Genomic DNA, 72,089 nt, shown 5'->3' with positions numbered 1-72,089 from the left:
TTAAAAATTTTTGTCAGGGTTTATTTATTTTTGAGAGAGAGAGACAGAGCTCGAGCAAGGGAGAGGGCAGAGAGAGACAGAGACAGAGAATCTGAAGCAGGCTCCAACCTCTGAGCTGTCAGCACAGAGCCCCATGCAGGGTTCTAAACCGTGAATCGTGCTATCAGGACCTGAGCCGAAGTCGACGCTCAACCGACTGAGCCACCCAGGCGCCCCTCAAAATTCACTTTCAATTCATTACTTTCTAAAATAAATTTATTTATTTAAATTCAAGTTAGTTAACATACAGTGTAATATTGTTGTCAGGAGTAGAACCCAGTGATTCATCTCTTACATATAACACCCAGTGTTCATCCCAAGAAGTGCCCTCCTTAATGTCCATCACCCATTTAGCCCATCCCTCCAACCACCTCCCTCCAGCAACCCTCAGTTTGTTCTCTGTATTTAAGAGGCTCTTATGGTTTGCCTCCTTCTCTGTTTTTATCTTATTTTTCCTTCCCTTTCCCTATGTTCATCTGTTGTGTTTCTTAAATTCCACATATGAGTGAAATCATATATTTGTCTTTCTCTGACTGACTTATTTTGCTTAGCATAATACACTATAGTTCCATCCATGTTGTTGAAAATGGCAAGCTTTCATTCTTGATTGCCAAGTGATATTCCATTGTATATGTATGTGGGCTGACACATTTCCACTGATAGTATGTATTTTGATATTGATTTGATATTATATTTGTTTAACTGTATATTGATTACTGAATACTGTGCAGAATTTGAGTGTATGGATGGTCTTGCTCTTTTTATTACTAATGGGTTTATTTGCCTGACAATCTTTCAAGAAGCATGCCCCTGTGGTTTATGTTTTGTTTTGTTCTATGTTTTGTTTTTTTTTTAATCATGAGAAGTTGTTGTTAAGGATCTTGAAAATTACTTACGAAGCTGTTATCATCATGTGAATTTGACTGACCAGCTTCTTGATTCTAGGAGGTTTGTTTGACCCTTTACTGACTGCAGTGGGTAACAGGAAGTAAGAGAACAGTGACTTACACAATGAAAACTCCATCGCTTCCTTCTCTTCCTTTTCTTTAACTAAACAATCACTTCAAATCCAATCAATTTAGCTGTCACATTTTCTGTGGCATATCTGCATAGTTATCTAAATCTCTCCCTCCCTCTTTGTCTCTGTATCATACATAGATGGATATCCACAGATATAGATAGAAAGAGAGAGAGGGAAAGATAGAGAGAGGGAGATATAAAACTGCTTGCATCCTAAGGTAGGATATTTTGCTTAAGAAAAATTTAATTCACAGTTGCCTCAAAACATATATGCTATTCATGTAATTTTTGTTTATTTATTTGAAAACTCTGATATTTCCATGCGATATTTCATTTTTCTTCTCTTTGTTAACTCTAATTCTCCCTGTTTTACAATTGGGAGAAATTGACTTACAAGGAAATTGAAAAGCACCCAGCAGCCAGCTACTGACCAGGGGAGAATGTGAAATGATTCCCTGAGCTAAATTCCACCTATTAGCTAGTTCCAAAAGTAAAAGAATTAATGTATTTTTAGAGAAAAATCAAAGAATTAAAATTTATCTTTGTGTTTGCCATGAAGAGGAATTCTATGTCTGCCTATACTAAAGCCATCAAAGTGAAACCTTTTGATTGTTCAAACACGTTGCACAGACCTGTATTTGCACATATAATAAAGGTCAAAATGGTAACTTATTATCAGATGTTACTTTATTTGAATAGCCAGAGGAGAAACTGTTTATATTATTGAGCCTTTCTACTAATTTGCTTTCTTGAATGTGAAGCATGTGATGTGCTATGTTATTTCATTTGAGCAGTTGCAAGAGAAAACAAACAAACTTGGGCCATATATTGGCAGATGAGTATGAAACGTGGTTAGAAGGGTATTAAATTTTCAAACCAAAGGAGTAATCGAGTTAATTTTCAGTAATTGGTGAGATACAGTTGATTTCTTGGAAAGGTATGGATTCAAATCTTGATTGTCATTTATAGAACAAATGACCTTGACAAAGTTAGTTAACCCAATGATTCTAAGAGTTTTAGGTTTTGAGAAACAGTAAAATTAAAAAAAAAGTGTTATAGACTAAAATGGGCATTAAGGAGCGCAGTTGTGATGAGCATGGGTGTTGTATGGAAGTGCTGAATCACTATATTGTACACCTGAAACTAATATTACACTGTATTTTAACTAACTGCAATTTAAATAAAAAAATAAAATTATGTTTATAATCCTCAAAGAGCCTAGTGCATGCCTTATATACATGATAAAAACTGAGTTTTATACACTCAATACATGATTGCTGAAATAATTCTTAAAAAATTAAATATGTAAAAATAATTCAACCAAAAATAAATAAATAAAATGCTCCTAACTTCTTATTTCTCCAGGTTAAGATACAATAAAATACCACTGATAAACACATGAAAAACTATCAGTTATCATCACCATTTGTGGAAGATACTGCTAGTTGCCTACTCAATATCCATTTTCCCTTTTTTATCATGTATGGTATCTCAAATTTTGTTCATGGATGCAACACACCCATGGAAAATTAATTTGCCAGTCTCCATTGTGCCTAAGGGTAGCCATAAAATACAGTTCTGGGCAATGAGATATCAGGGGGAGTCTGCTGGGATTTCTGGAAGACTTTTGCATTCTTAATATAGGGGGCCACCTTCCTTGTCATGTCCTTCTTTATTTTTTTCTTACTTGGACATGAAGCTGGGGTTGAAACAGCCATTTTGGGACATGTGATGGACATAAAGAGAAAAAATTGCGTGCTAGGAAGTCAGAGGAGAAGATGAAAAAGAGCATCATCAACAGCATTATCGACCCACCTTATCAGCTTTAATTTACCCACTGCAGGACTTCTCATGAGAGAAAGATACTCTACTTTTTAAACAATTATTTTCTAGGTTTTTGTTACTAATGATGAAATGTAATTCTGATGGGCATTTCAACATTTTGTAAAGTAAAGGATATTTTAATACAAGTGTCTTGCCTTGCTTTCTCTGTAAAGGATCTCTTCTTTTCTCTATATTTTTCCATCTCTAGCATACTGTCAGGGCATTTTTAATTCTGTGCTACCTTGGCAGCTGCTTCTACCTTCTGCTATGGAATTGCTTAGGTTTATGTATTATATCTCCTAGATGAGTCTTGCCCTACTTCTAGATATTTCTTTTAGTTGAGCAACCCCCCTCAGGATTTTTCTAAATAGATGTTCTTGTTGATGCTTCCAAACCTGTATTCTCATGGGCTAAGAAAGAATGAAAATGTCCTCTGCCATTTGTTCCTTAAAACTTTTCTTTTCCTCTGCTTGAGAATTTTCTAAGTTTTGTGTAACTTGTGAAACAGAATGGAAAAAAGCATCCTTTTACTACTTTTTTTTTCCTGAAGCATTAGTATATGCCTTGAGAGTTGAATGCTGATCTCTTATTTCACTACTCCTTTGAAGTAGTCCCAACTGAATTGTATTTCAAAGAGCATTTTATTTTTATATTTTGATTGCAGTTATTTGGAGAATGAAAATTTATGACTGTTATGACCATTATAGTTTCATTGTGGATTGCATCCTTTGTCCAAGAGTTTAAAAAATATCCATTGTTTGGATTCATCATTTTACCTTGAATTATATTTTTTATAATAATAATCTGAATCTCTTTTCTTATGATTATATCTGGCTGATGCATCTTTGTCTAATATTTAATTTTAACTTTCTCATATCATTTGCTTTATAAATGTATCTTGTAAGTATCATATAGATGATACTTGTAAGTATCATATAGATGAATTTATCTCTAAATCCAGTCTAAGAGTCTTTTTCTTTTAATAAGGTGATTTATTTTAAATTTACTCTTGGAACTAAATTCTTGTTCTTATTTTATTATCTTATTTTGTGTTTTTTCTCATATCTATTTTCTTTTGTAATAGAAAATATTTGCTATAGTGTATTTATCACTTAAAAAGTATGCATTTTGGGGCGCCTGGGTGGCGCAGTGGGTTAAGCGTCCGACTTCAACCAGGTCACGATCTCGCGGTCCGTTAGTTCGAGCACCGTGTCAGGCTCTGGGCTGATGGCTCGAGCCTGGAGCCTGTTTCCGATTCTGTGTCTCCCTCTCTCTCTGCTCCTCCCCCATTCATGCTCTGTCTCTCTCTGTCCCAAAAATTAAAAAAAAAAAAAGTTGAAAAAAAAAAGTATTCATTTTGTTTTTATTTATATTCATGGTAAACACTGAGTATTTTAAAACATATTTGAATACTTGAATCTATCAATATTTAATTATCAATGCCATAAATGATATTTATTGAGGTCAATAAATCACATGATAATTATTGCCATATCTTTTTTTTCTTCTACTTTCTGAAATAACATCTTTCTTCCCCATTTTCCTGATTATTTACTTATCTAGCATGTAAAAAAATTGTTTCTACCTTTTAGGCAGCTCCATTTTCACCTCAAACTAACCCAGTTTCATCTCTTCTTATATGTGGTCCATACTTCACAGAATTTTATAAATCAAAAACAGCAAACCAGACGTACAAACCAGAAGCAGATTAACCAAGGAGGAATCTTCTGAATCCATTGCCTATAATACCTAATATTAGGTGTGGAATAATTTATTTCACAGTCCCTTGAATCCAAGGGGAGAATCAAGATGTTTCTGCTAAGCTCTTTCCAAAGGTTCTTGAGTGGAATTCTGACAAATGTTGAATAAGACCAGAAACATCCCTGGGTGGCTATCAGTCATGCTCTTAAACTAAATGTGCTAAGATCATATTAATTAGGCCTCTTATATGTGCTCTGCCATCTACAATGCTCATTCTCCAGATACTTGAATGTTCAGTCTGTCATTTCTATTCATAGCATCACTTAAATGTCACCTCCTCAGAGAGATCTCTCCTAATTTCTAATCTCTTACCTCACCTTATTATTTTTCCATAGCAGTTATCATTGCCTGTATTTCTATTAATTATTTATTCATTTATTAATTGTCCATCTTCCCTCATTTTGCCTCTTTTTTTATGACTGTATTTCCAGAATCTAGAACAGTGCCTGATACAAAAAGTACTAAAAAATATTTATAGAACAAACTGATTTTCACTTGTCCCCTGAAGCAGCAAATCCATAAATATAGGCTTGAATAGGTAGGAGTGGTAGTGGAAGGATGAAATACAAGGGAAAAAAATAATTTCAAAAATAATGCCTTGGCACACCTGAATACTCTGACTCAGTCTATAAGCATCAAATTTTTGGAAACAATTTAAAAATTATAATGCTCGGTGTGCATTACTCCTATAGCCCTTCCATGCTTAACCTTCTCCTGTGTTTATTTAACATTAGAAGATACAAAACACCTAAGATACTACCTCCTTTACTAAAGTCACATTATATATTTGAGGATTAGAATTCAAGACAGATATGGCTGGGGGAATTGAGTATGGTAGCTGTTGGATACAGTATCTTGACATCCCTAGAAAGAAGCTACTGTGAAGTAAAGGATGCTTTCCCTTCTTTAATATTTTTTTGAGGTTTATTTATTTTTGGAGGGAGAGAGAGAGAGAGAGGGAGAGAGAGAGAGAGGGAGAGAGAGAGAGAGAGAGAGAGAGAAACAGAAACAGAGTGTGAGTGGGGGAGGGGCAGAGAAAGAGGGAAACAGAATCCGAAGCAGGCTTCTGAGCTGTTAGCACAGAGCCCGATGGGGGACTCAAACCCACAAACTGTGAGATCATGACCTGAGCTGAAGTCAGAGGCTTAACTGAATGAGCCACCCAGGAGCCCCTTCTCTTCTTAAGACCAGTTATTTCCACAATTCTCTGCTTAAGGACCTCATTTAATAGAAACTACTCCTATTGTGCGACAGAACTTTGACTATCATTCAACATCTGTTGATATATTGCATCACTTACTGAGATGGGAAGTTTGGGGAATGTGAACACATAAATCTACCAAAATTTTTAAAAGTAGAAATTATGGGGGAGCCTGGGTGGCTCAGTTGGTTGAGCATCCAACTCTTGATTCTTGGCTCAGGTCATGATCCCAGGGTCATGGAATCAACCTCTGCACTGAATGTGGAGCCTGCTTAAGATTTTCTCTCTCTCTCTCTGCTTCTTTCCCCCACCTGTGCTCTCTCGCTGTCTAAAATTTAAAAAAATAAGTAGCAATTTTTTTGTCAGATTTTTAATTTATAAAGAACACTCTGGCAGTAGTGTAGAAGGCAAATTCCAAAGAGTTAAAATTAGAGGGAAAGAGATCAGTTAGGAGGCTTTTGCAGTATAACAGAGATGATTAACCTGTGAATTAATGATACCGTAAGAAGAATGGGGAAGAGAGGGAAGATTTGAAACAATTTAGAGGGAAAATCAACAAAAAGTTGTAATTGCTTGGATACATGGAAGAGTAAAGGAGAGATAGATTAGTACTAAAAATGACTCCAAATTCATTCTCTTGGAAGACAGGGCAACCAAAAAGGCCAGTGACCTTGTGGAATACATGAGGAAGGGTAGATTTAAGATGAAAATAATCAACGCTATTTCAGATATATTGAGTTTAAGTGTATTTGAAACTGAATTGGATACAGTCAATACATATCTGACTATAGAAGTCTGGAAATGATGGCAAATCTCGAAAAGCAACTATAGAGCTGGAAAAAAATGGATGGAAGCAACCATTTTAATGGTTTGCAAACATACCAATAGTTTATAATTTCAGAAGCATGCACATATCATTGAAAAACTGATGAAATTTGAATAAGAACAGGGGTAAACTTTGGTGTTCTGGCCGATACTGATGTTCAATTGAGGCAGGGGTTCTGCCAAGACAGGATAAGCCATGAAGAGCAACACATTCTTTTCTGTGATAGAAGTGGGGATGATATTTTCAGAGGAAGGTGAGCAGAGTAGGGCCAATAACTACTATCTTGAGGTTACTGTAGTATGTGGAGCAAGCATATTCCTTGCTAATGATGTATGCATGAGAAGTAGAGATCAGACTTCTTTGACAATCCCACGTATTCCTGGGCATATTTGAGACTGCACATAGGAGACCTAAAAGAGCTAGTGGAATCTAAAAGACCAGGCAGGCTTGGAAATGGTCTAAACTTTGAATGTGCTCCTCTACCCACACACAGATTCATTGGCAGAAGACAAAAGCTTTACTATTTCAAGGTTGTCAAACATAACCTCTGTAGAATTATTGCCTAACCATTAAGCTATTTAGACACAGGAAGTCCTGTAGATGTGAGAATTAAAAATAAAAATAAGAATATACGTAAGTTATAGACAAATTAATTAATTAAAAAAATTGAACTGAGACAACAGCATCTGTAAATGGCAGGGAATACAAATGTCATAGATTTAACCTAGACAAGTTATTAAACAAATCAACAACAACAACAAAAACCTTTAAGAGGAAAATCAAGATCCAGATTTGCTATAATATATTACCTAAAATATCTATAACAAAAAATTAAGAGATATGCAAAGAAACAAAAAAATATGCCCCATACTTAGGATAAATCAGTCAATATAAAACGGTCTCTGAGTGTACCAGGATGCTGTATTTAGCAAACAAGGGTATTAAGACAGCATTTACCAATATGTTTAAACATCTTTTAAAAGGCATATTTGAATAATTAAAAGAAAATATGACAATAATGATTCAACAAATAGAATTTATCAAAGATATAGAAATTATACAAAAATAACAAAATAGAAATTATGAAGTTGAAAAGTACAATAATTGAAATGCAGAATCCATTAAAAGAAGCAAACATTAGAATAGAGGTAACACGGGGCGCCTGGGTGGCTCAGTTCATTGAGCGTCTGACTTTGGCTCAGGTCATGAGCTCACAGTTCATGAGTTCAAGCCCCACATGGGGGGTTGTGCTGACAGCTCAGAGCCTGAGGCCTGCTTTGGGTTCTGTGTCTCCCTCTTTCTCTGCTCCTCTCCCGCTCACACTCTGCCTCTCTCTCAAAAGTAAATAAACATAAAAAAAATTTAAGAAAAAGAATAGAAGTAACAGAAGATTTAGTGAACTTGAAGATAGATTAATAGAAATTACCTAATCTAAAAAGCAAAACAAAAGATTAAAAAAATAGAGTCTCATGGGGCTCCTGGGTGGCTCAGTCGGTTGAGCGTTTGACTTCAGCTCAGGTCATGATCTCGAGGTTCTCGGGTTGGAGCCTCATGTCAGGCTCCGTGCTGACAGCTCAGAGCCTGGAGCCTGCTTCGGATCCTGTGTCTCCCTCTCTCTGCACCCCTCCCCCACTCATGCTCTGTCTGTCTCTGTCTCTCAAAAATAAAAAATAAAAATGTTAAAAAAAAATAGGGCCTCCAAAACTTGTGAAGCAACATCAATTTTACCAAAATGTGAATCCCAGAAGATAGGAGAGAGAATTATATTAAAAACTTATGCACACATATTATTATAAATTAGATGAAATGGACAAATTCCCAGATAGACACCAATTACCAATACTGACTCAAAAAATACAAAATATGAACAGACTAATAATGAGTAAGGAAATTTAATTAGTAATTAAAAATCTTCTTTAGAAGAAATATTCAAGCCAAGATGATTTCACTGGTGAATTCCATAAAATAATGAAGAAATAGTACCAATTTTCCATAAATTCTTTTGGAAAACAGAGAAGGAAACAATCCATAACTCATTCTATAAACAAAAAAAATCCTTAAGAAAATTTTAGCCAACCAAAGTCAGCAACATATAAAAAAAGTTTACACACTATGACCAAGTAGAATTTATCCTAAGAAGGCAAATTTGACTTAACATCTCACAAAAAATAAATGTAAGACACTAGAATAAAGGAGAAAAAATATATTACTATCTTAATAGACACAGAAATATTATTTAACAAAGTCCAACATCATTTCATGATAAAAACATTTAAACAACTAACAATAGGAGAATACTTCCTCAACTTAATAAAGGGCATCTATGAAAAAAAAAACCCCACAGCTAGCATTCTATCTCATAGTGAAGGACTGAATGCTTCACCCTTATGATTGAGAATGAGACAAGGATATATGCTTTTGCCAGTTCTGTTCCACATTATACTGGAGATTCTGTCAGTAAAATAAGGCAAGAAAATTAAAGACATCCAGATTAGAAAATAAGTAGTAAAACTATCTATTCATAGATGCCATGGTCCTGCATATAGAAAATCCAAATGAATCTACCCCACAAAAAAACTAATAGGGCTAATAGACAAGTTCAGCAAAATCACAGGCTACAACATCACTTTACAAAATCAATTGTATTTCTGTATACTAGCAACAGCCATAAAATCAACTTAATAAAGCAATTCCATTGATAATAACCTCAAAATAATAAAATACTCAGAAATAAATTTAACATGAACATTTTAGTTTCATGAATTGGGAGATTAAATATTATCTGAAGGGCAATTCTGTCCCAGTTACTCCATAAATTTAACAACAACAAAAACCCACAGAATTTCATCAGGCTTCTTTGTAGAAATTGACAAGTTAAACCTAAAATTCAAATGGAAATGCAGGACACAAGAATAGCCAATACAACCTTGAAAGAAAAGAACAGTTTGAAGACTCACACTTCCCTATTTCATAATCTCCTTTATAACTATAATAATCAATATAATACAGTGCTCTCAAAATTATAGACATGCAACAGAATAGAAAGTCCAGGAAAAATACTCATATTTATGATCAAAGGATATTGGACAAAAGTGTCGAGGCAATAAAATGGGGGAAAAGATAAGCTTTTTATCAAATAATGCTGGGACAATTGGTAGCCACATACAAAAAAATGAACTCACATATTTACCTCACACTCTACACAAAAATGAACTCAACATGGATAATAGACCTAAATGAAAATGTTAAAACTATATAACATAAGACTAAATATTCATAATCTTGGTTTTCCCCAAGATTTTTTAGATACAACACAAAAATCATGGTCCATAAAATTTAAAAAAATCACAAACTAGACATCACTTAATTCAAAATGTGCTTCAAAAGAAACCATTAAAAAAATGAAAAGTCTAGCCAAAACTGGTAAAAATTATTTGCAAATAATATATCTGATAATGGGATTATATCCAGAGGATGTAAATAAGTTTTATCTTAAAAGTTCTCATCTGGCACAAAAAAGGACACTCAGATCAATGGAACAGAATAGAAAACCCAGAAATGGACCCACAAACGTATGGCCAACTAATCTTTGACAAAGCAGGAAAGAATATCCAATGGAATAAAGACAGTCTCTTCAGCAAGTGGTGCTGGGAAAACTGGACAGCGACATGCATAAAAATGAATCTGAACCACTTTCTTACACCATACACAAAAATAAACTCAAAATGGGTGAAAGACCTAAACATAGAACAGGAAGCCATCAAAATCTTTGAGGAGAAAGCAGGCAAAAACTGCTTTGACCTTGGCCACAGCAACTTCTTACTCAACACGTCTCCAGACGCAAGGGAAAAAAAAACAAAATTGAACTACCGGGATCTCATCAAAACAAAAAGCTTCTGCACAGCAAAGGAAACAATCAGCAAAACTAAAAGGCAACCAACAGAATGGGAGAAGATATTTGCAAATGACAACAGATAAAGTGTTAGTATCCAAAATCCATAAAGAACTTATCAAACTCAACACCCAAAAAACAAATAATCCAGTGAAGAAATGGGCAGAAGACATGAATAGACACTTCTCCAAAGAAGACATCCAGATGGCCAACCGACACATGAAAAACTGCTTGACATCACTCTTCATCAGGGAAATACAAATCAAAACCACAATGAAATACCACCTCTTACCTGTCAAAATGGCAAAAATGAACAACTCAGGAAACAACAGATGTTGGTGAGGATGCAGAGAAAGGGGAACCGTTGTGCACTGCTTGTGGGAATGCAAACTGATGCACCCATTCTGGAAAACAGTATGGAGGTTCCTCAAAAACTTAAAAATAGATCTACCGTATGACCCAGCAACTGCACTTCTAGGTATTTATCCAAAGAATACAAAAATGCTGATTTGAAGGGGCACACACCCAATGTTTATAGCAGCACTATCAACAATAGCCAAAGTATGGAGAGAGCCCAAATGTCTATTGACTGAGGAATGGATAAAGAAGATGTGGTATATATATATTTTATATATAAATATACATATTAATATTTTATAATAATATTATTATGTAGGTATATATTATATAATATATACACATATAGTATATATAAATATATAATATATGTAATATATACAAATGGAATATTCAAAAAGAATGGAAGCTTGCCATTTGCAACAACGTGGATGGAACTACAGTGTATTATACTAAGCAAAGTAAGTCAGAGAAAGACAAATACATGATTTCACTCATATGTGAATTTAAGAAACAAAACAGATAAACATAGTGGAAGGGAAGGAAAAATAAGATAAAAAGAGAGAGGGAGGCAAACCATGTGAGAACCTTAAATACAGAGAACAAACTGAGGGTTGTTGGGTTGGGGAAGGGTTAAATGGGTGATGGGCATTAAGGAGTGCACTTGTTGGGATGAACACTGTGCGTTCTATGTAAGTGATGAATCACTAAATTTTACTCCTAGAACCATATTACCCTATATGTTTACTAACTTGGATTTAAATAAAATAAAATAATAAATAATAATAAAATAAACAAAACAAAATAAATAAAACAAAATAAAATAAGGTAAAATAAAATAAAATAAAATAAAATAAAATAAAATAAAAGTATTTGGTGAATAATCCTTCGATGATACCCTTTATTTAAAAATTGGCTAATCTTATATATCATTCCTTTAGTTGAACTTGAGGGTCACTTACTTGGGCTTAAAAAATCTTTAACCCACAATGCCTGGATATTCTAATTATAATTGAATTAATCTTTAATTGTGGAAAAATAGTCATCTTTACATATGGATGTATGGGTCTTCCCAGACACAATTTATTCATTGATAATGTTTATTTTTTAGAGAGAAAGACAGCATGAGCGGAGGAGTGGCAGAGAGAGAGGGAGACACAGAATCCAAGCAGGCTCCAGGCTCTGAGCTGTCAGCACAGAGCCCCACAGGGGCTCAAACCCACACACTGCACGATCATGACCTGAGCTGAAGTCGGATGCTTAACCAACTGAGCCACCCAGGCACCCCTTCCATACAGAATTTAGTAGATGTCTTTATTTACATTACATTATCAGAACACACAAATTATTTATTTTATTTTTTAAAGTGTATTTATTTAGAGAGAAAGAGAGAAAGTGCATGTGTGGGCAGTCGAAGGGCAGAGAGAGCAGGGGAGAGAGATTCTCAGCAGGCTCTGCACTGTCAGTGCTGAGCCCAACGTGGGGCTCAAACTCAGGAACCCTGAGATCATGACATGAGCAGAAATCACTTCTGTAATGCTTAACCGACTGAGCCACCCAGGCGCCCCACATACAAATTATTTTTATATACCGGGTTATTTGTCTTCATGTAATTTTCTTCATGTAGGTCCTCTTCATTTCCTGTTAAAACATATTCCTAGATTTTTTATAATTTTTCTTCTAATGTAAAATATCACCTTTCATTCCATCTTCTAATTGCTAACTGTTGAAACATAAAGTATTGATATATATTTTTATTTTTGAGGCCTCATTACTATTATGTTAATATACTATTATTTTATATTATATATTTATTATACATTAACAATTAATACATTATATATTAAATATATATTATTAACATGCTATTTTGTTAGTATACAGTGTAGGGTTTCTGAATACAGATTTTAAATCCATCAGCAACTAGCTCTGCGACATTAAGCTAATCATCTAACCTGATTAGTACTTCTCTTTCCTTATTTGTAAAATGGGAATGCTAATAATCGTATTTGCTTCATAGTTTTGCTATGAGCTTAAATTATTTTATTAATCTAAAGTAGTTAGAATGCTGTGTAGACATTAGCAACTGTTTTTATTTTCCATTTTCAGAGAGGTTCCAGGCACATCTAATTATCTGTAAATACTTTTAAATGCCCTCATCTTTCCATAGTTACACTTTTTATTTATTTAATTAACATCTTAGTCACATTCACATTGGACAGAATTTCCCAGCCAATATTAACTAGTGTCTCTTGTTCCTAATTTAGTGGGATTACCTTTATTGTTTCACAGAAAGTGTGGTGTTTTCCATTGACATAAGAACTAATCTTTGTCACATTAGTAAGTATTCTTTCTTTAGTATTGGGTATGGAATGGAATTATCAAATACTTGTTCAGTGTCTACTAATATCATATCGAAATTTGACCTATTAGCATGACATATTTGGAGATTTCTTAATATTAGGTCATCCTTGGATTTCTAGGGGAAAGCATTTTGGTAATTTAAATTTTCCAAAAATAAGCATTCCTTTAAGTGAGATTTTCAAATTTAAGTAGCCTAAGGTGACAGTATAGCTCAAGTCAGACACTTGTATTTTGTGGGGCTTTGTTTTGTTTTGCTTTTGTTCTTTACTTTAGGGAAGTTACTTTTAAACTTAGACTCAAGTTCGCTACTGTGTAAAATGGTACCTATCTTACAGGATATTTGTGAACATTAAATGAGATATTTCCTAAAGATTTATCACAACACTTGACACAATAAAGAGTAAGTGTTAGTGTTGCAGGATTCCTTACCTCAATACCTGGGATTTGCTTGTCTTGCCACCTAGAGGAATGAAGAGGTGGACACAAAATGAGCAGCAGGCAAAAGTTTATTAGAGTATAAGATCAGAAACTAAGAATAGTATGAAAACTCTCTTTACAGAGAGGGGGCATTCGAATGTGAATACCCCTGACTATAGGCAAGGGACTTTGTTTTATAGGGTTTTGATTGCTCCCCACTTCCCTCCCCCCTTGTTCCTTCTCAGGTTCTACCCTTATTAGCTTGATAACTCTGGATTGTCCGTTCCTGACTGGCTCCATTCCATTGTGTGAGGAGTCAGGCTATGGTCATACTGTCCCTCATATAGCATACGTTTTATGGTTTATTTATTTTAGTTAGGTATTTTGATTGTCAAATTCCTGAGGGGAACCTGAGGGGGAGTAGGTGGTGTCTGTTACATTCTTAAGAGGAACCTTAGGCCTGAAGGAGTTTGCTCATGGTCAAATGTGTTTTTCCCCACCCAGGAACCTCAGGTAGTAACCTTTCTCTCTCTATCTTATCTTTTCCTTATCATATTACTATTATCCATTCAGGTCTCATATCTTCATCATTCCATGTATGCTTAACTTGTATAAAATGAATCTGTTCTTGGGGTGCTTGGGTGGCTCAGTCGGTTAAGCATCCGACTTTGACTCAGGTCATTATCTCACAGTTTGAGTTTGAGCCCCGCGACAGGCTCTGTGCTGACAGCCCAGAGCCTGGAGCCTGCTTCGGGTTCTGTGTCTCTCCCTCTCTCTGCTCTTCTCCCACTCATGCTCTGTCTCTCTCTCCTTCAAAAATAAATAAACATTAACAAAATTTTTTTTAGTAAAAAAAATGAATCTGTTCTTTCCAATCAATGATTTATCGCTTTAAATTCTTCTTCATCTCATATTGTGTTTCATCTATTTTATTTGGGTTTGCAATTTTCAAAAAATAATATTTCTGCCATTATTTTTAGCCTTTTATGTGTAATCCTTACAAATAGTCTTCTGTGTATTTGATATCATTAAGTCTCGTTTTCTACACTTCTGTAACTGATACTTTAAGACTAAAGGCAAATGAAATTATTTATTCAATACGTATATTCTGAATTTTTCTGGACTGACTCTGTCATTATAGACTTTGAGATTAAGGGGTGATACTACTGAAATATATAACTTCTGTCCTCATGGAGCTTACACTCTGAAATATATTGACCTTATGTATATCTACTAACTATTTTTTGTTTACTCTGCCCAATGATGTATTCTGCATAAGGCAGTTGCTTTATGATGATTATGTATGGAAGTAAGAAAATAAAAAGTTACCTAATTTATATATCTATAATTTGTGTGCATTGATAGTGTAAATACTTTTTATACTTAAGGAGCCTTCATTTAGTCAGATGTAGAAGTTTTGCTGCTCTGCCAACTTTGATGACTTATGTGCAGTGGTTAGAAAAATATTACATCTTACTATAGCTACTTGAATGGAATCTTAGTTAGATATTCCTTTCTGTATGAGTGAATATAAACCTCCCAACTTTAAAATAAAGACCATTTCTCTTCAGTGACCCTGGACATTTTGCAAATCTGTATGAACTCAAAAATCTAAAATATTCTCACTAGTCCTACTGAATTAACAAACTAGAATTTAAATTCTGTCTACAAGAACCATCTACTCTAAAGCCCCCACATTGTTACTGAGAGTTAGATGTTAGCCACCTCCAGTGTCTTTAGAATGAATACATCTAGTCATTATTTTTTTCTGAAGAAATATCAGTTTCCCTATAAAATATAACCTATTACTGTGACTTTTCTTATTTCACACTGAAAAAAAAAATGTGTATGTTCTTTAGGAAGGGAAAAGATAATCATGATTGTGTTATTAAAAATATATAGAAAAATGTAGGATTAGGATTTCTAACTTAAATTAAGTGGTTTATTTATATTATATTACAATTCCTTTATGCTCAATCTAGCCTGCCATTTGGTTAAGTTACTAGTATAGGGAATTAATTTAGGTAATTCAAAATGACATTACTCTCAAGCACATGGACTTACAGGGTGGCATTTCACAATGACAGAATCTCATTTTATAAATTTGTTGTGTAGGTGGCTTTCCAGGGATATTTTTCTCATTGCTTCTAAAAATCAAGTTGAGAAGAAGGTCGAATTTCCCACTTCTTATTTTTCAATATTACCTTGTTAAATTAATTAAGTATAACAGATCTGTAATTGCTTAGCAACTAAGCCTAATGGGATTTCTCTCTCCTTTACTTCTTTTCATTTCTGCATCCATGCTTTGTTCTCTCCTCTTCTTAATCTGTTCTTCTTATTTTTCTCTTAGGATGACTTTTACTAAAGTATAATGCTTTATTTTTCTTGCATTTGTTTCTAAATTATATGTAAGATTTTGATATTCAGTTCATGAAGTCTCATGACTATCCACATTTCTCACCATCAACAGATGAAACATTTTAGAATAAATTATAGACAAATTGATATCCAAATAATCAAGCTATTTTATCTAAAACATCATTATCAGACTCGACCAAATTTGAAAAAAGAAGCTACTTTTTGAGTGGGTGTTTACTTAAAATGCCAAAACCTTTTTGTGAACTGTTTCTAAACAATACATTTAAGTTCTAGCCTATGAAGGATTCCCAAATGTGTTATTATGTTATTACATACATATACTAAATTAGAAAACAAGCTGCATGAAATACCTTAATATTTAAATAATTGTCTGTCTTCCCATATATATCAAATTTATCTGTGGAAAACAAATCATTCATTCATTTAAAAAATGAACCTGGACCACTTTCTCACACCATTCACAAAATAAACTCAAAATGGATAAAGGACCTGAATGTGAGACAGGAAACCATCAAAACCTTAGAGGAGAAAGCAGGAAAAGACCTCTCTGACCTCAGCCGTAGCAATCTCTTACTCGACACATCCCCAAATGCAAGGGAATTAAAAGCAAAAATGAATTACTGGGACCTTATGAAGATTAAAAGCTTCTGCACAGCAAAGGAAACAACCAACAAAACCAAAAGGCAACCAACGGAATGGGAAAAGATATTTGCAAATGACATATCGGACAAAAGGCTAGTATCCAAAATCTATAAAGAGCTCACCAAACTCCACACCCAAAAAACAAATAACCCAGTGAAGAAATGGGCAGAAAACATGAATAGACACTTCTCTAAAGAAGACATCCGGATGGCCAACAGGCACATGAAAAGATGCTCAACGTCGCTCCTTATCAGGGAAATACAAATCAAAACCACACTGAGATATCACCTCACGCCAGTCAGAGTGGTCAAAATGAACAAATCAGGAGACTATAGATGCTGGAGAGGATGTGGAGAAACGGGAACCCTCTTGCACTGTTGGTGGGAATGCAAACTGGTGTAGCCACTCTGGAAAACAGTGTGGAGGTTCCTCAGAAAATTAAAAATAGACCTACCGTATGACCCAGCAATAGCACTGCTAGGAATTTACCCAAGGAATACAGGAGTACTGATGCATAGGGGCACTTGTACCCCAATGTTTATAGCAGCACTCTCAACAATAGCCAAAGTATGGAAAGAGCCTAAATGTCCATCAACTGATGAATGGATAAAGAAATTGTGGTTTATATACACAATGGAGATGAGAAAGAATGAAATATGGCCCTTTGTAGCAATGTAGATGGAACTGGAGAGTGTGATGCTAAGTGAAATAAGCCATACAGAGAAAGACAGATACCATATGGTTTCACTCTTATGTGGATCCTGAGAAACTTAACAGAAACCCATGGGGGAGGGGAAGGAAAAAAAATAAAGAGGAAAAAAAAGAGATTAGAGTGGGAGAGAGCCAAAGCATAAGAGACTCTTAAAAACTGAGAACAAACCGAGGGTTGATGGGGGGTGGGAGGGAGGGGAGGGTGGGGGATGGGTATTGAGGAGGGCACCTTTTGGGATGAGCACTGGGTGTTGTATGGAAACCAATTTGACAATAAATTTCATATATTGAAAAAATAAAGAAAGAAAGAAATAAAACATCATTATCTTTCAATTATGGGCTGAATGTGTGCGTCTTCCCAACGTAAATGTGTTGAAATCTTAACCCCTAATGTGATGGTATTAGGATATGTGTTTTTGGAGGTGATTACAACATAGAGATGGAGACGTCATGAATGGGATTAGTGTGCTTATAAAAGATGCTCCGGAGACCTCCCTCTCTCTCCTGCTGTGTCAGGGCACAGTGAGAAGATGCTGTCTATGAACCGTGAAGTAGGACCTCACCAGACACTGAATCTTCTGGTGCCTTGATCTTGGACTTTCAGGCCTCTTGAACTTCCACCCAGTCTATGGTAGTTTGTTATAGCAGCCCATACAGACCAAGATAGTATATGTATGTATGTGTGTATGTATGTACACATATATACATTATGATAAAAATATTTTTATATTGGTTTATAACTTCCAACGTAATTGCACATATATATTTTATTTATACCTGATAATAGTAAGACTACCTAGTAGTCTTTTACTAAGACATGTATCATTGGTGCTTTCTTTCATACTAAAAAATTAATTCTCAAAGAAGTTGTGTGTCATGTCAAAGTCCACAGAGCTAGAACACAGGCTGTCTGTTTCCAAGTCTAGTGCCTTTTCCCAAGCTGTAGTATGTTTCCTTATGGTGTAGTGAATATTCATAGGTATGAGAAAGCTAGGTGAAGTAATATTTAAGTGTTTTCTTTCTTATAGAACTATTCAGAGATGTGTTATGTGAATAGACTTTCTAAATCTTCAAGAGGAAGAATGTGTTATACAGCATTTCCCATGTTTATCCAATCCCAGAAATTTTTTTTCCTGTGACACATCTATTAACATATCCCAGAAGAGTGTTTTCTAGATCATAGTTTAATAAACACTGCATGATGCCAACACTGTCTCCGTAATGCCTTATAGGTGTGTGGTACTTAATTTGCAAAGAAGTTTCATACCAATTTTTATCTTTTAAAAAGTTTTATACTCACTACAAACTTATAACAAAGAAAGAGATAACATAGTTGGGACATGTTAGGGATATTTTTTTCTCAACATCAGCTGGCCATTTCTTCCATAATTATTTGAAATAGTAATTTTCCCATAAACTGCAATGTGGAATGTCAAAAACAATGAACAATATGCATCCCCATCAGCATTCTTCATTTCTGATTGTAATTATTATTAGTTAGGTGTAGTAATAACAATAAAAAATCATGTTACATAATTGTAGTAGATAAAACTGTACAACATTCTTTCATGAATTAAACTAAACTTTTGAGGTTCAGACAACTCCATTAGGTTCTATGGTCTCATTTTTTTCTCAAAGATCTTGTGAGAAATGTCCTTTATATCTCATGTGTTCTGTTTTTATTTTTTATATTATTATTGAGGTATAATTGATATAAACTGCATGTAATTAAAATTTAGTGGATTTTGACATAGGAATACACTCATGAAGCCATCACCACAATCAAAATTATAAACATATCCATCACCCCTAAAAGTTTCCACTTATTCCTTTGTTATTCCTCCCTCCAGCCAAACCCCCACCTTCTGTCTCTAGGTCTCCAGGTACACTGGTCTACTTTCTGTCAACATACATTAGTTCATCTTTCTAGAATTTTATGTAAATGGAATCATATTCTTCTTGGTCTGGTTACTTTTGCTCCACATAATTATTTTGATATTCGTCCATATTGTTATGTATATAAATAGCTCATTCCCTTTTATTACTGAGTAGTATTCTATACATTCACCTCTTCATGGACATTTGGGTTGTGTCCAGTTTGGGACACAAAGAAAACAACTATAAGCATTTATCCACAAGTGTTTGGTGCAGACATACACCTTAATTTCTCTAGGCTAATTACCTAGGAGTGGAATAATTGATTCATACAGCAGGGGTTTGCTTAACATTATAAGAAACTATAAAGCTGTTGTCCAAAGAGGCTTTACTAATTTATACTCCCACTAGAAACATTTCAGTTCCTCTGCATCCTTGTCAACACTTGGTATAGTAGTGTTTTTAATTTTAGCCATTCTAATAGGTCTTTAGTAATACCTAATTGTGGTTTAATTTGTACTTTCCTAATGACTAATTCCTATGCTTATTTTCCATCTGTATATCTGCTTTAGAGATATATCTGTTCAAATTATTTGTCCTTTTTTCAGTTTATTTATTTTGAGAGAGAGAGAGTGTGAGCAGGGGAGGAGCAGAGAGAGGGAGAGAGAGAATCTTAAGCAGGCTTCGTGCTATCAGCACAGAGCCCGACATGGGGCTCGAAACCACGAAACATTAGATCATGACCTGAGCTGAAATCAAGAGTCAGGCGCTTAACCAACTGAACCACCCAGGAGCCCCTATTTGTCCCTTTTTAATTGGGTTTTGTCTTCTTATTATTTGGTCACAATAGTTGTTTATATTCTAGATACAAGTCCTTTTTTTAGGATTGGGATTTGTATCCCAATCTATGGCTTGATTTTTCATTGCTTAATAGTGTCCTTTGAAGAGCAAGAATTTTTAGTTATGAAGTTAAGTTTATTGACTTTTTCTGGTACTCCTACTTGTATGTTATAACTAATAAGCCCAAGATTACTAAGATATTCTCCTGTCTACCTCTAGAAATTTTATAGTTTTAGCTCTTAAAGTTAGGCCTATAATCCAATTTGAGTTAATTTTTTTTCACTTTTTTCAAGTTGAGTTAATTTTAGTACTGAGTGTGAGATAAGGGCCTCAGTTCCTTTTTCTCTCTTTCTTTCTCTTTCTTTCTTTCTTTCTTTCTTTCTTTCTTTCTTTCTTTTTCCTTTTTTCATATGGCTATCAAATTTTCCAGTAATATTTGTTGAAAATAATTTAAAGTCTACTTAAGCTATCTTAGCAACTTTGTCAAGAATCAAACTGAGCCTCTATGTGTAGGTGTATTTCTGGATTTGATATTCTTTTTTATTGATCTATTTGTCTGTCTATGCCAATACAATACTGTCTTGGTTATTGTAGCTTTATAGGAAATTCTAAAATCAAATAGTGTACATCCTCAAAATTTGTTCTTTTTTTTCCCTAAGGTGTTTTGTTTATTTTAGGACTTTGAATTTCCATATGAATTTTAGAATCCACTTGTCAATTTCTAAAAATGTCTGTTGGTATTTTGATTGAGATTGTGCTGAATCTGTAGATCAAATTGGGGAGAATTACTATTTTAACAATATTTGAGTCTTCTAATCCATAAAATCATATTTTTATATATTTATTTAGGTCTTTTAAATATCTCTGAAAAATGCTTTTTAGTTTTTAATGTACAGTTCTTGCACATACTTTGTCAACTTTATTACTAAGTATGACTAAATTTATTACTATTATAATTGTTGTGTTTTTGTTTCAATTTATGGTTTTTCATGCAATTATATAAAATATAAATTATTTTTTGTTGTTGATCTTGAATCAGTTGTGCTTAACTTTTTTGTGACTTTTTGCATCTTTTTTTGAAGACTACAGGATTTTATACATAGATGAACCTATTGTGTGACCATAAAGAGTTTTACTTCTTCCTTTCCAATATGGATGCATTTATTTCTTTGTCATATCCTACTGCATTGACTAGAACTTCCAGTACAATGTTAAGTGAAGTAGTAGAAGTGAACATTCTTTCTTTGTTATCTGATCTTATGAGAAAAGCATTTAGTCTTTCACAATTAAGTGTGATGTTAGCTGTAGGTTTTTTGCCAAAGTACATGATAAAGTTAAGGAAGTTCCATTTTATTCCAGTTTACTGAGAGTTTCTGTCATGAATGGATGATAGTTTTTGTCAAAAACTTTCTGCATCTCTTGAGATTACCATACTTTTTTTATTTTAAATTTCTTAATTTACATTGATTTTTAAATCTTAAATTAACCTTACATTTCTACATTCTCCTTTATATGTATTTCTGAATATGATTTAGTAAAATTTTGTTAATTTTATTTTGTGTCAATGTTGATGAGAAATGTTGTTCTGTGATTTTCTTTTCCTATAATGTGTATAGTTTTTGGTGTCAAAGGTAATGCTGACTTCCTGGAATGAGTTTGGAAATGCTTCCTCTTCAATCTTCTAGAAAAATCTGTGAAAAATTGCTATTATTTATTCCTTAAATGTTTGGCAGAGTTACTAATGTTGCTATTTCATCCAGGAGTTTTTCAGTTGTTTGGAAATTAAATAACACATGTCTAAATAACCCATGGGTCAAAGAAGAAGTAAAAAAAAATAAAAATCAGTTTTTATTAAAGTAATTAAAATCAGTTTTTATTAAAATAAATAAAACCAAATTTTATTCAAATGGAAATGAAAATACCACATATATAATTTTATAGGATACAACTAAAGAAGTAACTTAAAGAAAATGTGTAGCACTAAATTCTTATATGAGAAATAAAGGAAGGTCTCAAATCAACAGCCTTCAATTCTGCCTTGAGAAACTAGAGAGGAACAAATTAATTAAATAGTACAACATATTCTATTATGTCCTTCACCCAGATTCCCCAAATGTTAATGCTTTTAACATACTTGCTTAGCTATTGGTTCTTTCCCCTCTCCTTCTCACTGTAACATTTCAGAGTAAATTGAATACATGATGTCACTTTACCTTTAAAGACTTCAGAGGTAATTCCATCCTCTCAAAAAAAAGGGGGGGCATTATCTTACATAACTACAGCACAATTATTAAAATCTGGAAATTAATGCTCACCTTGTTCAGGTTATTACTGTCATTCTAATGTCCAGGACCCACTCAAAAATTACTCATTACATGTAGGGAGCAACATGGTGGAGAAGTAGGGGGACCTGAAGTTCCCTCGTCCTTCAAACACAGCAGTGTTGAGGGCAAAGGACTTTGAATTCCAAGAGTCCCGGCTGCAGAGTGACAGAGGCCCAGGAGCCCACAGGGACAATCTGGCAGACCATAGGTGTGTGATTGTGAACTGGGCTAGAGAAAACCCACAGTGTAGGCATGGAGAGGAAGGATCCCCTTCTGCGGAGAGACAAAGAGAAGAGAAAGAGAGACTGTGGAAGTGTAGGACTGTATTTGGATGAGAGAAAAACCATGGACCGGGAAGGAGAAAGATCCAATCTCTAACTTTGGGGCTTTCTCCAGGCTGGGGCGGGGGACTGTGTTTGCACACCTGTGGAGGAGGGGAGCTAGCCCCAGGCTTGGTAACTAGTTAAGAGGCACAGTCTGCAGTGGGAGAAAGCAATCCCCTCCTTCGAGGGCTGTGGGAAGAAGGTATATAACCATTCAAAGGACAAAGGACCCTGCCAGCCAGAGGCCATTTATGGGGGAGGGGATGGGCAGACTGGCATTTCCCCAGAACTGGTGCACACGGAACGGAACCCTTTAAGACACAAGCGTTTAAATCCTAGCTGAGCTCCAGAGAGGTGCAGGAGTCAGCAGAGAGGGACAAACTGCCTTGCTTGTGCCCAGAAGGCACTGTGAGGAGCACCCCCCCCCATCAATGGGGTGGAGTGGTACTTCCCCGGAACCAGGGTGCAGGGAGTGGGGCCTTTTAGAAAATCTGGGTTTGAATCCCAGACAAGCCCCAAGGAGGTATGGGAGACTGTGGAGTGGGAAATAAAAAAAAAAAAAAAAAAAAAAAAAAAAAGGCCTGTTCATGCCTACACAGCACTGTGAGGACTGCCTGAACAGAGTGGTTTGGGACACTCAGTCAGGGGAGGAGAGACTGGAGTGTCGCCATTTTTCTCCCCATCACCAACAAGGTAGGGCTTCAGGGAAAGGATAGCCAGTCCACAGTGGAGGCAAGACCCACAGTGGAGGCAGGACCCTCCTACACCAAGCCATGCCCATCCACGCTGGGTAACTGGGTATCTACTGGAGCAGGATAGATTCTGAGGAACCAGGTGGTCCCTCCTCCAGATTAGTGCTGCCACCAGTTCCAGGCACCCAGTGTTTTTGCATTTTCTGATTTAATTCTTGGACAATTCTTGTTATATATATACTATATATAAGAATTATATATATATAATATATATATAATATATATATATTAAGAATTATATTATATTGGTGGAGGGTCCAAAACATCACTGTGAATATAGAGGTAAAGCAGACAGAATCACAGTAACAGAGAGCAAGTAACACACTCCAAAAAACACCTCCTGAAGGGCCAGGTCCTGGACAGTGTATGAGCCCTCTTTAATATAGTAGTGCTCGCAGGTGCAGGACACAAAACAAGTTTTAAAACACATATGGACAGAAAACTAGCCAAAATGATGAAACAGAAGAATTCTCCTCAAAAGAAATTCCAAGAAGAAATGAGAGCTAAAGAATTGATCAAAACGGATATATACAATATATCTGATCGAGAATTTAGAATAATAGTCAAAAGATTAATTGATGGGCTTGAAAGAAAGCATAGAAGACAGCAGAGAATCTACTGCTTCAGAGATCAAGGAACTAAAAAATTGTCATGACGAATTTTAAAATGTTGTAATTGAAGTGCAAAATAAACTAGATGTGGTGACAGTGAGGATTGAAAAGGCAAAGGGGAGAATAGGTGAAATAGAAGATAAAATTATGGAAAATATGAAGCTGAGAAAAAGAGAGATAAAAAATTCTAGACCATGAGGGGAGAATTAAAGAGCTAAGTGATTCATTAAATGTAATAATATCCATATCATAGGAGTTCCAGAAGAAGAGAGAAAGGGGCCGAAGGTGTACTTGAAGAAATCATAACTGAGAACTTCCCCAATCTGGGGAAGCAAACAGACATTAAATTCCAAAAGTCACAGAGAACTCCCATCAGCTGTAACAGGAATCCATCTTCTGCATGACATATCATAGTGAAACTAGCAAAATACAAAGATAAAGAGAGAATTCTGAAAGCAGCTAGGGACAAATGGGCCTTAATCTACAAGGATAGACACATAAGGGTAGTAGCAGACCTATCCTACTGAAACTTCACAGGACAGAAGGGAGTGGCAGGAAATATTCAATGCCCTGAATAGGAAAACCATGCAACCAAGAATCCTTTATCCAGCAAGGCTGTGATTCAGAAAAAAAAGAGAAGTAAAGGTTTTCCCAGGCAAACAAAAATTGAATGAGTTCATCATCACTAAACCAACCCTACAAGAGATCTTAAGGGAGATTCTGTGAGTGGAATGTTGCAAAGACCACAAAGGACCAGAGACATCACTACAAACATGAAACCTACAGATAACACAATGACACTAAATCCATATCTTTCAATAATCACTCTGAATGTAAATGGACTAAATGTTCCAAATGAAGACATAGGGTAACAGAATGGATAAAAAACAAGACCCATCTATTTTCTATCTACAAGAGACCCATTTTAGATGTGAGGACTCCTTCAGATTTAAAGTGAGGGGATGGAGAACCATCTATCATGCTACTGTGGGTCAAAAGAAAGCTCAAATAGCCATACTTAGTCAAACTAAATTTTAAAGTAAAGGCTGTTAGAAGAGATGAAGAAGGGCATTATATCATAATTATGGGGTCTATCCATCAAGAAGAGTTAAGAATTATAAATGTTTATGCACCCAATTTGGAAAAACACACATATATAAAAGAATTAATCACAAACATAAGCAATCTTATTGATAAGAATATGGCAATTTCAGGGGACTTTAATATTCCACTTACAACAATGGACAGATCATCTAGGCAGAAAATCAATAAAGAAACAATGTCCCTGAATGATACATTGGACCAGATGGACTTGACAGATATATTCAGAACTTATCACTTAAAAGCACCAGAATACACATTCTTCTTGAGTGCACATGGAACATTCTCCAAAATAGACTACATACTGGGTCACAAAACATCCCTCAACAAATATAAAAGAATTGAGATCATACCATGCACACTCTCAGATCACAATGCTATGAAACTTGAAATCAACCATAGGAAAAAGTCTGGAAATCCTCCAAATGCATGGAGGTTAAAGAACATCCTACTAAAGAATGAATGGGTCAACCAGGCAGTTAAGGAATACAACGGGGTGGCTCAGTTGATTGAGTGTCTGACTTCAGCTCAGGTCATGATCTCGCCGTTTGTGAGTTCAAGCCCCACAACAGGCTCTGGGCTGACAGCCTGGAGCTTGCTTCAGAATCTGTGTTTCTCTCTCTCCCTGCCCCTTCCCCACTCGCACTCTGTCTCTCTCTCTCTCAAAAATAAATAAGCATTAAAAAAATTAAAGAAAATTAAAGAATACATTTAAAAATATATGGAAACAAATGAAAATGAAAACACAACAGTCGAAACCCTTTGGGATGCAGCAAAGGCAGTCCTAAGAGGAAAATACATTGCAATCCAAGCCTAGCTGAAGAAACAAGAAAAATACAAAATCTAACAGAACATCTAAAGGAACTAGAAACAGACCAACAAAGAAACCCCAAGTCCAGAAGAAGAAGAGAAATAATAAAGATTAGAGAAGAAATAAACAACATAGAATCCAAAAAAAAAAAAACCAGTTAAACAGATCAATGAAACAAAGAGTTGGTTTAAAAAAATTTGATTAACTCCTAGCCAGACTTCTCAAAAAGAAAAGAGACAGGACCCAAAAAGATAAAATCACAAATGAAAGAGGAGAGAACACAAACAACATCACAGGAATACCAACAGTTATCAGATAATACTATGAAAAATTATATGCCAACAAACTGGACAACCTGGAGTAAATGGACAAATTCCTAGACACCCATACACTACCAAAACTCAAATGGGAAGAAATAGAAAATGGGAAGAAATTTCAATAGACACAAAACTAATGAAGACATTTAATCAGTTATCAAAAATCTCCCAACAAATAAGAGCCCTTTACCAGATGGATTCCCAGGGAAGTTCTACCAGACATTTAAAGCAGAGTTAATACCCATCCTTCTCAAGCTATTCCAAAAAATAAAATGGAAGGAAAACTTCCAGACTCATTCTATGAAGGCAGCATTACCTTAGTTCCCAAAGCAGACAGAGGCCCAACAAGAAAGGAGAATTAGAAGCCAATATCCCTGATGAACATGGATACAAAAATTCTCAATAAGATACTAGGAAATCAAATTCAACAGCATATAAAAAGAATTATTCACCACGATCAAGCGGGATTCATTCCTGGACTGCAGGGCTGGTTCAATATTCACAAATCAATGTGATACATCACATTAATAAAAGAAAAGATAAGAACCATACGATCCTGTCAATAGATGCAGAAAAAGCATTTGACAAAATACAGCATACTTTCTTAATAAAAACTCTCAAGGAAGTCAGGATAGAAGGAACATACCTAAACATGATAGAAGCCATATATGAAAAGCTCACAGATAATATCATCCTCAATGGAGAAAAACTGAGAGCTTTCTCCCTGAGATCAGGAACACTACAGGGAGGTCCACTCTCACCACTGTTGTTTAACATAGTGTTCAAAGTCCTAGCATCAGCAATCAGACAACAAAATGAAATAAGAGGCCTCAAAATTGGCAAAGAAAAAGTCAAACTTTCACTTTTCACAGACAACATGATATTCTACATGGAAAACCCAAAAGGATCCACCAAAAACTTCTAGAACTGATACATGAATTCAAGAAAGTCGCAGGGTACAAAACCAATGTACAGAAATCGGTTGGATTTTTGTACACCAATAATGAAGCAACAGAAAGAGAAATCAAGAAATCGATCCCATTTACAATTACACCAAGAACCATAAAATACCAGGGCACCTGGGTGGCTCAGTCGGTTAAGCGGCCGACTTCGGCTCAGGTCATGATTTCGCAGTCTGTGAGTTCGAGCCCCACATCGGGCTCTGTGCTGACAGCTCAGAGCCTGGAGCCTGCTTCGGATTCTGTGTCTCCTTCTCTCTGACCTCCCCTGTTCATGCTCTGTCTCTCTCTGTCTCAAAAATGAATAAACGTTACAAAAAATTAAAAAAAAAATACCTAGGAATAAACCTAACCAAAGATGCAAAATATCTGTATGCTGAAAACTATAGAAAACTTCTGAAGGAAATTGAAGAAGACACAAAGAAATGGAAAAACATCCCATGTTCATGTACTGGAAGAATAAATATTGTTAAAATGCAAATACTACCCAAAGCAATCTACACATTCAATGCAATCCCAATCAAAATTGCACCAGCATTCTTCTCAAAGCTAGAACAAACATTCCTAAAATTTGTATGGAACCACAATAGACCCCAAATAGTCAAAGTAATATTGAAGAAGACCAAAGCAGGAGGCATCACAATCCCAGACTTTAGCCTCTACTACAAAGCTGTAGTCATCAAGACAGTATGGTATTGGCACAAAAACATAGACCAGTAGAATAGAGAACCCGGAATTGTACCCACAAATGTATTGGCAACTAATCTTTGACAAAGCAGGAAAGAAGATCCAATGGAAAAAAGACAGTCTCTTTAACAAATGGTGCTGGGAGAACTGGACAGCAACATGCAGAAGAATGAAACTAGATCACTTTCTTACACCAGACACAAAAATAAACTCAAAATGGATGAAAGACCTAAATGTGAGACAAGAAACCATCAAAACCCTAGAGGAGAAAACAGTCAACAACCTCTTTGACCTTAGCTGCAGGAATTTCTTGCTCAACACGTCTCCAAAGGCAAGAGAAATAAAAGCAAAAACGAACTATTGGTACCTCATCAAGATAAAACTTCCACACTGCAAAGGAAGCAATCAACAAAACTAAAGGCAACTAACTGGTGGAATGGGAAAAGATATTTGCATATGACAGCTCAGATAAAGGGTTAGTAACCAAAATCTATAAAGAACTTACCAAACTCCATACCCAAAAAACAAATAATCTAGTGAAGAAATGGGCAGAAGGCATGAATAGACACTTTTCCAAAGATGACATCCAGATTGCCAACAGAAACATGAAAAGATGCTCAACATCACTCCTCATCAGGGAAATACAAATCAAAACCACACTGAGATACCACCTCACACCAGTCAGAGTGGCTAAAATGAGGAAATCAGGAAATAACAAATGTTGGTGCAGATGTGGAGAAACGGGAACCCTCTTGCACTGTTGGTACGAATGCAAACTAGTACAGCTGCTCTCAAAAACACTGTGAAGGTTCCTCAAAAAATTAAAAATAGAAATGCTTTATGACCCAGCAATAGCACTGCTAGGAATTTATCAAAGGAATACAGGAGTGCTGATACATAGGGGCACATGTACCCCAATGTTTACAGCAGTGCTTTCAACAATAGCCAAATTATGGAAAGAGCCTAAATGTCCATCAGCTGATGAATGGATAAAGAAGATGTGGTTTATATATACAATGGAATTACTACTTGGTAATGAATCACAGGTAGATGAATCACAGGAATCACAGGAATCTGCCCCCAAAACCAAGAGCACACCATACTCTGTATGTTAGCCAATTTGACCATAAATTATATTAAAAAAATACTTATTACTTTTAGTTGCATGGGTCTTTATTCTCCTTTAATATAGAACACTTTTTTTCTGCTTTGTTTTGCATTTTTCGTAAAGGAAGAAACTGAAAGCTCAGTAGAAAGGTTAAATGACTTGCCAAGGTGATAGTTGATAAGCATTAGGTCCAGGGTTAAATTATCCTTTGACTCCTTTTCTGATGCTTTTTTCCCACTGAAATATATTCCCCCAATCTAGTGTGTGTGTGTGCATGTGTGTGTGTGTGTGTGTGTGTGTGTGTGATTGAGTGTGTTCTATAGGTTTTTCACCTATGTGACCAAAGACAGCTATCATATTTTACCACATCACTTAAAAGCAGTGCAGTAAAGATAGCAGTCATTCAATTTTTGCCCACATTTGACTGTAGGTTAACAAACTGACCTACATGCTTGCAATATGACCCAACTTTAATTATAGTTATTTTCATATGTTGGCTGATAATAGTTAACTTCCTCTTCTTCCATTGAAATGATTTCTTTACTAGAAAAAATCCTTGGTGAAATAACTTTTTATCTATGTCAAACATAGTTTGCTAACCAAGAGGATGTTATGGCTATATGTCCAATAACTTGTTACCTGACTTAAACTAAATTATGCTTTATCAAGAAAAATTGTTTGCCTTAAGGAACTTACCTGAGTGAGATTGTCCTTATGAGTTTTAAGAGGTGTGATTTCACTGACATTTTCAGTGTTATTTGTCCAAATGAACTTTAGTTTCCTATTATTGAAATGAAGCTATACTTTCCCCACCCTCTCTCCCAGCTAAGTAATGGAATGGACAAAAGATATTTGAAATTAAGTGGTCATAAGCAATGTATTACTGAAAAAGAAAAATAAAGTCTTTAAAGAAATTTAATTCATACCTCCACACAAACACATAACCCATGCAAATTCAAACTCTCTTGCAATTCAAGTAAGTTCTACAATAGAAGAATAAGCCTCTTAACAAGATTGAATTTGCTGTCGTGCATGTTACAAGCTGAACAAACAGAGATTGGGGAAGGCTCTGTTCATTCATGTGCCTCCTTTAAAAAACAAATACCAGTTTAATATAAATGGAAATGAGGGCAACATTAGTGTGAACACAAATCTTGATCCATTGTAACCTAATAATGAAGGCCATACTTTTTTAGGGCTGGATAAATGGATAACGTCATCCATTTTGGAATCTGAATCATCACTGTTTTGTTAAAATTTTCTTCTTTTCTGAATTTTACTTTGTGTGCTGGGATAATGATAAACTCTAGCACTGAAAGTCTTGAGTGCTGATATGCACAACTAAAATAGAGTGATTGGAAATAATGATGCAAAAAAACTGTACAAAGATTACAAAATAAAACCCAAAGGTTGGCTTTGTAACAATTCTGTCTTTATAATTTTTATATTATCAAAACACCATAGCTAATGGTTGTACTCAAACATTTCCCTTGCTTCAAATGTGTGATTATAGCAGCATTATTACAAAAGTTTTGTTTTGCAAACAGGCAGAACTGAAATGGCTTCCCTTAATTTGGAGATGAGAATTTCTGAACAGTATGGGGATATGTTTTTTCTTTTTCCTGACTCCAAAGGTAGGACTTCATATAACTCTGTGTCTTAACAGCTTTTAAAAAATGTAAATCAAGGGGGTGATTTTACTGACTGGATGGCTCAGTCAGTTGAGAGTCCGATTTGAACTCAGATCATGATCTCATGGATTCTGCGATTTCCAACCCCAATTCAGGCTCACAGCTGGCATTGCAGAGCCCACCTCAGATCCTCTGTCCCCCCCACTCTCTCTGACTCTCTCACGTTCACACTCTATCAAAAGTAAATAAATATTTAATAAACAAACAAACAAATAAATAGGGATGCCTGGGTGGCTCGGTTGGTTGAGCATCCAACTTTGGCTCAGGTCATGATCTCATATGGCTCCTGAGTTCAAGCCCCACGTGGGGCTCTGTGCTGACAGCTCAGAGCCTAGAGCCTGCCCCGCTCTCTGCCCCTCCCTCATTCACACTCTGTGTGTGTGTCTGTCTCTCAGAAACATTAAAAAAATTTTTTTTGATAAATAAATAAAATCAGGGACACCTGGGTGGCTCAGTCAGTTAAGCATTTGGCTCTGGATTTCAGCTCAGGTCTTTTTTAAAAATTAATTACATTTTATTTTTAAATTTTGTTTAAATACAAATTAGTTAATATGTAGTGTAATAGTCATTTTGGGAGTAGAATTTAGTGATTCATCACTTACATAGAACACCCAGTGCTCATCCTAAAAACTGCCCTCTTTAATGCTTATCACCCATTTAACCCATCCCCCACTCCACACCCCTTAGCAACCCTCAGTTTGTTCTCTGTATTTAAGGATCTCTGATGGTTTGCTTCCCTGTCTCTTTTTATCTTATTTTTCCTTCCTTTCCATATGTTCATCTGTTTTCTTTTTTAAATTCCACATATGAGTGAAATCATATGATATTTATCCTTCTCTGTATGGCTTATTTCACTTAGCATAATACAGTCCAGTTCCAATCACATTGCTGGAAATGACAAGCTTTTATTTTTTTTGAACATCAAATAATATTCCACTATATATATATATATATATATATATATATATATATATGTATATATATATCTCACATCTTCTTTATCCATTCATCAATTGATGGACATTTGGGCTTTTTACATAACTGGGCTATTGTTGATGCATGTGCCCCTTCAAATCAACATTTTTTTATCCTTTGGATAAATACCTAGTAGTGCAATTGTTGGATCATAGAGTAGATCTATTTTTAATTTTTTGATGAACCTCCATACTGTTTTCCAGAATGGCTGCACCAGTTTGCATTCCCACCAACGATGCAAGAGGGTTCCCCTTTCTCTGCATCCTCACCAACATCTGTTGTTTTCTTTTTTTTATTTTATTTTTTACTTTTTAAAATTTATATCCAAATTAGTTAACATATAGTGAAACAATGATTTTATGAGTAGATTCTTTAATGTCCCTTACCCATTTAGCCTATCCTCCCTCCCACAACCCCTCCAGCAACCCTCAGTTTGTTCTCCATATTTAGGAATCTCTTCTGTTTTGCCACCCTCCCTGTTTTCATATGATTTTTGTTTCCCTTCCCTTATGTTCATCTGTTTTGTCTCTTAAAGTCCTCATATGAGTGAAGTCATATGATTTTTGTCTTTCTCTGAATGACTAATTTCACTTAGTATAATACCCTCCAGTTCCATCCACGTAGTTGCAAATGGCAAGATTTCATTCTTTTTGATTGCTGAATAATACTCCACTGTATATATATACCATATCTTCTTTATCCATTCATCCATCGATAGACATTTGGGATCTTTCCATACTTTGGCTATTATTGATAGTGCTGCTATAAACATGGGGGTTCATGTGTCCCTTTGAAACAACACACCTGTATTCTGTGGATAAATTCTTAGTAGTACAATTTTCAGTTTAACATCCGTTGTTTTCTGAGTTTTTCATTGTAGCCATTCTGACAGATGTGAGGTGATATCTCACCATGCTTTTGATGTGTATTTCCATGATGAGTGATGTGTCAGCCAGCTGGATGTCTTCTTTGGGAAATTGTCTATTCATGTCTCCTGCCCATTTTTTCACTGGATTATTTGTTTTTCAGGTGTTGAGTTTGGTAAGTTCTTTATACATTTTAGATACTAACCTGTTATCCAGTATGTCATTTGCAAACATCTCACATTCTGTTGGTTGCCTTTTAGTTTTCTTGATTGTTTCCTTCACTGTGCAGAAGCTTTTTATGTTGATGAGGTCCCAATAGTTCATTTTTGCTTTTGTTTTCCTTGCCTCCAGAGACATGTCTAGTAAGAAGTTGCTGCAGCTGAGGTCAAAGATGTTGTTGCGTGTTTCTCCTGTAGGATTTTGATGGTTTCTTACATTTGTCTCACATTTAAGTCTTTCATCTATTTTGAGTTTATTTTTGTGTATGGTGTAAGAAAGTGATCAAGGTTCATTCTTCTGCATATTGCTGTCCGGTTTTGTCAACCCCATTTTCTAAAGATACTGTCTTTTTTTCTGTTGGATATTCTTTCCTGCTTTGTCAAAGATTAGCTGGCCATACATTTGTGGATCCACTTCTGGGTTCTCTATTGTGTTCCACTGATCTATGTGTCTTTTTTTTGTGCCAGTACCACACTGCCTTGATGATTACAGCTTTGTAATACAGGCTAAAGTCCAGGATTGTGATGCCTCTAGCTTTAGTGTTTTTTTTTTTTTACATTACTTTCACTATTTGGGGTCTTTTGTGGTTCCATACAGATTTTAGAGTTGTTTGTTCTAGCTCTGTGAAGTATGCTGATGTTATTTTCATAGGGATTGCATTGAATATGTAGATTGAATGGGGTAGTATCAGCATTTTAACATTATTTGTTCTTCCAATCCATAAGCATGGAGTGTTTTCCATTTATTTGTGTCTTCTTCAATTTCTTTAATAAGCTTTTATACTTTTACAGATACTTGTACTGTACAAGTACTTGTACTTATACTTGTACAGATGTTTTACCTCTTTGGTTAAGTTTGTTCCTAGGTATTTTATGGTTTTCGGTGCAATTTTAAATGGGATCGATTCCTTGATTTCTCTTTCTACTGCTTTATTATTGGTTTATAGAAATGCTACAGGTATCTGTACCTTGATTTTATATCCTGCAACTTTGCTGAATTCATGTATCAGTTCTAGCAGTTTGTGTTTTTTTGGTGGAGTCTTTTGGATTTTCCACGTACATTATTATGTCATCTGCAAAAAGTGAAAGTTTGACTTCTTCCTTACTGATTTAAATGCCTTTTATTTCTTGTTGTCAGATTGCCGAGGCTAGGACTTCCAACACAATGTTGAACAACAGTGGTGAGATGGACATCCCTGTCGTGTTTCTGACCTCAGGGAGAAAGCTCTCAGTTTTTCCCCCTTTGACAATGATATTAGTTATGTGTCTTTCATATATGGCCTTAATGATCTTGAGGTATGTTTATTCTATCCCCTACTTTCTTGAGGGTTTTTATCAAGAAAGGATGCTGCGTTCTTTCAAATGCTTTTGCTGCATCTGTTGAGAGGATAATGTTCTTATCCTTTTGTTAATATGATGTATCACGTTGATTCATTTGCAGATATTGAACCAGTGCTACAGCTCTGGAATAAATCCCACTTGATCATAGTGAATAATTCTTTTAATGTATTGCTGGATTCTTGAGAATTTTGCATCCATGTTTGTCAGGGTAACTGGTCTATAGTTCTCCTTTTAGTGGGGTCTTTGTCTGGTTTTGGAATCAAAGCAATGTTGGCCTTGTAGAATGAATTCGGAAGTTTTCCTTCCATTTCTATTTTTTGGAACACCTACAAAAGAATAGGTGCTAACTCTTCTTTAAATGTTTGGTAGAATTCCCCTGGACTCGGCTTTTACTGTGAGTGAAAAGGGAGCCATCGATAGTTCTAAGCAGAGCGAGGGACATGATCTGATTTAGGTTTAACAGGATCCCCCTGATTACTGAGTTGAGAGTAGAATGTTGTGGGGCAAGAAAGGGAGTCTGAACATTAGGCTGTTCTTTTAGGAAGCCAGATAAGGCATGGTATAGGCTGGGCACACATCAGTGACAGGGAAGTTATGGCATAGGGGATGTATTTGAGGTCAGATATGCCAGGATCCCCATGTGGTGTGACAGAAAGAAAGGAATCAAGGTTGACTCCAACATTTTGGGGCTGACCAGCTTCAATGAACAAAGAAAAACAGGTCTACATTTCTGGCCCAGGAATGAGGAAACTTGAGTTCAAGTGTCAGCTCTGTCAACCTCTTTTTTGGTGATCTTGGGCAAATCTTATCTCATGGTTCCTGAGATTGAGTCTCATTATGGGGCTCTGTGCTGACAATGCAGAGCCTGCTTGGGATTCTCTCTTTCCCTCTCTCTCTGCCCCTCCCTCACTCCTGCTCTGTCTGTCTCTCTTTGTCTCAAAATAAATTAATTCATAAATAAATAAATAAATAAATAAATAAATAAATAAATGTTTATATATATATATATAAACTTCTGATTTGTACAAAGTTTTCATTCCTAAAAGAGATTTTTTAAATATTTTTATGACACACACACAAAAACTTAGATTAAAAAATTATTTAGGGGTGCCTGGGTGGCGCAGTCGGTTAAGCGTCCAACTTCAGCCAGGTCATGATCTCGCGGTCCATGAGTTCGAGCCCCGCATCAGGCTCTGGGCTGATGGCTCAGAGCCTGGAGCCTGTTTCCGATTCTGTGTCTCCCTCTCTCTCTGCCCCTCCCCCGTTCATGCTCTGTCTCTCTCTGTCCCAAAAATAAATAAACGTTGAAAAAAAAATTAAAAAAAAATAAAATATAAATGTGCAGGGGCATCTGGGTGTCTCAGTCAGTTGAGCATCCAGTTCTTGACTTCAGCTCAGGCCATGATCTCACTGTTCGCAGGTTTGATCCCTGCATCAGACTCTGTGCTAGCAGTGTGTAGCCTGCTTGGGATTCTCTCTCCCTCTCTTTCTCTTCCCTTCTGCTTGTGTGCTCTATCCCTTTCTTTCAAAATAAATACATAAACTTAAAAAAATAAAACATAAATGTGCCTCAATTTTCTGATTTGACTGTATAAGTAGTCTTTGGAAATGACTGGGGGTGGAACATAGGAGTAAGAAAAATGTGAACAGGAAGTTTTGCTAAATGAGTTTGGTCTTCTATAAATGTGACCAATACACCTATATCACTGGGTTATTTTGAAGATTAGATTAGATAACAATTGTAAAATACCCACCATAGTGCTTGTGAAGCCAGGGTAAGTATTTGAGAAATAATAGCTCTTTTCATTACTATTATTTGCTAAAAGGGCAAATTTCTTCCTAATTTTCCTCTTTCTTAGACTTATATTCAATAAGTAATTTTGCATTATATTTGAAAACATATAATAATTCCTCATTTTCAAAACTAGAAATAGATTTAATATAAGTAAAATTACACTTGGTTTTGTAGACTGTGAGAGTAGTTTTTTTTCCACTTTCTATATTTATATCATTTAGTTTGTAACAAGTTATATATGCTAATATATGCTGGAGAAATATTTAACTGTTTGGGGAAGCCATATTAATTAAGGTAGGATTTATTGCTCTAAATTAGTATAGTAATTTATGAAATGATAATATTTTATGAAAGAACTATATAATGAATGCTGAAGGGAGAGCTTTCTCTATGAGAACATATGGACTGATATGATCTAGAAAAACTAACTTTCATTACTCTAACAATCCTAATAGGATATTCACTCAAAATGCTTATCAAATATTGCATTGTATACCATATTTTTACGTGTTATGACAACTATATTCTTATTTGTATGTACTGTTTTATTTATTTTTTCCTTGTATCTTTCATTAAGGCTTTGAAATAATTTGAAGATACTAACAAATAATTTGGCCAATACTTTTTTCTCTTGAATTCAAACAAACATATCCACAAAAGTGGCCCATGAAGAAAAGATCTCAATATAATTTATCTGGAAAAAGAATTTGGCAAATTCATCGTCCATCCTAGTATTCACAAGTTCATTATAATTTTGTCATCGGTTGGTTTATACAATATATAGAATTATAAGCTTGTAAAATTGAGCTCAGAAAAATTTCTGAGTTGGCTTTTCCTTCTCCATAATACTACAATCAAAGTAATGTTTGTTTAATCATAATGCATTTTCTAGATGTATTGATGAAGATGCTAAAACCATTAATAATCTAATAGTTATATGATTCTTGCTTTTTTCAAGAGATTTTGCAAAACAGTTGATAGAAAATCCATTTTTGAAAGTTTACTCTTTTTGAAATAATGTTTATTATAGTTGAAATTTTTTTTCTCACCTTTTATTATCCAGAGATAAACAGATTTCTTAAAGTTTTAGGTTGATATACGACTATTCTCTTCCTCTTTTTTACTCCTATAGTCGTCTCTCATTGAACACTTAAGTGAAAAGACTTTGGCATTTAAAAATAACTCATTGATTTACAAAGTAGTATTTGAGAAAATTTACTTCTGATATTAAAGCATTAATTTTTTGCATGGCACATCTTCTTGCACTTATTTAAGTGAGCTGAATGTTGGTTTACTCTAAAAATCTCAAGGAAGATTATGAAGGAACTGATTAAGTCAATTATACTGGTGATTCCTGACTGCTGTGTTGTTGCTTGCTAGGAACCATAATAAAACAATTAGGATTAATCAAAAATCTGCATGATTGATTAGGATATATGAACTAGCACATGATTGTCACAACAATATTCTAAGCCTGCCAGTGTTACCTTTGATCAATCCATGCTTTCATGATACAATTGGACATTTTCAAAACGTTGCTCAAGTTATGATTCTAGAGCATACATTTCATAATGGGCTTTTCTGATGCTCAGGTTCTCTGACTTGCTTGGCCTAAAAGAGCAGTTGGTTTCCGTGCTCCCTGTTACCTGAGATAAATTTCAGTGCTACAACAAGGCACCTTGGTAGCATGTTTTCATTAGGATGCAAAGAAATGTTCATACACAAATATGTTCAAACTTCATTTAGAATCTAAACTGCCTACCAAAAAGAACTTAAAAGTAAAACAAGCCAAACCAAACAGAAGAAAACAAGAAATCACACTAAACTATAAACATAAGCCACCAGGGATTTCGTAGTCTTTTTCACTCAAATCCTGACATTTTAAAGGATTAACCCATAAATGTCTAGATCTACGACAATGATGATCTTTGAACAGTCACAGTAGCCAAAATTTGACTTGAGGGGTTCTATATCTCATTGTTACGAAGCTTTTCCTCTGACCTTCTTTCAGTAATTCCTTGTGCTGAGTCTCAGCTTTTCTCAATCCACTGTACCCTTGCCCCTAATGATAACCCAGAGATTCTGATCATCAGGTCTAGCTAGATGTTTTTCAGCCTCATTGTCCCTTCTTTCTGCTTGGTTGGATACCTTCAACCTGTAACTGCAGGTTTAATCTCTGACCTGGTGTATGAATAATTAGAAAGACATGACACTTTAGTTCCACAAAGCTTAGCATTTAAGATAAATGAAAAAATAATAACAAAGAACACATAAATCCTCGCATTCTAATACAACAGAGATTTTTACATCAATTTACTCAGTTTACATATTGGTTTTTGTTCTATTATTTTCCCTTAATGCTATATCATAATTATATATATATATACTTTCATAGTATTAATGATTAGTATTTAAATGTGTTTTTCCTTTTGACATATTATATACCCAATTTATTAAATAATTTTAGGGGCGCCTGGGTGGCTTGGTCGGTTAAGCGGCCGACTTCGGCTCAGGTCATGATCTCACGGTCTGTGAGTTCAAGCCCTGCGTCGGGCTCTGTGTTGACAGCTCAGAGGCTGGAGCCTGTTTCAGATTCTGTGTCTCCCTCTCTCTCTGTTCCTCCCCTGTTCATGCTCTGTCTCTCTCTGTCTCAAAAATAAATAAACGTTAAAAAAGAGAAAAAAAACAGTGAATAAATAATTTTACTAAATGATTAATTATGCTGGTATTTTTCCTATAGGTAAGCATTTCTTTATTTTTAATTTTTTTAAGTTTAAGTTTTTATTAAAATTCTGGTTAGTTAACAGGTATACAATATACTGATTCAATAATTCCATACATTTCCCAGTGCTCAACACTACAAGTGCATTCTTTAATTCCTATCACCTATTTCCTCCAACCCCCCACCCACATCCTCTCTGGTAATCATCAGGTTTTTTTTTTCTCTATAGTTAAGAGTCTCTTTGGAGTGCCTGGGTGGCTCAGTTGGTTAAGCGTCTGACTTCGGCTCATGTCATGATCTTGCAGTTTGTGAGTTCAAGCCCCAGTCCGGCTCTGTGCTGACATCTCAGAGCCTGGAACCTGCTTTGGATTCTGTGTCTCCCTCTCTCTCTCTGCCCCTCCCCTGCACCCATGCTCTGTCTGTCTGTCTCTCAAAAAAAAAAAGAGTCTCTTTTATAGTTTGTCTCTCTCCCTCTTTTTTCCCCCTTTGCTCATTTGTTTTGTTTCTTAAATTCCACATATGAGTGAAACCATATGGCATTTGTCTCTCTTTGACTGACTTATTTTGTTTAGCATAATACTGTCTAGCTGCATCGATGTCATTGCAAATGGAAAGATTTTATTCTTTTTTATGGCTGAGTAATATACACACACACGTATTCACACACACACATACTACATCTTCTGTATTCATTCATCAGTCGATGGACATTTGGGTTCTTTCCATAATTTGGCTATTGTTGATAATGCTGCTATAAACATCAAGGTGCATGTATCCCTCTGAATCAGTATTTTTGTATTCTTTGAACAAATACCCAGTAGTGAAATGCCGGGTCATAGAGTAGTTCTATTTGTAACTTTTCAAGCAATCTCCATAGTGTTTTCTAGAGTGGCTACACCAGTTTGTAGTCCCACCAACACTGCAAGATGGTTCATTTTTCTGCACATCCTCACCAACACCTGTTGTTTCTTATGGTTTTGATTTTAGCCATTCTGACAGGTGTGAGGTGGTATCACATTGTAGTTTTGAGGCTGTTGGATTTTTAATGAGGATTGCACTGAATTTGTAGAGCACTTTGAGTAGTACTGACACCTTAACAATGTCAAGTCTTTCTGGGCATGAACACAGGATGTCTGTCCATTTACTTAGGATTTCTTCAATTTCTTTTGGCAATGTTTTGTACTTTTCAGGGTCAAATTCATTCACCATCTTGATTATGTTTATCCCTAGGAATTTCATTTTTCTAGATGCTATTGTAAATGAAATTATTTTCTTAATTCTTTTTTTCGATTGTTCATTGTTGGTAGAGACACAACTGATATTTATGTGTTTATCTTATACCCTGTAACTTTGCTGAAATAATTTATTAGCTCTAATAGCTTTCTTGTGGATCCTTTGGGATTTTCTATACAGTCACCAATTCAGCTGTGAATACAGATAGTTATAATTCTTCCTTTACAATCTGGATGCCTTTTATTTGTTTTTACTGTGTAATTGCTCTGGCCGGAACTTCCAATACAATGTTGAGTAGCATGATGAAATATGCATCCTTGTGGTTCCTGATCTTAGGGGAACAGTTTTAAACCCTTTACCATTGAATAAAATGTTAGTTTGGGGTTTTTCATGAATACCCTTTATCATGTTGAGGAAGTTTCCTTCTATTCCTACTTTCCTGAGTGTTTTTATTGTAAAAACATGTTGGGTTTCTTAAATATACTTTTTGTATCAATTTAGAATTTGTGTGTGATATATTGATTGGATTTCTTACATTGGACCATCATACATTCCTGGAATAAATCCTTCTTGGTCATGGTATGTAACTCTTTTAATACTCTATTGAATTGAGTCTGATAATGAAATACTGAGTTTTTTTACATCTATATTCATAAGACATTTTGGCTTGTAGTTTAATTTTCTCACTACATCTTTCTCTGGCTTTGGAATCAGGGTAATGCTGGGCTCATAAAAAGTTTAAGATGGATTTATGTTAACTTTTCTTTAAATATTTGGAAGAATTCACTGGTGAAGCCATTTAGTCTTGCATTTTCTTTATTGGGAATATTTGATTATTGACTCAGTCTCTTAGTTGTTATAGGTTTGTTGAGATTATCTACTTCAATTTCAGTCAGTTTAGGTAATTTGTGTATTTTTAGGAATGTGTCCATTTCATCTAAGTTATATAATTTACCAATGTACAGTTACTCATAGCATTCTGGTATGTCATTTTATTTATGTAAGGTTGGTATTAATGTCCCCATTTTCCTTTATGGTTTTAGTTATCTTCTCTTTTTCTGGTCAGTTTATTTATTTATTTATTTATTCATTATTAATATACTTATTTGATTGATTATAAATAATTATACCATATTATTAATGATTTCACTCATCCTGCTAGCTTTATGTTAAGGATTCTCTTCTTTTTCTAGTTCCTCAATATGTAATATTAGATTATTCATTTGAAATCTTTCTTTTTTTAATTGAAAGATTAACTATAAATTCCCTTCTGAGTGTTAACTTCACTGCACCTGTATGTTGTGGATGTTGTATTTTTGTTGTTATTAATCTCTAAGTACTTTCTAATTTCTCTTGTGATCTCTTCTCTGACCCATTGGTCTTTAAGAGTCAGCTTTAAAAGTTTTTACATATTTGTGCATTTTCTTTTTTTTTTAATTTTTTTTCAACGTTTATTTATTTTTGGGAGAGAGAGAGACAGAGCATGAACGGGGGAGGGGCAGAGAGAGAGGGAGACACAGAATGGGAAACAGGCTCCAGGCTCCTAGCCATCAGCCCAGAGCCCGACGCGGGGCTCGAACCCACAGACCGCGAGATCGTAACCTGGCTGAAGTCGGACGCTTAACCGACTGCGCCACCCAGGCGCCCCCATATTTGTGCATTTTCAATGTTCCTTCTTTTATTGTTTTCAGATTTATTCCATTGTGGACAGAGAAGATACTTTGTGTTAAATATTTTTAAATTTATTGAGACTTGTTTTGTGGTATAATATATGATCTATTCTGGAAAATTTTACATATGTATTTGAGAATAATGTGTATTCTCGTTGTTTGGGTGGTGTCTTAGGTAATTCAGGTTGCTATAACAAAACTATCATACACTTGGTAGCTTAAAAACAACAGAAATCTATTTCTCAGAATTCTGGTGGTTAGGAAGTCCAAGATCAGGACACTAGCAGATTTAGAGACTGCTTCCTGGTGCATAGATGGCTATCTTCTTGCTGTAACCTTGCATTGTGGAACAGGCAAGGAAGTTCTCTGGAATCTCCTTTATTAGGGTACTAAGCTTCCCAAATGCTTCACTCCTAATAGCATTGTATTAGTTGGTCAGGAATTTTTTAATTTTTTTTAAAGTTTATTTATTTATTCTGAGAGAGACAGTGACAGTGTGAGTGGGGGAGGGGCAGAGAGAGAGGAAGACAGAATAGTTAGCAGAGCAGAGCCTGACATGGAGCTCAAAGGCATGAAACTGTGAGATCATGACCTGAACAGAAACCAAGAGTCTGACACTCAACCGGCTGAGCCACCCAGGTGCCCCTGCCAATTTTTTTCTGTATGCTTTACAGATATTTTGGTCCACCTTTTCCTTCACAACTACGTTCTTATGCATTCAGTGGTTTTATTGTAGTGAACACTTCTGATTCCTTTCTAATTTCCTTTTGAGTATATTCTATATTTTTGCTGTTGTCACCATTGGATTTGCATTTAACATCCTGAATGTATAACAATCTAATTTGAATTGATACCGAATTAACTGCTGAATATATAAAAATTCTACTTCTATACACCCTACTTTTTCTCATGTTATTATTGTCACAAGTTACATCTTCATAAAGTGAGTTCCCATAAACTTATTTTTTTATTGTCAAGTTAGCTAACATACAGTGTAGTCTTGTCTTCAGGAGTAGATTCCCGTGATTCATCACTTACATACGGCACCCAATGCTCCTCCCAACAAGTGCCCTCCTCAATGTTCATCACCCATTTGCCCCACTTCCCAAGCTCCACCCCCATCAACCCTCAGTTTATTCTCTGTATTTAAGAGTTGCTTCTGGTTTGTCTCCCTCTCTGTATCTTATTTTTCCTTCCCTTTCCCTATGGTCACCTGTTAAGTTTCTCAAATTTTACATATGAGTGAAACCATATGATATATTTCTCTGACTGATTTTCTTAGCATAATACCCTCCAGTTCCATCCAGGTTGTTGCAAATGGCAAGATTTCATTATTTTTCATCACCTAGTATTCAATTATGTATATATACAACATCTTCTTTATTCATCAGTTATGGACATTTGGGCTCTTTCCATAATTTGGCTATTATTGATAGCATCGCTACAAACATTGGGGTGCATGTGTGCCTTCAAATCAGTACTCTTGTATACTTTGGATAAATTCCTAGTAATGCAATTACTCTGACATAGGGTAATTCTTTTTTAATGTTCTGAGGAAACTCCACACTGTTTTCCAGAGTGGCTGCACCAGTTTACACTCCCACAAATAGTGCTAGAAGGTTCCCCTTTTCCCACATCCTTGCTAACATTTGTTGATTCCTGAATTGTTAATTTTAGCCACTCTGGTATGAGGTGGTATCTCATTGTGGTTTTGATTTGTATTTCCCTGATGATGAGCAGTGTTGAGCATCTTTTCGTGTGTCTGTTTGCCATCTGGATGTCTTCTTTGGAAAAGTGTCTATTCATGTCTTCTGCCCATTTCTTCACTGGATTATTTGTTTTTTGGGTGTTGAGTTTGATAAGTTCTTTATAGATTTTGGATATTAATCCTTTATCCAATATGTGATTCGAAAATATATTCTCCCATTCCATCAGTTGCCTTTTAGTTTTGTTGATTGTTTCCTTTGCTGTGCAGAAAGAAGCTTTTTATACTGATGAGGTCCCGATAGTTCATTTTTGCTTTTATTTCCCTTGCCTTCAGAGACATGTCATGTAAGAAGTTGCTTTGGCTGAGGTCAAAGAGGTTGCTGCCTCTTTTCTCTTGTAAAAATGGAAAATCTTAATACTATATACATGTGAACTCTCCCCAAATTAATTTATACATTTAATGAAATTTAAATCTATCTCAGTGGACTTTATTGTGTATCTATATAAAATTATTCTTTAATTTACATCAGTTGCCTTTTAGTTTTGATTTTCTCCTTTGCTGTGCAGAAGCTTTTTATCTTGATTAGGTTGGAATAGTTCATTTTTCTTCTTATTGTCCTTGCCTTCGGAGACACGTCAAGTAAGAAGTTGTTGTGGCCAAGGTCAAAGATGTTGTTGACTGTTTTCTCTTGTAGGATTTTAATGGTTTACTGTCTCACATTCAGGTCTTTCATACATTTTGAGTTTACTTTTGTGTATTGTGTAAGAAAGTGGTTGAGGCTCATTCTTCTGCATATGGCTGTCCAGTTTTCTCAACCCCATTTTCTGAAGATACTGTCTTTTTTTTCCATTGGGTATTCTTTCCTGCTTTGTCAAAGATTAGTTGGCCTTACATATGTGGGTCCATTTCTTGGTTCTCTATTGTGTTCCATTGATCTATGTGTCTGTTTTTGTGCCAGTACCATGCTGCCTTGATGATGGATTAAAGCTTTGTAATATAGGCTTAACTTTGGGATAGTGATGCCTCCAGCTTCAGTTTTCTTTTTCAACATTACCTTGGCTATTCAGGATATTTTGTGGTTCCATGCAAATTTTAGGATTGTTTGTTCCAGCTCTGTGAAGAATGCTGGTGCTATTTGGATTGGGATTGCATTGAATATGTAGATTGATTTGCTTTAGGTAGTATCAACATTTTAACAATATTTGTTCTTCCAATCCATGACCATGGAATGTTTTTCCATGTCTTTGGGTCTTCAATTTCTTTCATAAACTTTTTATAGTTTTCAGTGTATGGGTCTTTTACCTCTGTAGTTAGGTTTATTCCTAGATATTTTATGGTTCTTGGTGCAATTGCAAATGGGATTGATTCTTTGATATTTTTCTGTTGCTTCATTATTGGTGTATAGAAATGCAACCAATTTCTGTCCATTGATTTTATATCCCATGACTTTGCTGAATTCATGTATCAGCTCTAGCAGTTTTTGGTGGAGTCTTTCATGTTTTCCATGTAGAGTATCTTGTCATCTGCGAATGGTGAAAGTTTGACTTCTTCTTTGCCAATTTGAATGCCTTTTATTTTGTTTTGTTGTCTAATTGCTGAGGCTAGGACTTCCAACAGTATGTTAAACAACACTGGTGAGAATAGACATCTCTGTCATGTTTCTGATATCAGGGAAAAGCTCTCAGCTTTTCCCCATTGAGGATGATATTAGCTGTGGGCTTTTCATATATGGCTTTTATGACGTTAAGGTATGTTCCTTCCATCATGACTTTCTTGAAGGTTTTTATTAAGAAAGCCTCTTGAATTTTGTCAAATGCTTTCTGTGTCTATTGACAGGATCATATGGTTCTTATCCTTTCATCTATTAATGTGATGTATCACTTTGATTGATTTGCAAATATTGAACCAGTCCTGCAGCCTAGGACTTAATTCCATTTGATCATAGTGAATAATTCTTTTAATGTACCATTGAATTTGATTTGGTAATATTTTGTTGAGAATTTTTGCATCCAAGTTCATCAGGGGTATTGACCCATAATTCTCCTTTTTAATGGGCTCTTTGTCTCATTTTGGAATCAAGGTAATGCTGTCCTCATAGAATGAGTCTGGAAGCTTTTCTTCCATTTCTATTTTTTAGACCAGCTTGAGAAGAATAGTATTAACTCTGTATTAAATGTCTGGTAGAATTCCCCTGGGAAGCCATCTGGCCCAGGACTCTTATTTGTGGGGTATTTTTGATAACTGATTCAATTTCTTCATTAGTTTTGGGTCTCTTAAAATTTTCTTTTTTTTTCCCATTTGAGTTTTGGTAGTGTGTGAGTGTTTAGGAATTTGTCCATTTCTTACAGATTGTCCAGTTTGTTAGTATATAATTTTTCATAGTATTCTCTAATAATTGTTTGTATTTCTGTGGTGGTGGTTGTGATCTCTCCTCTTTAATTTGTGAGTTTACCTATTTGTGTCCTCTCTCTTTTCTTTTTGAGAAGTCTGGCTAGGGGTTTATCAAATTTGTTTATTCTTTCAAAAAACCAACTCTTAGATTAATTGATCTGTTCTACTGTTTTTTAGATTCTATATTGAGTATTCTGCTCTAATCTTTATTATTTCTCTTCTGCTGGCTTTGGGTTTTCTTATCTGCTGCTTTTCTAGCTCCTTTAGGTGTGAAGTTAAGTTTTGTATATGGGACTTTTCTTGCTTCTTAAGATAGGCCTGAATTGCAATGTATTTTCCTCTTAAGACAGTCTTTGCTGCATCCCACAGGGTTTGAGGTGTTGAGTTTTCATTTTCATTTGCTTCCATTTATTTTTACATTTCTTCTTTAATTTTCTGGTTGAACCATTCATTATTTAGTAGTATGTTCTTTAGCCTCCATAAATTTGGGGGCTTTCCAAATTTTTTCTTGTAGTTGATTTCAAGTTTCATAGCATTGTGATCTGAAAATATGCATATTATGGTCTCAACCCTTTTATACTTGTTGAGGGCTGTTCTGTGACCCAGTATGTAATCTGTTTTGGAGAATGTTCCATGTGCACTAGAGAAGAATGTATATTCTGCTTCTTTTGGATGAAACGTTCTAAATATATTTGCTAAGTCCATTTGGCCCAATGTGTTATTCGGAGCCATTGTTTCCTTATTGATTTTCTGCCTTTATGATCTGCCCATTGTTGTAAGTGGAGTATTAAAGTATCTTACAATCATGGTATTATTATCTATACATTTATTTATGTTTGTAATTAATTTATTTATATATTTGGGTGTTCCATGTTGGGTCATAAACATTACAATTGTTAGGTCTTCTTGATTGATAGACCCCTTAATTATGATATAATGCCATTCTTCATCTCTTGTTACAGTCTTTGTTTTAAAATCTAGTTTGTCTGATATAAGTTTGGCTACTCCAGCTTTCTTTGAAGTCCAGTAGCATGATAGATGGTTCTCCATCCCCTCACTTTCAATCTGCAGTGTCTTGATGTCTAAAATGAGTCTCTTGTGAGAATCATATACATGGATATTATTATTTTTTATCCATTCTGATACCCTATGTCTTTTTATTGGGACATATAGTCCATTTACATTCAGAGTAATTATTGAAAGCTATGAATTTAATGTCATTGTGTTACCTGCAGGTTTCATGCTTGTGGTTATGTCTCTGATCCTTTGTAGTCTTTGCTGCTCTCCACTCACAGAGTGCCCCTTAGGATCTCCTGCAGGGCTGGATTAGTGGTAATGAACTCCTTTAGTTTTTATTTTTCTGGGAAAGCCTTTATCTCTCCTTCTATTCTGAATGACAGCCTTGCTGGATAAAGTATTTTGCCTGCATGTTTTTCCTATTCAGCACATTATTTCCTGCCACTCCCTTCTGGCCTGCCAAGTTTCAGTGGACAGGTCTGCTACTAACCATATGTGTCTTGTAGGTTAAGACCTGTTTGCCCCTAACTTATTTCAGAATTCTCTCTTTGTCTTTCTTTTTTTGCCAGTTTCATTATGATATATCATGGTGTTGACCTGTTTTGTTGATTTTGAAAGGAGTTCTCTGTGCCTTTTGGACTTGGATGCCTGGTTCCCCTCCCGGATTAGGGAAGTTCTCAGCTGTAATTTGTTCATATAAACCGTCTGCTCCTTTCTTTCTCTCTTTTTCTTCTGGAACTTCTATGATACAGATATTATTTCATTTCATTGAATCACTTAGGTCTCTAATTCTCCCTCCATGGTCTAGTAATTTCCTCTCCCTCTTTTTTTTTTTAGCTTCATCATTTTCCATAATTTTATCTTCAATTTCACCTATTCTCTTCTCTGATCCTTCCATCCTCACTGTCATTATATCTAGTTTATTTTGCATCTCATTTATAAGATTTCTTAATTTATTGTGACTAGTTCTTAGGTCTTTGATCTCTGCAGCAATAGATTCTCTGTTATTTTCTATGCTTTTTTCAAGCTTGGCTATTTAGTCTTATTCTAAATTCTTGTTCAGATATATTGCTTCTATGTGTTTTGAGCAATTTTCTGGTTATCATTTCTTCTTGGAATTTCTTTGTGGAGAATTCATCGATTTGATCATTTTAGCTAGGCTTCTGTCTTTTACGTGTTTTGATAGCTTGTTATGTATCCTGCATGTATGAAAACTACTATATTAAAAAAGGGTCATATACTGTCCAAGGCCTGGAACTTTAGGAAGTGTTCTTGGAGTGTGTTGAATGCACTCTGCTGTTGCATATTTGGCTGTTCTATCCCAGTGGTCTGTCCTCTACGAAGATCCTCTTTACTTGTAGTGGTGGATTGTTTCCACCTTCCACCATGTGTGCTTTGATTTGTTTATTGAAGTAACCTTGAAAGAAAGGAATGGGCAGGGTACCTGATCCTATACAAAGAGGAAAATGAAAGGGGCAAAGAAAGAAAAAAAAAGACTAAGCAAAAATCAAAGAAGCTATAAAGCTTAATTCAGAGAAAGAAAGGAAAATACAGAAGTAGGAGAAATAGAAAAGGTATAAATATAAGAGTAAAATGCCTGATTAATCAAAGCAGATAATGAAAGAAAAAAGAATATATATATATATATGTATATATGAAGAAGAAGAATTGTCCAAAAATGAAATCAGAAGCTATGAGCCTGATTCCAAAGGAAAAACAGAAGAAGGTAGAAAGAACATGAAGAGAAAAGAGGAGAAGGAAAGAAAAAGAAAGAGAATTTAAAAGCAACAGTCTATTAACCACAGGTCAGTTTTCTGTTGATGCCTGGGACCAGTGGCTGTGCTGGTATGGAGGAGAGGCCATCTGGTTCAGTCAGTGTTAGTTTGGCTCCAGTAGATAAGCTGCCAGGCACGGAGAGGGGAGGTGGTTTGGTGTAAGCAAGTCCCACATCCCCTGGGGGTTGCTGTTGTTCCCTGAAGCCCCACCGTGTTGGTTATGGGGAGAAAAATGGAGACACACCAATCTCTCCTCCCTGGACCAGTATCTCAAACCAGGCTGTTCAGGCAGCTCTCACAAAGTAGCACGGGTGGCCAGCTTGTCCTGTTCCACAGTCTCCCGCACTTCCAGGTGCTTGGCTGGGATTCAAAACCCAATGTCTTAAAGGATCATTCACCTCATAGACTGGTTCTGGGGTAGTGCCACTCTGCCCTGCTGATATGGCTGATGCCTTCAGGGTCTTTTGTCCTTTAGGGGACAATATACCCGCTTCCGAAAGTACTCAAGGGAGGGGACTTCTCTGTCCCAGTGTGTTCCTGCGATGGCTACAGTGCCCTGGGACCCGCTCTTGTCCCCCCCAGCCACATGCACTTGGTGGCGGCTTTGGTCCAGAGAAAGTCACACACTTGAAAACTCCAATCAATCTTCAGCTCCTAAGGCTGTTTTTCAAAGTAGAAACTGGTACTCTCTGTATTTCTTGTTCTCCAATCTGTGATCTAGGGAGGTTTTTCTCTTGTGCTAACACAAAACCACAATCCACAGCTTCTGTTTCTCTCTCTTTGGTCTCTCCACAGATGGGAATTCCTCTCCTCCATGTCCATGCTGTTTTATGTCCCCCAATTCACATACATGCCCCTCTGTCTTGTCAAGCTATCTGCCTCCACCTGTGGAGATTTTTCTGTCACTTTTCAGATAGATTTCCTGGGTGTTCCAAGTGTTCTGACTTCAATAAAGCTGTGTTTGAGGAACAAGAGCAATCCTGGTCTCCTTATTCTCTGACATCTTCAAGGACCTTTCTTATTAACTTATTTATAATTTCTTATTCTTTTGTCTTTTAAATCATGTTATAAAAAAGTAGTTAGAAACAAAAAATACAGTAATACTGGTTTTTGTATTTGCTCATTTACCTTTTTTGGAAATCTTCCTTTCTTCATAAAGATTTGAGTTACTGCCTAATTTCCTTTCATTTCAACCTGAGGAAAACCTTTAACATTTCTTGTAGGACAGATGTAATAGTAATAAATTCTTTCACCTATTGTTTACATGGAAATGTATTAATTTCCCCCTCATATTTATTTTATTTTATTTTATTTTATTTTATTTTATTTTATTTTATTTTATTTTATTTCATTTGAGAGAGAGTGTGAGGGGGGAAGAGAGGCAGAGGAAGAGAGAGAGAATCTCAAGCAAGCTCCATGCTCAATGCACACAGGGACTGACCCAAGTCCCACACAGGGACTGACCCAAGGCCCTGGGATCATGACCTGAGCCAAAATCAAGTTGGATGCTCAACAGACTGGGCCACCCAGGGACCCCTCCCCCTCATTTTTGAAAGACGGCTTTGCTGGATTTAAAATTTGTGATTGATAGTGGCGGACTTCGGCTCAGGTCATGATCTCGTGGTCCGTGAGTTTGAGCCCCGTGTTGGGCTCTGTGCTGACAGCTCAGAGCCTGGAGCCTGTTTCAGATTCTGTGTCTCCCTCTTTCTGACCCTCCCCTGTTCATGCTCTGTCTCTCTCTGTCTCAAGAATAAATAAATGTAAAAAAAAATTTAAATTAAAAAAAAAATAAAATTTGTGATTGATATACATATTTCTTTCCTTTTAGCACAGTAAATATGTCTTTTCATTGCCTTTGACCTCCATGGCTTCTGATAATATATGCTATTTGAATTTCTCACCATCGAGTATGGTGTTAGCCATGGATTTGTTATATATGGCCTATATTATCTTTTCTAGTCTTTACTGATTGGTTTTGGCAGGTAAAATCTTCTCTTGTCAGGTCCTTGATCTAATAGAATTTCCCTCAGTAATGTAGTCAAGTGAGGTTGAAGCTAGGTCATATGTCTGCTGCTGGGTCTGCAGTAGGAGTCTACAGTTGTTTCTAGTATCAGGGACTTGGTAAGTATGGCTCTGGTCTTGTCCCTGGATAGAAAGGACTGCTTCCTAGATCTTGGCTAGGAAGACTGATACTGGCTCAGCGTCCACAACAGGGTCCACAGATTGGTTAGCAGAAAGGTCTGTATCAGGTGTGGCTCCTATCAAGTCCCTGGAAGGGTTCCTGAAGGGTCATTGGGCATATCCCTGGGCATTCAGGATTGGCCTCAAATCACACTTAAAGTTGGAACCAAGGGTTTCTTCAGGATCCAAAACATCAGAACTGCTTCTAGAAATATGAATTGGCATATCTCCTTTCTAGTCCTTGAGTAGCACAACTACTCCCAGACTGTGGCTGAGAGGGCATAAAGACATGTTATGGGCCACTTCAGGGTTCCTAGCCAGGACTGAGTTCAGGGAACCTGACACTTAAGGCACAGGAAGATGTGGTTTCTTCTGGGTCACTTTTTAGATGGTACTTGTGGCAGTACCAAGGCCAAATTGGGTTGTAACTAAATCCACAGGGGGATGCGGTTATTTCTAGGTCTGTATCCAGGAACTTTGTTAATGATTATGCCATCTGGGCATAGGCTTGACTTTTCAAAATGACCCTCCTTGGTCTTGAGCTCCCTGGGGTTTTGTAACCTCCTACCTAAATCCCAGAGCTCCCACAGAGGCACAAAGTTTGTGGATGACTGTCAAATTATTTCTTCTGTGATGGAATACAACAGGGGATCTCTTATTTCACCTCTCTAAGCTTTTATTTCTTCCTTTGTTTCTTTTTCTTTTATTTTAGAGGATCTCTGGTAATTTTTGGTGATTTGGGGTTGCCAGTTTTTATTTAAAAATGCATCCTAATAAGGTTTTTTTTTGTTTTCGGTTTTGTTTTTTTGTGTTTTTGTTTTGTTTTGTTTTGTTTTGTTTACCTCACTGCATCATGGTTTTGCTAATATTATCATTTGGTCATCTGGCATTTTGGGAGGCCCCTACATGCCATTGCCTATAGGTTTCCTCATGTGGTTCAGTTTCTTCACAAAACCATCTCCCAGTCTCCTACCTGTGCATATTAACCTGGCTGATGACATTTTATTGCTGGTTGTGAGAGGAATGAGAGTTCCATCTTTCAGCACATATGTTTTTATTTCATTCCTTACTTTCTATATGTTATCTCACCCATACCAGAGAATGTATTTTATCTTTCATGGGGGTGAGGATGAAGATATATAGTTATTTGGCAATGAGAGACAAAAGAAAGGACACATGTGTGGGGATAGAATCTAATTTATCTTTTTTCAGATTTTCAAACACTATCCTTATTTTCTGTCCTTGTAGTGTCACACATATACTCAGAGATTCCTATGGCTATGAAACATGACCTTTTCCGGAATTTTATGAGAAATTACATCAGATTAGTTTCTCCTCAGTTCTCATCCAACCCAGATGCTTAGGTTTGTCCTGTCTTCTAACTGCTAGTTTTAATACTTGCTCTATTTTTTTAAATGGTTAATACTTTTAGTCTCATTAAAGATTGTATTTCTGGTAGTTGTTGTTGCTGTTATTCCTCTTTTTCTTTTGGAGTGTTTTCTGGAAAAGAGAAACAGAGAAAATTCTTTACTACACCAAAAGTTTCAACTTATCATTTAAGAGAGTTACATGTGTGAATAACCACAATTATATTAAACACTTACATGATATTTGCCTATATCTTTTTATTATATTGTAGTTTATTACATAATAGGTACAAAACCCATCAGTTAGTTCTATTTAATACTAACATGACTCTATTGATCATTTTTAAGTTAAAAGGTTATTTCTTCTTTAAAAGGGTTATTTTTGCCACAACAAACTTATTGATATTAGGGAAAAAATTTCACAAACATTACTTGAAATGATTCCTAGTTAATAGGCATTAACTTTGAATATTTCATTGCATTTTTATTATCAATGAAACCAATAACATTATTAATAATGTTCTTGAATAAGCATTCCTTTGAATATTTCTTTGAATTTTCCACAGCTTCTAGTACAGTTCTAATCACATGATAGGCACTCATTAATTGAATATTTACTTAACAACTCATATACGCCCATAACTGAGATCAGTGCTAAAACTATGATAGAATGAATTGCACACATTTCAGCAATACTCTTTGAGAGAGAGGGAGAGACAAGAGATGAAATGGGAAAAGTAGGCAGATGCCGGGTCTTGAAGGGGCCTTTATGCCATACTGAGAATATTAGACATTATTTTAAATGCTATGGGGTATAATAAACAGCCTTAACAAATGGATTGATGTGGTAATATTTGAATAGAAATATCACTCTAGCAACAGAACCAAGGGTAGTTTTGAACAGAACAAGACTTGAAGGCCACCATTGGATTTGGCATCTGGAAGGTCATTGGCTACTACAAAAAAAAAAAAAAAAAAAAAAAAAAGATTTGTTTTAGTATAATGATAGAATTGGAAGCCAATTTGAAGTTGTTTGAGAGAAAATGTGGAAAAAATGAATAAACTATTCTTTCAAGAAGGCTGGCTGTGTAATAGAGGATTTAGAAGGAGTATGTAGAGCCATGGAAGTTTTGTTTGGCTGTATGTTTATTTGTTTATTTTAAGATTACAGAGACTTGAATATGTCTAAATATTGTGGAGAATCCTTAGAAAAAGTTGAAAAGACAGAATATCAGAGTCAGCTAGGTTCCTGAAGAAGCAGGAAAGGATGAAATCCAGATACATTCAAGTACTAGATAAATGCTCAATATTCAACGAAGGATCCAAAATTCTATTGAAAATGTTCTTGGGATACCTGGGTGGTTCAAGTTGGTTAAGTGTCCAATTCTTTTTTTTTTTTAATTTTTTTAACATTTATTTATTTTCGAGACAGAGAGAGACAGAGCATGAATGGGGGAGGGTCAGAGAGAGAGGGAGACACAGAATCTGAAACAGGCTCCAGGCTCTGAGCGTTCAGCACAGAGCCTGATGTGGGCTCGAACTTACAGACCGGGAGATCATGACCTGAGCCAAAGTCGGACGCTTAAATGACTGAGCCACCCAGGTGCCCCAAGTGTCCAATTCTTGATTTCAGCTCAGGTCATGATCTCATGGTTTGTGAGGTTGAGCCCTGTGTCAGACTCTATGCTGACAGCATGGAGCCTGCTTGAGAGTCTCTTCCTCCCTCTCTGCCCCTCCCCCGACTGTGCACACTTGCTCTCTCTCTCAAAATAAATAAATAAACTTTTAAAAAACAAAATGTTCTGAGGCACCTGAGTGGCTCAGTCAGTTAAGCGACCGAGTCTTGATTTCTGTCCAGGTCATGATCTCAGAAGTGAGATCGGGGCCACGTCGGGCTCCACGCTGAGCATGGAGTCTGTTTGGGATTCTCTCTTTCTCCGTCTGCCCCTCTACCCTGCTTATGCTCTCTCTCTCCAAAATAAAAAAATAAAATGTTATTATTTTTAGAAATAACATCAGAATTACAAAAAAGTTGCAAAGAAATATAAAGAACTTTTTTTCCTAAATCAATCAAGAGCACATTGATACCATGTTACCCAGAAATACTTTGACATTTATTTTCTACAAAAGGAGACATTCTTATTTAACTACAGTATAACAATCAAAATTAATAAATAAACATCAATAGGTTATAACTTTTCCATGTACCCCATTTAAATTCCATCAATTGATCCAACACTGTCCTTCACAGATAAAGGATCCAAATGGGAGTAATTCATTGCATTAAGTATGTAATTTTCTTTAGTCTTCTTCAATATAGAACAATTCCTCAGGTTCCCTTGACTTTATTAACCTTGACAGTTTTGAAAATCACAAGCCAGTTATTTAGTAAAATATACTTCAGTTTGGGTTTGTTTCATGTTTCTTCATGCTTGGGTTCAGGTTATACATTTTTGGCATGAATACTATCAAAAAGAAGTTGTGTTTTCTTCAGTATGTCTTATCTTATAAGGTGGTAGAAAATTTCAATTTATCCCTTTACTGGTGATTTTAACATTGATGATTTGATTAAAGTTGTGTCAGCTAGATTTTTGTTATAAGTTACTTGTTCCTTCTGTATTCAACATGTATTCTTGAAGCAATCCTTTGACATTATGTGCATATTCTTCTTCTCATAAACCCTACATCCAGAAGTTTCAGCACCTACTTAAATTTCGTGTCTGAATTATCTCTTTGATGATTGCCAAACAGTGACTTTATAATTCCATCTTTCTTCCTATATTTATTAGTTAACATTCCACTCTATGGTAGAGCTTTTTCCTTCCTTCCTTCCTTCCTTCCTTCCTTCCTTCCTTCCTTCCTTCTTTCCTTCCTTATCAATATAGATCATTGGATATTTTATTTATTCTATTTTATCTGTCTATCTATCTATCTATCTATCTATCTATATATTATTGCTAATCTTGAAATTCACATTGTCCCATCTATGGCCAATAAGAGTCCCTGCAGGATAACTTCTGCATGCTTTGAAGATGCTCCCATCATTTGTTCAACTTCCTTACTTTCTGCTACAACAGGATGTTATAGCCTCAGCTTGTACTATTCCATCCCCATCCATCCCTCCATTTTTCCAAGGAACTCTGGTTCCTTTCATTGGAGGGTAACATTAGAGACCAAAATATGTGTTGCTTATTTATTTCAGGACTTCTCACTGGAAAAATTATACATATATATTTTATATTTATATATATTTAAATATATATTTATATATGTTTATTTATATATTTATTTATAATATTTAAATATATATTTATATATATTTATTTTATATTTATATATATTTTATATTTATATTTTATATATATATTTCTCTATCTCTATATCTTTTCATTTATTTAAACTTTAAAACCATGGATTTTCTCTAATATCTCCAATTCTGAAACCTAACCACAGTGTTGATTCTTAGCACTCTCCTTTTATTTTCTTATATTTGTAACTTCCTTCTCTGACAGTGAGAAATCTGAGTCCTGCTTTTCTCTATGTATTTACATATTTTCCTAGTCTACTTGTATGGAACAAATTTCCTCATTCTGCCAAACCACAGCCCCATTTCCTTGTGTTGGACCCATACCTTCTGGAACAATCCCACCTCAGTGAGCATACCTTCTTCATGCAAACCCAAAAAAATTCTGGTCTGTATTTTTCAAGAAGAATGAAAGAAAAAAGTCAACATAGTTGTTTTTGGGTAATGAGGAATTAACTTACAGAAGTTTTCTCTGAGATTTTAGAGAATGTAAAACAAGCAGTCACAAAACAAGTCAAATGGCCATGATCCTAGGAACCCCACAACCCATCATCCAAAATTATAAAAATAAAGAAATGAAATTCCACAACATCATTTTGAACCTGTTCTCTATACTAGGCACTTCTGTTTGGAACTAGTGATAAACAAGGATTTCAAATTAAGGCATATGTTTTAGTTTTTAGAAACCTATAGTCTCATAGGAAACAAAGACAAAATCATTTATTCATTAATTTATCAATAGACTACTATGTGTCAGACAAGTTTCTAGATGCCAAGGAAACGATGGTAGATCAGGCAAACATAGATTTACTGTTGTCTAGGTGTTATATTCTAAGGGTGGAGGAGACATACAGTATCCAAAGTGCTCATACTTTGTGATGAGTACCATGAAGAAAATGGAAGAGGGATATGCTGATGACTGGGTAACTATTTAAGGTGGAGTGGTTAAGAGAGCTCACCCAGATGACATTTAACCAGAGAACTCAAAGACAGGAAGGATCAGGCTGTGTAAAGATTAGAGAAAATAACATTCCTGGCATGGAGGACAGCTAAAGCAAAAAAGTCCGCCAAATGTGAATGATATTGGTACATAATTAAAGAACAGAAAGAGGAAAGTATGGATGGACTGTGATAGATTCTGAAGAGGTATGCAAAGGTCAGATTTTGTTAGGCTTTGTAAGCCAGAGTATGAAGTTTGGATTTTATTCTAAACATAATGGAACGTCATTAGAAGTCTTTAAGCATAATATAGTAAATGTTCTAATAGAGGTATCTGAAGGCTGATTTGAGAACACAGCTTAGGAGGAGAGTTGGGGGCATTTAAAGGGAAAGCTGAGCTTGAAATGCTGAAGAGTTAAACAGGTCAGTCACAGAGCCAAAGTGTGGAGGAGGGGTGCAATAAGTTTGTGTATGTTTGGCAGAGGAGACTGGAATGTTAGCACAGATATGATATTTCAGGGAAAAAAGAACACAATTAATAAAATCCATTAAATCATAAAACATTGTGGTGTATGTTGGGAAGAAAAATCAGGTAGGAAGACCTAAGGCAAGGAGGAGTGAAAGAAATAACAGCCAATAAGCTGGGGAATCAGTAAAAACTGCAGATGTTATAAGTGGAGCAAGACATGATGAGGGCCCGAATCAGGGCCATAGAAATGGAGATAACATTGGAAGAAGGGATGGATTTAAAAAACATTTAGTATATAAAATTGTCAAGAGTTACTAGTTTATTGTGTGTGAAAGTGAGGGAGAGGGAACAAGAGAACTCAACAATAACTTGTGGGGTTTTAAGCTTGGGTGATATACAGATATCAAATATAGTAAAACCTTGGTTTGTGAGCATAATTCATTTCAGAAACATGCTTGTAACCTAAAGCACTTGTATATCAAAGTGAATTTCCCCATAAGAAATAATGGAAACTCAGATGATTCTTTCCACAACTCAAAAATATTCACATAAAAATAATTACCATACAGTCATATAATTGAAAATAATAAATAAAATACAAAATATAAAGAAAAATAAACAAATTAACCAGCACTTGCTTGTGAACCTTCATGGCTGGTGTTAGGGAGGCAAGAGAGGGGAGGGTTATTGTGTAAGACTAATTTCACCATCACTAACAGAATCACTGCTATCTATTGGCTCAATGGAATCTTGTTCTGCATGGGGGCCATTGTATACACTCGCACAGACTTTGACCACAGTACAGTATTAATAAAATCTTGTCATATACTGCATTTAATGTAATTGGCAATAAAGCAGCAGAGGAAAGGGTCTATGCTTCGGACAGCCTGACCTAGAATGAAGAAAAGCATTCCTAAGCTTACTCTTGTATGGAAAAGCAAAGGACTGTCCATAGGTACTGTGAAGTGACAAAAAATACATTACTGCCAGTTGTGGGCACCTTCCAAAGTTCTGAAAAATCACTGATTTCCGCCAAACACCACAGCCTGAAACCAAGCATCTGAGCATGGGTGATGAACACCCACAATCTCGCAGCAAGAGAGAGAGACAAAGAGAGTAGAACCTTTGGCTCAGTTGTGATCATGTGATGTTTGGCACACGCATTACTCTTATTGCAAGACATCGCTCATTTATCAAGTTAAAATTTTTAGAAATGTTTGCTCTTCTTACGGAACACTCACAGAACAAGTTACTCGCAATCCAAGGTTTTACTGTAAAAAGTTAACTTTGTTTATGTCTGATTGGTGAGATTATAGAGATTTTTACTTTCTTGTTTACATCTTCCAGCAGTGTTACTACTTGTGCACTTTTTATTGTGCTATGTGAAACATTTTAGATCCCTCCCCTCTTCAAGCCCGTGCCATTATTCATCCAGTGCATTGTAGTCAGCTGAAAGTAGTTGCTTCCTCAAAGGCTAAAGTCTTTCCCTGGGGCAGCCCACAACCAATGACTGGTTGATGAAAGGGTTACAACAGTTGGACAACCTTGCCTCCATTTGAGATACCTGCTAGGGCCATGCCAACTCCATAGCTCCCTGGGAGGAAAAGTCCTCTGGGTTCAATTGCATAACAGTCCAACTACTCCCTCTGTCTAACCTCCTCCCCTCACTCATAAACAAATGATATTTTTGAGAGCACTTCCCAATAATCATCTGCATGCAAATATGTATCTCAGAGACTGTTTCCAACACTATGGTTTCATAATCTTAAAAACAATTCAACAAAAATGAATCCATTTTTGTTTTGGAAAATAAAGATGCTTAATACTCAGGAAAAGATACTTTGATTTTTTCAGTTACTATAATTAATAGCCACCCTTTTGAAGTACCCCCTTAAAAATGGTGGACATTTCAAAAAGATGTTCTATAAATAACAGAACATGCTTAGAACCAATTGTAAATGAAGTGGGGTTTTGTACCGTTGTACATGTCCAAATGCTTATTGAAACCTTTTGATTAATTTGCATGTATAAAAGAGTAAGGTTAGATTTCTGCAAATGGGCAAAAGATCATTCATTTTTATTTATTATATATTCTCTATTCTCTAATTAACAACCATTAGGCATATGATTTGTTAAAAAATATTCATTATCCACGTTACTACACAATATCTCTATCTCTATTCACAATTCATAATGCCTATTATTCATTACCCTTAAGCACATTGGAGTAAAAGAGTTTAGAATAAACTTCCATGTATTATAACAAAAGGCTCTTGAGGATGAACATTGCACATTTCCACTAATCAGGATTTAATCAACCCTTAAACTTTTTTTTCCCTGCTTATTTATAACATCAAGCAACCTGTAAGAATGCCAAAAGGAATTGGAAATGTTGGTTGAATTTTCATCAGCTAGCCTGCCAGTTGGAAAGTTGATAGCTTACCTCAAGTGACATGTGTAAAGTGATAGCAAAATTAATTAGAAATCTTCACTTCTGGAAGGTAGACAAATACATCTTTTCTTATCTTGTCTCTTTGACAACCATCTGCCTTTTGTATATGAATGCTGAATATAAGAGAATACTCTTCAAAACTAAAATTATATACATACACACACACATCATGAAAAGACAAGTTAATTAGAATACACCTACTTTGTATATTTTGAGAATTTTTTATTAATACCAGAAATTTTAAAAAATCTTGTTACTGACAAAATAAATGGTAGAGAACACAGAAATTGCCGTTAATCTGTTTTTCTACATAATTAATTATTCTGTAGTGGTATTTAATTAACTGGGAGAAGAAATTAGGTATTTCTTTATATTAATTTCAAAAGAAACTGTGTTTAAAAATTAACTTGGATTATATTTTCCAGAATGAAAACAGCTTTATATTTTCTCTGCTTGTATAAGTAGTATATTCTTATTATAAAAAATTTGATGTGGAGAAAGTATAAATATTAAAGTAAAATTTACTTTGAATTCTAACTCCTAGAAATAAATAGTATTAACTGTTTTGTATCTACCTTTTCATGAATATGTTCTCTCTGTATCTACCTACTTACCTATACACAAATAATATTTATATATAATGAGCAATACTATAATGACTATTTTCACATATCTTTGGTACTCAAGAATTCATGGACATCTTTCTATGTTAATAAACATCGATCTACAATCTAATTTTAAATAGCTGCCTACTTTTCCATTATGTGGTCATATCATATATTTTATTCAAGTGATTCCCAAAAAGAGGACTTACACATTGTTCTGTTTTTGTAATATAAAATAAACTTCACAAAAGTGTAATATGATAAATAAATAGATGATAGATACATAGATAGGTGTATATCTAAACGTCTGTTCACTTGTCTCCTTAGAACACTTTGTTACAAGTGGAATTTTGGGGTCAAAGGATACACATTTCTTTTTAACTAAAAGCAGCTTCCATCCATGCATCCATCCATCCATCCATCCATTCATTTTGTTTATAGTCTATTATTTTATGTTAGAATTAGTTACAGTAAAATGTACAAATCCAAAGTGTATATTGCAATGCATTTTGACAAATGCTCTACCCACTCATATCCTATAAAGGTGGAGAACTCAAACATGTAACTCATATCCTTACAAAGACCTAGAGCACTTCTCTCACTCCAGAAATTTCCTTCATATCATTTCCCAATCTCACTACACATAATGCAAGCAAAAGTTTTTAATTTTTACCATACATTGGTTTTGTCTCTTCTAAAAATTTCTATGAAAATCATACTATATGTTCTTTTTGTTCACAACTTCCTTCTCTCAGTATAATGTCAGTGTGCCTGATTCATCTGTATTGTGTATATCAGTAGTTTGTTCCTTTTCGTTGTGGAGTAGTATGTTATTGTGTGAATAAGTCGAAATTTGTTTATGCATTCTCCTACTGATGGACATTTAGGGTTGTTTCTCTGAGATTTTTAAGTTAATAATCTAAATATTTTTTTTAATTGTAGCAAAGGATCTATATAGAGAAAAAGTGCTCACATTGTCAGATTCTGAGCTTTATTTAAATCATTTCATGCAGTATATACTCTTTTGTCTCTGGCTTTCTTTGCTAAATATTAGTATTTGTAAGATTCATCCATGCTGCTGCATGAAGTTATAACATACATTTTCTTTAGTATGGTTCTTTTTTTTTTTTTGGAAAAAATCCAAAAAAATCTTCCCCTTCTGGATATTTGCTCCTAGAGTCTGCTTTTTAGTACTTTTCAGCACGTTGTGTATATTCTTTGTAGAAATATCCATTCAAGTCCTTTGCCTTTATTTTTAAACTGGGTTTTGATATTTTGTTGTTGTTGCTGAGTTCTTGGATATGGCACCAAAAGCACTAGCAACAAAAGAAAGAAATTGGGCTGCATAAAAAATAAACACTTTTGTACTGGGAGTGCTCTACTTACCTAGATGTGCTTTGATCCTTGGGTTCAGCCCAAGATGAAGGGTTGTGGTCTTCTCAGGCTTTTTTCTGGAATGTATCTTGTCTGGGCTCGTGTGGGAGTTTTTCAATTCTCCCATATACAGGATTACTTCTGAGTATCTTAATTTCCCAAAGCATGTCACACCAGTTTCTCCTTGAAGACTTATATGGTCTATTGTATGTCTTCATCCATAATCTCTTATTCCAGGATCCTGCAGGTTTGTAGTCCTTCTTCCCCTGTTACAAGCAGTGCTTGATATTTCCCACCACTTTTCTCAGCCTGAGATCCAAGTTAGGTAAAACAGAGACCAGTCCTTTAACCATCCCAGACACATTAGAATGTTGCAAACAAGGTCTGATCTGCTTCTTTCAGTTTAGAGAAATAGGAAATGGCCTGCTGCCTTAGATGGTTAATTAAATGTCTTCACCCAAAATCTCTAGCCCCAGGTATCTGTCTGTGGGTCTTAGATTCCCAGCAGTTTTCATAAACAGCACCCAGTGATTTTCCCTGCCTGAACTCAAAGTTAGGTGAAACGGAGTCAGGCAAACTCCAGGTAAGTCAGAACATTGCTCTGCTTCCTCTGGTTGCAGAGGGAATTGGAAAGTGGGCTGCTGTTTCCTCCAAACTGAGACTATACAGCACCAGGGAAGGGAGTGGGGTAATGGTAGTAAAAACACCAGGGAATTCCTACCATTCGAATTCTACTTTTTCTTGATTGGGCATTCACTTGTTTGCTGTAGACCTTTGATTATTTACCAAAGCTCCTATAAACTTTCTTTAGCCAGCCTTTAGTTTTTTGTTGTTGTTGCTGTTTTGTTTGTTTTGTTTTGTTTTTAATGTTTCCATGTGGAAATGAGGATCTGGAACTTCCTAGTCCACAATTTGGCTGATGTCACCTCTGAATCATTAATTTGTAAACAGACTCAACAGAATTAGAAGTTTCACTGAATTGATTATGATTTGATTATTCTTTCATTATTCAAAAGATGCTTCTGAATGTTTCCATACCTGAGAGACATCATTATCAATATCAGTCCATTATCAACATCAGCAGACTCCTTGATAGGTCAGATTCATTTTATCCTAATGTATCCCCTCTACCACTTTCATATTTTTTTTCAATTATTCCAATAAATTTTTCAAGAAAGGATCTAATATCAGTAATTTATATCTCTGTGTTAAGATTCTTTTCTAATTGTTGAATAGGTGGTTTGTTTCTTGTTAAAAGAACATGAAATATTGGTGAATTGATGAGAGAAATAGATGGAATCATATCATTTAGGTAATTACCTTCTTTCCTAAATACAAGGTACAACTACAAACACAGCTTAGTAGGACATAAGCTGGGTCATAAATATATGCTTTACCCATGTATAGGGGATGAGAATTACTGACAACATTACGGCCCTTCGAAAATTGATATTTTTCACTCAATTACAGTCGGATATATTGCTGCTATTGTCCAAATCATTCTACCAAGTTCTTCCATATCTCCCAGGATCTATATTCATATATCCGGGTAGATGAAATCAATTTGCCACCTGGACTGTATCACTTATTAACATGCCTGCATCATAAGTTCATTATCTGGACCCATAAGCAGAAATATGCATATTCTTTCACCGTATTTTACCCACCTCTTTTCTAGAAATGAATCCCCCATACTTCATATTTCAGGATCTTATGCTACCTCCTCAATTCCATAGAGGATCTCATATGCCCAGCTCTCCAGTTCTTTCAACAATTTTTCATCAGGGGCAATTTCATCTAGAAATTGGACAGTGTAATAAGCATAAACATAAAAAAGTTTATACTAACAAATTAAGTCATTTAAAATTAGTTTGGATCTCTATCTTAAATTGAAATACCATCGTAAGAGTATTTCTTTCTTAACCTATGGAATGTGGCCTTTGTATAATACTAATACAGCTAACACTTTGGATTATTCTGAATATTGGAATATTTCATATGTTCTGAGAACATTCTGTTGTATTTCATTATAAATCTCAAATCTAAGAATAAAGATTTTTCTGCAAGTTTCCTGGCCAAAAACATCATATTATCTAATTGAGATCTGGTACTCAGCTTGTCAAATCTAAGTATTTCAACTCTGCTGGAGTGAGTTTTAGTTTGGGCTAAATTACACTATCGATTTAGTAATTTGGTTTTAATTAGTTATATCCACTTAATTGTTTCTCCGTCTGTCATGCCATTTAAAAATGGGGTTGTGGATATTTATTTCACACTTTGAAGGCTTTAGTATGTCCTTTTTTTAAAATTCATCACATCTACTCTGAAACTTTGTGTAGAAGCTTTAGTCAAATGAATATCTTGCAATTGATTTTTACATGTAGGTTTGTTTTAAAGAGTGAGTGCCTTCAACAAATTTCTTTAGTTACAGACATAAAAATTGTCATGTGTTGTGGTACAAGAATAGAGTTATGTCAATTGTGTATAGTAATCATTTTCTAGAATTTTAAATGCCAGCTATGATGATTGTGATGGCTAAAATTATGTCAACTTAACTGGATCATAGTATGCCTATATGTCTGGTTAAAAATTGTTTCTGGTGTGCCTGTGAGGGTGTTTTCTGAAGAAATTAGCATTTGCATCAGGTAGACTGAGTGGAGCAAATTACCTTTCCCTATGTGAGTGGGCATTATCCAATCCTTTGAGAGCCTAAATAGAACAAAAAGGTGGAGGAAGGGGAATTATATCACTTCCTTGCTGCCTGTTTGAGTTGGGATATCAGTCTTTTCCAACTCTTGGACTGGGATTTATACCATCAGCAACCCTGGTTCTCAGGCCTTTGGACTCAGATTGTAATTATACCACTGGCTTTCCTGGGTTTCCAGCTGAGAAGTCCTGGGACTTCTCCAAGACTCTATAATCATGTGAACCAATTCCTCATAAGTCTCTCTCTCTCTCTCTCTCTCTCTCTCTCTTTCTTTTTCTATCTATCTATCTATCTATCTATCTATCTATCTAAATTTCTCTGGAGAATGCTAATTAATACAACAAGGGAGCAATATATCAATAAATTTGTCTTTGTTCTTCATGTAATAATAATAATGATAATAATAATAATAAAATAACTATTTTTACCATTGCCATTAATATTCATCTACGCAAGATGTTGAATACCAAGCATATAAATTTTAAGTATAATACATACTATAGTTTTATACTGTCCCTGACACCCACTTTAGTCTTTTCTAATCCACTGACAGAACCACAAATGTCATGCAATTAAGTTTCTTCTTTGTGTTCACTCCTACTAACATTGTAACATAATGTATTTTACTCAAATTCCCAAAACCTATAGTTGTAATGCCATACAGGAAGGATATTAGAAGAGCAGCGCATGGCTGACAGAAACTAGTATTTCTCAAAGTGTGTTCTGTGGGAAAGTGCTTAATAGAAAACCAAGTTTGGAAAACACTGATTAAAGTAAAACAGATTTCTTTCCACAGGACTTGTCAGGGACTTCACTCACTATGCATTGTGAATTTCTCTGAATTGAATATAGTGTATACCTATTTGCCAAATGTATTTCATTGCAGAACACACACACACATATATTTTTTAAAGCATCTCACAAACGATTGTTTATAATATATTTTAGAAATCCTTGCATGGAAAATTGTGAATGCCCTTTTTGGTGCATATCATGAACTGAATGTTTGTGTTCTCCCCAAATCCATATTATGATGTCCTAACTCCTAATATGGTGGTATTAGAAGGTGGCACCTTTGGGAGGGAACTGGTATAGATGAAGTCATGAGGCTGGAGTCCCCACCAGCACTTGACTATGCTGGCACTCTAATCTCACACTTGTAGACTTGAGATGCGAGAAACAAATTTCTGTTATTTAAGCCATCTAGTCTATGATATTTTGTTATGGCAGGCTGGGCTAACTACATGCAGTTGAGGATTTGGGGACAAACTGAATTTTTGGTTCATCACTGACAATGGCAGCCTAACTCTGTCTCTTAGTTTTTCAACTCATCTGTAGAGACAAAAATATTCACCCTTCAGGGTTGTTGTAAAGACTGTATGTACATAGCTCATAATAAACTATGATAAATGATGTAATGACAGCTATCATTAATTATTATTAGTCAGTATTGTTATAGGTTTCTCTTACTCAAACTCAGTTTAAAGAGAATTGAAGATTTGGAAGTTTATGAATTAGGCCACTAAGACTGGAAAATTCTGGTCAAAATACAGTATCCTTTTGGGTCCTTCTGGTGAGGGCAATAACTTAAAATCTGTTGCTGTTAAAACTGGGTCCAGAATAGTTAACCTTGGAGCTTCTGGGGTGATAATACATCAGCTGTTTGAACATTATTAATACCTAGTGATAAACCTAGGTGAGACCTTGCTCTCCTGAGCACACTGATTTTTGATTAATATTTGCTGCTCAGCAGGCCCAATTGGATGAAGTGATGTGTTAGATGCATTAGTTAGGCACTCCGCTGAGCTGTAATACTTTGAGAAATTTTCACTCAACAAACCCCGAGGACTATTTCTGGGCTGTGAATATAATATTTATACTCATAGTACCTCCAGGTGGCCATCACAATACCTTACTTCTTGTGCTAGTTGAAAATAATTCTCATTATCCAATTAACTTTTTTTTTCTTGAAAACTGTATTTATCTCTGGTTAGTAATTGTGTTTCATAAAAATTGTGAAAAATGTTCTCAGATCTGGATATATTTTCTTTGAAAGGTCTACCTGATAATTTAGCTCAGTACCTTAACTCTAAGAAATAAATACATCAATGTTGAAATTTTTGGACATTAAATAGTGACAGAAACATGATTTAAGCATTTATTCTGCAACATACCTTCCTTTTAAAATATTATTTTTGGCCGTACCTGGGTGGCTCAGTTGGTTGAGCATCTGACTTCAGATCAGGTAATGATCTCACGGTTCGTGAGTTTGAGCCCCACATCTGGCTCGCTGCTGTCAGCCTAGAGCCTGTTTTGGACCCTCTGTCCCCCTCTCTCTCTGCCCCTCCCCTGCTCATGGTATCTTTCTCAAAAATAAATGTTAAAAAAAAATAAAATAGTATTTTTTGAAAACCTAGTTTTACAAGTTAAAAGCATTTGTGCTAGGCATGGTGGGAACATTTTTTTTAATGAGTAAACTGCATAAGGCTTCTTCTGCCTTTGGAGACCTTGTAATTTATTACTATTTATGTTTTCATGTGTAGGCAACACATCTATTGAGAGACAAAGAGTATGCTGTACTTGGTTTTATTATATTTTCCAGATTTGCATGCATTCTCTCCCAATGCCTTTTTTAAAAATTATTTTTTAAAAGTTTTTATTTAAATTCCAGTTAGTTAACAAACCATATAATATTAGATCCAAGTGTACAATATAGTGATTCAACAGTCCCATACAACACCTGGTACTCATCATGACAGGTGCACTCCTTAATCCCCATCACTTATTTCACCCATCCTCCCACCCATCCCCAAACCATCAGTTTGTTCTCTACACTTAAGAGCCTGTTTCTTGATTTGTCTCCCTTTCTCTCTTTTTTTCCCTTTGTTCATTTGTTTTGTTTCTTAAATTGCACGTATAAGTGAAATTATATGGTATGTGTCTTTCTCTGACTTATTTCACTTAGCATAATACTCTCTAGCTCCATCCATGTCACTGCAAATAGCAAGAATTCATTCTTTTTTTTTTTAAGTTTATTTATTTCTTTTGAGAGAAAAAGAGATTGCATGAGTAGGGGAGGGGCAGAGAGAGAAGGAGAGAACAAATCCCAAGCAGGCTTCGTTCTGTCAGCAAGAAGCCCCACCACAAGGCTGGATTCTACAAACTGTGAGATCATGACCTGAGCCAAAATCAAAAGTCCGACTGAGCCACCCAGGTGCCCCAATATTTCATTCTTTTTATGTCTGAGTAATATTCCATTGTGTATACATACCACATCTTCTTTATCCATTCATCAGTCAGTGGATACTTGGACTGTTTCCATAATTTAGCTATTGTAAATAATGCTGCTATAAACATTGGGATGCATGTATCCCTTTGAATTAATATTTTTGTATTCTTTGGATAAATACCTAGTAGTAAAATTGATGGATCACAGGGTAGTTCTGTTTTCAACTTTTTGAGCAACCTCCATCTTGTTTTCCAGAGTGGCTGCACCAGTTTGCATTCCCACCAGCAGTGCAAGAGGGTTTCCCTTTCTTTTCATCCTTGCCAACACCTGTTGTTTCTTGTGTTGTTGATTTTAGCCTCCCAATACCTTTTTGAATCATTATTTTACTTATCTCTGAATTATTATTTATGTATGTATATGAAACTGTGTGTGTGTGGAGAGAAAAAGAGAGATACAAAGATAGATGGACAGATAGATAAATCCCTGCTTCCTATTTTCAATTCATTTCTCCAGAGGATAGCATTTTGCTATGAGGTCAATAAGTCTCTCTTAAACCACAAAACTAATGTGAGAAAATACTACTGATTGGGTCTTCTTTAATTTTTCAGTGGAATGACAATGCTTAGAGGACATTTAGACAAGTGATAATGGGAAAATGTACATGTATTCATGTGAAATTAAAATCAGCTAAATCAAAACACACGTGCAATGCTAGTTTGCTCTTCCAAAATATATTACAAAAGATGTAAAGTTTGGAGATAAATTCATTAAGCTTTTAAAAAAATATAGTAACTAGGAGTCTCATTGTTCATTTACCAGTCAGCTTTATTCTGAGTTCCTTTGGGTACTAGTATTGCAATACATTGCACTTTTATTTAGTTCAGCTCTGGCTGCCATTCCCCACCCCCTAAATCAGGGTTTTCAAAATTTCCATTCTAGACAAGCTATCTCAAATTCATATTAGTTCATGGTATTTGGTATTTACTTTTAAAAATTTTTGATGTTTAGGTATTTATTTTGAGAGAGAGAGAGAGAGAGAGAGACAGAGAGAGAGAGAGAGAGAGAGAGAGAGAGAGAGAGAGAGCAGGGGAGGGACAGAGGGAGAAAGACTCCCAAGCAGGCTCCGTGCTGCTAGCCCAAAGCCTGATGCAGGGCTTGAACTCACGAACCATGAGATCATGATCTGAGCTGAAATCAAGAGTCAGACAACCGACTGAGCCACCCAAGCGCCCCAGTAGTTGGTATTTAGTACATAAAATTACTGAAACTGAGAATCTCATTGTCTCAGCTCATTTTTTGACCTAAGATACAGTCACTTGTCTTTCTGTGGATTGACTTATCTTCAGCCTAATCTATACTTGGTCCAGTAACCTGGGACCAAGATTACAGGGTCATGTGTTATAAAGCATGACCAACAAAAACTTTTTTTAGAACAAGAGCTATGGGAAGGCAGGCACCATGCTCTTCCTACTCCTCTGTTCAGGATAATTTAGGAATGAAGGAAATGGAATCTCTATTGATGTGTATTGATCCTATAATTAATTCTATGAGTTAGGAATTAGGGGAAGTATAAGAAAAGAATACTAAAAGTGTTACATATTTCCTTTTCTTTTTATATATTTGAGACTGTGCATTATGCTGTGTTTAGATTTTTGAAATGATTGAGACTGACTTGACATGTCCAAAAACTCTGAACAAAGGGAACCAGACATTTGGGTAAGAATTCAATATATCTCTTTTTTTCATGATCATGAAAAAGGTTGTGTAGGGTAGAATGAGAGAAGCCAAGTAGAGAGACTGGCACCTCATTATATTTTTCCCCTCTCTAACCCTCAAATGTTCTAAAGACCTCAGTCAAGTCAAAATAATTAAATATATCTTAACTTTATTCTAGTAGTTCTCAACAGTTGGTTCAAATTTTTAGCTGAGTTTGTACATTTAGCATTTTATAACTATATTCTACCTTAAAAATAAAAGCAGTACTTTCTTATCTTCAAAGAAATAAAATAAGAACCTCACTATATTACTTGTTTTTATAAGCAAAAATTCAACACAGAATATATACTATAGCCTGTGCAGGGCCTTGGGAAACAAGCCAAGATACATTTCAATCTCAGCTCTTTCACCTACTAGCTGTATAAATTTGCTGAGTTGTCTTAAACCTGCTATACCTCCACCTCCTAATATGTTCAATGGGAGAAATAATACTTGCTTCCAGTTGTTGTGGTAGGTATTAAATAAAATAATTTATGTAAATCGCTTAGCTTAGTACCTGTCTTATTAATAAACACTCAATAAACAATAGTCCACTAGACCACATCTCCAAAGGAGTGAATACAAAATAATCCACTGAGGTACCAAATAAAATATTAGATATTTAATTTGTATATTATTTTATATTCTTTTTCAATGCTTAAATGTTTAATTTTGAAAGAGAGAGAGAGAGAGTGCGAGTTGGGGAGGGGCAGAGAGAGAGGAAGACAAAGAATCCAAGCAGGCTTCAGGCTCTGAGCTGTCAGCACAGAGCCCAATGTGGGGCTCGAACTCATGAACCATGAGATCATGACCTGAGGTGAAGTTGGACGCTTAACCTACTAAGCCACCCAGGCACCCCACTTTATTCTATTTTAAAATCATATTTATACATACATAAATACATACATATATAAAATTTCAAATAAATGTAAATATGTAATTATATCATATATGCTGAGTTTTGGAAAGTATTTTAATTTTTCCCTTTTTGCTTGTCCCATTCTTATTTCTCTCTCTCCTTTCCCCATATTAGGTCCTTTTCTCCAAGATACACAAATATATTCCAGGCACCCCACTAGAATACTAGTATACATCTGCATTATATTAATTTATTATTTTTTTTTGTTATCTAGAATGTTTAAAGTATAAGGGTATAGTAATGTGTGTATGTCATATTTAAATAAATGAACTAAAATCAAGTGTACCTGCTTGGATTTTTTTTTAATGTTGTGAAGTAGAGTCTTTTGCCTACTTTTGTAAGTTCTGTGAGGATGTGAGGACGCTTTTAAATGTCACATTTGAACCTAATAAAAAGGCAGCCAGATAATATATTAACCTCAACCATCTAACCTGCATGGTTAGAAATGTGTCTGACGCTCTCTGCCTAAAGAATCACGATTTCAGGGGCGCCTGGGTGGCTCAGTCGGTTAAGCGGCCGACTTCGGCTCAGGTCATGATCTCGCGGTCCGTGAGTTCGAGCCCCGCGTCGGGCTCTGTGCTGACAGCCCAGAGCCTGGAGCCTGTTTCAGATTCTGTGTCTCCCTCTCTCTGACCCTCCCCCATTCATGCTCTGTCTCTCTCTGTCTCAAAAATAAATAAACATTAAAAAAATAAAAAAAAAAGAATCACGATTTCAGCACCTTATTGAGGTAGTTAGGTTGCAGCCTCTTATGTACATTTACAGGGTGGCTGTCATGCTAAATGTGCTATTTCTGCTCAGCTCTGTTAGCTGCCTGGTTGTTGTGTATGGTGGGAGAAGTGATGCCAAGAAGAGTAGCACCTCACTACATTTTTTCCCCCTCTAGCCCCCAAATTTCCTAATGGCCTCTGCCAAGTCAAAAGGCAAGGCTTTCACAATTAGAGGCTCAGAGTCCAATGTTAATATTAAACCTATTGACAAAAGAATTCTTATAGTCTCTACATTTAAAAATTTTCCATCTTGACAACTTGTATTTATTTTTTTAAGTTTATTTATTTTGAGAGAGAGAGAGAGAGAGAGAGAGAGAGAGAGAGAAAATGAGCAGGGGAGGGGCAGAGAGAGGGAGAAAGAATCCTAACCTGACTCCACACTGCCAGTGTGGAGCGCGATGTGGGGCTCAAACTCATGAACCTGAGCCAAAACCAAGAACCAAACACTTAAATGACTGAGCCACCCAGATGCCCTTGACAACTTTCCAATATCTATATATGTTTCATGGTTTCTTTCTCAATGATTTTTAGATTATTTTTTTTATTTTGAGATAATTGTAGACTCGCATACAATGATAAGAAGTAATGCAGAGATATTCAGCATACATTTTTAAAAAAATTTTTAACATTTATTTTATTTTTGAGACAGAGAGAGACAGAGCATGAATGGGGGAGGGTCAGAGAGAGGGAGACACAGAATCTGAAACAGGCTCCAGGCTCTGGGCTGTCAGCACAGAGCCCGACGCGGGGCTTGAACTCACGGACCGCGAGATCATGACCTGAGCCGAAGTCCGCCGCTTAACCGACTGAGCCACCCAGGCGCCCCCTATCCAGTTTCCTCCAACAAAAAAACTATAGTGAAATATCAAGACCAGAATATTGGCATTGATACAGTCCAGATAGAGAATATTTCCATCACAGACCTGCCTTGCACTTTTATTGCCACAGCCACTTCCCTCCCACTCTCCTTCCCATATTTAACTCCTGGCAATCATTAGTCTACGTCATTTCAAAATGTTACATGAATGGAAGCATACACTTGGTAGCCTTTTGTTATTGGCTTTTTTTTCACTCAACATAATTCTCTCAAGACTCAATCAAGTTGGAGCATGTATCAATAGTGTATTCCATTTTTTTATTGTTGAGTAGTGTCCATGGTATGGATGTACCACAGTTTGTTTAACCATTCATCTGTTAAAGGACATCTGGATTGTTTCCAGGTTTTGGCCATTACAAATAAAACAGTAATAAACAGCCATGTACAGGATTTTGTGTGAACATATGTTCTAATTTCTCTAGGATAAATGTCCAGAAGTGCAATTGCTTGGTTATATTGTAAGCATATGTTTATTTTTTTAAAGAAACTGCCAAATTGTTTTTCCAAATGGCTATACCATTTTACATTCCCACCAAAAATGTATGAGTGATTCAGTTTTTCCATATCCTGCTCATATTTTTTTAAGAAACTGCCAAAT

Source organism: Felis catus, chromosome X (genome assembly GCF_018350175.1).
Source record: "Felis catus isolate Fca126 chromosome X, F.catus_Fca126_mat1.0, whole genome shotgun sequence".
Taxonomy (NCBI): Eukaryota; Metazoa; Chordata; class Mammalia; order Carnivora; family Felidae; genus Felis; species Felis catus.
This window is presented reverse-complemented; position numbering follows the sequence as displayed.